At 36.2% G+C, this 72089-nt stretch overlaps 1 non-coding gene and 1 pseudogene across 1 annotated transcript; one reads left to right on the top strand and one right to left on the bottom strand.

Annotated features, from left to right (window-relative positions):
- Positions 1–11574: 11574 nt before the first annotated feature.
- LOC122128087 lies at positions 11575–11687 on the bottom strand (annotated as a pseudogene).
- A 36786-nt stretch (positions 11688–48473) lies between these two features.
- LOC122128058 lies at positions 48474–48579 on the top strand. The gene has a single exon (XR_006151349.1). It is a non-coding gene; the product is annotated as a U6 spliceosomal RNA (small nuclear RNA).
- Positions 48580–72089: the final 23510 nt, after the last annotated feature.

Genomic DNA, 72089 nt, shown 5'->3' with positions numbered 1-72089 from the left:
CTAGCAAGATCAATTGAAAGCCCACAGATTGGGAGGAGATCTGCACTAGGCATATAACAGACAAGGGTTTCCTATCTAAAATATACCTGGAACTCAAAATTAAATCCCCAACAACAAATCCTCAAAGCAACAACTGACCCGAAAATAAGTGGGCTAAAAACTTAAAGAGAAACTTCTCTGAAGAGGAAAGAAGGATGGCCAATGCACACATGAAGAAATGTTCAACCTCTCTAGCCTTAAAACAAGTGCAAATCATACCAGCATTGAGCTACCACCTCATCCCAGTTACAATGGCTATAATCAAGAACTCTAAGAACAACAGATGATGGAGGGGATGTCGGCAGAAGGGAACGTTACTGCATTGTTGGTGGGCATGTAAAGTTGTTCAACCACTTTGGAAAATAGTATGGAGGTTCCTCAGAAGACTCCACATAGAGCTCCCCTATAACCCAGCAATCCCACTTTGGGGCATTTACCCAAATGATCACAAACAGGACCACACTAAAGCAACCAGCACAACTCTGTTTATTGCAGCATTATTTACCATAGCTAAGATATGGAAACAACCCAGATGCCCCTCAGTAGATGAATGGATCAAGTAAATGTGATATATACACAGTAGAATTCTATGCCTCCATCAGAAAAAAATGACATTGCCCCATTTGTTAGGAAATGGAAAGACCCGGAAAAACATTATGTTAAGTGAAGTAAGCCAGTCCCAAAGAAACATAGATCCCATGGTTTCCCTTATTTGCAATAACCACTCTGTGTCTGAGACAAGCAGAAAAGTTCAGACAAGTTGATGTTAGGCCAAATGAACCCCAAGATAAGGATTCAAATGAGTTTTTTCTTTATTGCGATTGTTCCTAACATATTTATGAGATGATTTTTTTGTTGCTTTGAATGTCCCTCCCCCACGGTATAAACCCTGCTTTCACTGTATTTGATGTTATCATTTGTGGAGGGGATGGGAAAAAACAAATTGTTTAAATAGGGATACTGGTGGATGCATTGCAGCGATGAGACGTACAAGTCATTATGTAGAAAAATAACTTTCAACTTTGGCCAGTGAGAGTGGGGGATGGGCAGGGCGGTGTTTGGAGAGCCGGGGGGGGGGGGGGGGAGATGAGAACGGATGGGAAGGGGAAAAAAAGGATGATGCAACAATGCTTGATGAGAAATGTACTCATTAGCTTGTCCATGTAATTGTTACCCCTCTGTATGGTATTTTCACAATAAAATAAATAAAGGGATGTGCTACAGAATAGATTCTAAATGTAATATTTAATGGTATTGGATTATTGAAGACAAAGGTTTACAGAAAAATTTAAATTTCAGATAAACTGTAATATTCCAATAAACACGTTAAAGAAATATAATTTAAAAATTCATGGTTCAAGGCAAACCCTGACAGAAGAGTCTGAAAGACGCTTATCTGGAAACAAGAAGTGACACTGTGGCTCAAGTGGTAGAGGGCTCCTATTGAGCTGAAGAACTCAGGGATATGTTTACACCCAGGTCCTGAGATTAAACCTCATGACTGACAAAAAGAAAATAAAATTTAAAGAATTAAAGCATTAGGGCTGGGAAAGAGATTCAGTAGTAGAGTACTTCTCTTGCATGCATGAGGTCCTAGGTTTAATTCCTCAGCACCACATAAGCAGAAAAAACTGGAAATGGCTCTTTGGCACAAGTGGTAGAGCACTAGCCTTGAGCTGAAGATCTCATAAGGGACAGTGCCCTGACCCAGAGATCAGGCCCTCCTACCACCACCACCAACAACAACAAATTAAAGCATCAAACAACCTGAAGATGTTGTCCAGAATAATGAGTGCAGCATTATCCATTTACATGACTTAGTGACTTTAAACCTAGTTTGCCAGGGGAGGTGGTGGGCAATTTGTGTGTTTGCCAAAACCTGCAAAATTATTTTGTAACCAAAGCAACAGTGATATACAGGCGATATGTTAGAAATGGACTTCACAACTTTGGGGGAGTAGGATGTCAGGGTTGGGGGAAGGAGGACAAAATGTGGAAGGGGTAATACTGTTAAAAATGTACTCATGGGGGTGGGAAGGTGGCTCAGTGGTAGATTGCTTGCCTTGCATGCCTGAGGCCCTGGGTTCGATTCCTTAGCACCACATAAGCAAAAAGAAAAAAGCCAGAAGTGGCCCTGTGGCTCAAATGGTAGAGCACTAGCCTTGAAGTGAAGAGCTGAGGGACAGCGCCCAGGCCCAGAGTTCAGGCCCCATGACCAGACTCCCCCCCCAAAAAAATGTACTCATTACTTATGTAACTGTAACCCACCCCTCAGTATATCACCTTCATAATATAAAATCCCCCCCCAAAAAAGAGAACTCACCCAAATAGAGAAAATTAGAGACAAAAATGAGACATCACAACATAAATAAGAAAAAATTAAGAAGTTTATAAGAGACTACTTTGAAAACTGTATGTCAATTACCTGGAGAATCCTGGGGAAATTCATGCTTTCCTACACTTGATCTGAACCAAGAAGTAACACATAAGAAGTAATGAAAATGAAATGTCAATAAACCACTTTCCATTGCAGAAAAATCTAGGACTCAATGAATTTACCATGAAATTAAGGCCTGCAAAGAACTTACAATACTTAGAACTAACTCTTCAATGGAATAGAAAGGGAAATGGAATTATCAAAACACATTCTATGAGGCTAGAATTAGACTCTTCCCCAAATCACATAGGGGCTCACCAAAGAAAGAGAACTATGAAACCAGTTCTTTGATAAGCATTGATACAGAACATCTTAAAACCTTCTCACCAACCAATTTCTGCCAGTAACAAAAAAATCATATTGTATGATCAAATAGGATTCATCCTAGGATACAATTGGATTCAATATTCTTGTCACTAAACATAATACAAACCATCAGCGGAAGCCGGGACAAGAAACATGTTATCGTCTATATGGAAGTAGAAATAGCTTTTAACAACCTCCAATACCCCTTTATGATTAAAAAGTTATGAGAATCTAGGAATGCATTGAACGTTCCTCAGTATACTACTGAATATGTATATGATAGTGGTAGTTAGCAATTATGTAACAGTGGAAGTATGAAGACATTAAAATCAGGAATGAGAAAAAGATGTCCACTTTCTCTACTACTCTTCAATATGGTAGTGGACTATCTAGCAAAAGCAATAGGGAAGAGAAAAGCATAAAGAGGATTCAAATAGGGAAGAAGTAAACCTATCCCTTTTTACAGATGAAATGGCCCTATAGCTTCCTGCCTTAAGATAGTAAAAGTGATGTTAACCTTCGGCAAAGTAGCACGGTATATAGCCCACAAGAATCAGTAGTTTTTCTGTGTTACCAACAATGGGAACTAGGCTGAAATCCAAAAAACAACCTCATATGTATTAGCCTCAAAATAAAAACAAATCTAAACCAAACAAAAGAACAACAACAAAACTGGGAATTAATTAATTTAACCTCTACTGTGAAAACTTTAAAAATATAAAAAGGGAAACTGAAGGAGATTCAAGTAAATGGAAAGTCTTTCAATGTTCCTGGTTGGAAGAATTAATATAGTGAAAACTGCAATACTGCCCCCCAACTATGAACAATGCAATACTTATCAAAATCCCAACAATATTCTTCAATGCGTTCGAGAAAGCAATTCAAATTTAATATGGAATTACAAAATTACAGTTGAAACAGAAGGTTTAGAAATGAACTCATGGGCCTATAGTCATCTTACACACACACACACACACACACACACACACACACACACACACACCATGGAATTCTATTCACCCATTAGAAAGGATAACTTTTTACCAGTCTTAAGAAAAATGAAAGGCTTAGGAAAATTCTACTAAGAAAAAAGAGAAAGGAATGCAGACAGAATAATATAGGTTTCATGGATTCATTCAGTTATGGTATCTACAAGTAAACAAGACACGTTTTACCTCTTCCCAGTTAGAACGGTCATTATGAAGAAAGTTAACAATAGCAAATGCTGGCATGGATGCAGCCAATTGGGAACTCTATTACACTGTTGGTTGGAAATTAAATTGTTCAAACACTGTGGAATGCAGTATGGAGTTTCCTGAAAAGAGTAAATATATATCTCCCTTAAGACCCTGTAATTCCCCTCATGGGCAGTAATCCAAAAATTAACAAACAAGCTCACATGAAAGCTACAAGTATAACCATGTTCAGTGCCCAGGTCCAGAGTTCAAGGACTGGAAAACAAGTTACTACTGCTGGCATTTGTTTCCACAAATATGAACCCTTTGACATAAGATACCAAATCATTCTATTTGCAGTAGCTAGCATAGGACTTAAAGGTAGTGGGTGACAAAATGGCTTCTTTGTTGAATATTAGGAAAAGATGTTGGCAGTCCAAGAAAAGGGAGATTTTGTTGTTGTTGTTGTTGTTGTTGTTTGAGGGGCTTGAAGTCTAGGCATGGGCACTGTCCCTGAACTCTTCAACTCAAGGTGGGTACTCTGTCTCTTGAGCCACAGTGTCACTTCTGGTTTTTGGTGGTTAAATGGAGATAAGAGTCTCAGGGACTTTCTTGTCCAGGCTGTCTTTGAACTGCAGTCCTCAGATGTCAGCTTCATGAGTACCTAGGATTACAGCTGTGAGCCATTGGCACCAGGCTAAAAATGGAGGATTTTTAGAAAAGAAAATCCACCTCTTCACTTGTGTCTAAATCTTAGATATCACTATTAGAACACTTCACCTTCAACTCATTTCATCAGATATTTGTAAATTTTCTCTTTTCCTTCATGCAGGAATACTGCAGTCAGTATCAACTCAGCTGTGGGACTGAACAATTGTATGGAAATTGCTAGCACCTAAATCAAGAACTTTTACATCAAAACAAATGATTCCCACTTTTGGAATAATTGTTTTCTCTTTTTATAACAAATCTTTGCTTGATTACTTCTTAATGTGACTGATGACATATTCATTCTCTTCAGCCTTCTCCCACATGATGTTAAATATTTAAGAATTCAAAGATTTCCATTGATAATTCATTAAGCTGACCTCTAAGAAAATGTGCATTTCTAGAATTTGGTTTTCTGTCTTGTTCTTACATGCATAGGCTTTCTATGATTTATTTGTTCTACAAGGAATTCTACTTTCTAATCTTTGTGTGATCAATTTTAGTCTCTCTGTTCAGTCTTTCTGACACTCTCTCTGGAGTCCCCTTTGAGTCTGCCTCATAAAAAATATATTATTTATCAGCTAAATGACTTTCAGTTTCTGTTTTTTGCCTGACTTCATTTAGGCTGTGATCAGAACTGACTGGCTGTGCTTACTTGAGGTTTTTTTTTTTTTTTGGGTCCGGTCATGGGGCCTGAACTCTGGGCCTGGGTGCTGTACCTCAGCTCTTCAGCTCAAGGCTAGCCCTCTACCACTTGAGCTACAGCGCGACTTCCGGCTTTTTTCTTTTTACTTATGTGGTGCTGAGGAATCGAACCCAGGGCCTCTGGCATGCAAGGCATGCGCTCTACCACTGAGCCACCTTCCCAGCCATTTGTTTGTTTTGTGTGGTATTTTTTTGTTTTAGAGGTCTAGGATTACTATTCAAGGTAGTTGCTTCTCTGGGTCGCAGTGATCCCCTGACCTAGAGTCAATGGGTTTTTCTCCTAAAGGTACAAAAAACAGCTGGCTAAATTCCTGTTAATTGTCTCAAAATGAGGCAATCTGGCATCCTTGTAAAGCCATCAATAATCCTCTGTAACCACTTATAGAAATGGTCTATCAAGATGACTTTTCAAGGTTGACAGTGAACATTGTTCATTTCCAATTCAGCACAATGAAGCAGATCACATCCATGGAGCAGACTTTTAGAAGGAAGGTCCCCTTCCTTCCTTATCTTATGATACATCAAACCATAATATTCTGCAGTTGTGGCCAGCCTGGAGCACATTTTCCCAAGAATATTCTGTAGTGTAAAATAGGACCAACTATGAAAATAAAGGTGAAAATAGTTGTTTACTACAGATTGATTTATCTTGCTTTTATCTGTTGTTATTTTCATTACTTCAAACACATGGATAAATTATATTAGGACTAGACAAGTGGCAAACGATTAATGGAATAAACATTCAGTTTACTTTCATATATCCAATATAGTGCACTTAACCCTTTATGGAAAATTAAATCCGACTCTAGAAACAATGTCAGAAATATAAAAGCCTCAATATGAATAATCTGGCACATATACACCATCATCTACTCAGAAATTCAGTCTCTCTTTAAATATTTATTTGGTACAAAATAATAAAAATTTGATTAATGAATGTAACATTTAAGTACCATCTGAAATACTCCTCGTTTATATGATTGTATATGTTTTAGATGTCACCTAGACAGGAATTAAACATGCATGTAAAATTCAAATTTCCACAATTTAATCTAGATTAGAGGAGTCATCTCTCCTGTAATGTGTGGAGTGAATTTTACTACAATGCTGATCCCTTCCACCTAATACCAAGAGTCATGTGCAATAATTTATTTTTTCATGTTAAGATGAGTGCTGAGTGTAGGATACACTTTGAATTATTATATTAATTTATTAAAATTAGTTTCACTTTTTTCTTTTCTATACCTGCAGAAAGTAAAATTATATATTAAACATTCAATATGAAGTAATCAATAACAAATAAACTATTATTAAAATGATATACTATTAAACTGTGATTTGAATTATAGTTCTAACAAATTGTGATGTAAACAACATTTAATAGAATTATGGGTAATGTTTTTTAAACTTACCATCTTGTTAATATTTTCTAATTGTGTCATTTGTTATTGTTGATCCATGTCATCTCTTCACCTCAATTGTTTAGTTTTCTGTTTTATCTGTATTGGTTTGCTGATTATGCATTTTGTTTTCCCTTTTTAGTGACTGACATGAGGCTGAAAATCTGTATGCTAGTTTATTACTTCCTACATTAAAATCAAATTGCTGCTCTCCACAGCTGTTCTATTTGTTTTTGTGTAGTTCAGAATTTCCCCTACTGCCACTGACTGTATTGCTGCTCTCATATATTATATTTTATTTTTTATTTAAATTTTGTTGTCAAGGTAATGTACAGAGGGGTTATAGTTACATAATTAAGGTAATGAATTAATTTCTTTTCTAACTTGTTACCCCTTCACCCATTTTTCTCCCTCTTCCCTCCCAACGCAACTTGCAAGATCGTTTCCAACCTATCGTTTTGTGAATATCACTGTTGCATAGATTTTCCCTTTGTTCTTTGTCTCACTATTTTGTTTTTGTCCTTCCCCTTCCCCAGTTCAGATCAACATATTTAAAATACCCCAGGTATCAAAATCAAATACAGTGACTACAGGGGATAAAACATAGGTGGGGAAAACACAAAAGGATAAAAATAAATCACATAGTACATTAAGAACAACAACAACAAAGAACATGTCTTGGAGTTCATTTCACTTAGAATCACCTTGTACGGTCATATGTACATAGCTATTGAGCTATTCTACTCATCTACTAAGATTATCCTTGATGTACACAATAATGCTCCCTCAGACCCAGTAATCCCACTTCTGGACATTTAACCAGATGACCACAAACAAGGCCACACTAAAGCTACCAGCACAATTATGGTTATCACAGTAATATTTACCATAGCTAAGATATGGAATCAACCCTGATGCCCCTCAGTAGATGAATGGATCAAGAAAATGACACACACACACTAACATACACACATACTATGCTTCCATCAGAAAGAAAGATACCACCTCATTTGTAAGGAAATGAAAGGTCTTGGAAAACATCATATTAAGTGAAATAAGCCAGACTTAAAGAAACATAGTTCCCATGGTTTTCCTTATTTGTAATGCTTAGTTTACATCAAGGGTAATCTCATGTATTTTAATTTGACAGTTTGTTCTATGTTGAGCGTGCAACATTATTGCTATATTGTTTGTTGTCATTTCTGTAAACAGGCAGGTATATTGAAAGAATTACATTCATCTTATCCATTACTGAAAGGAGAACAACTAAAAGAGCAACCCCTACTAGGAAGAACAACTCCTACTTACTTAGCTTCATTCCTATGTAAGGCCATTGTTGTCCCCTGTATCCTCATGTTGTACATTTCAACCATATACCTTACACTGTATATCTAGTATCTTCTACATTGTGAACAAAATGCCTGAGAAGTTCCACTTTGCTTTACTTTAAAACAAAAATTCTGTCTTAATATTTGTGGTTGGGGTGTGTGTGTGTGTGTGTGTGTGTGTTTACAAAGATCAGAACACAACATTTTTCTTCATTTCGAATACATCTTTCAGGTCATTGTAAGTTGTGGCTAATGGGAGCAGTCTCTTGTTATTTTAAGGATGAAACAGAAAAAGATATTTGTGCATGTAACACAGTTGCTTTATTAGTGTCGTTGAACACTGAACTTCGATTTACATCTTGGCTGTTGTTGTGAATAATGTGAATAACAATGAACTACAGATATATTTACGAGTTACCCAGAGAGAAATAATCACATGATTGGTGGGTCAGATGATATCTCAACTTTGGATTTCTTTAGAAACTTGCATACTACTTTCTACAATGAGAATACTAATCTGTTTTTTGACCAATAGTGTAGAAAATTTCCTTTTCTCCACACTCTCACCAACATTATTGCCTTTTATTCAAAGGCAATAAAGGGCAGGTTTTAACTATCTGCAGTACCCTAGACTGGCCTTAGACTTAAATCCAACCTCCTAAATGCTTGGAATTACAAGCCTTTACCACCATAACTGGTTCCATTGATTTTTTGATGAGTTATAATAGTTATGAAGTTGTATCATATAAATTTTGAGTTATATTTCTCTAATGACTTCTGCTCAAAATCCGTGAAGGCAGCATAGATGTTGTATTAAACATAACTCTGTAAACCCACAGGCAATTTTCAGGGCTTTATGGAGAACATGTATATTCAGACCTTTTGTCCATTTTTAATTCAGTTTCTGGTTAATCTCATCTTTAATCTCGCTAAACCAGATCAATAATTAATTCGAGGTAGTAGAAAAGAAAAAAAAACGCAGCAACTCCTAACATTTTTCAGTTTTCAATAACATGGTATTGCTTAAATCATTTTCTGTTAACAACTGATACTATATAACTCAATTTAGTTAGAACTATTACAAGGCTGTAGTTTATTTATTTTACATTGATTGCTCTTTCCAAAGCCTGTTTGTCTAATTTCCCTTGGTTTGTTTCAGTCTCAAGTAGCTCAGATTTCAAACTGAAGAATAAATGGAAGGAAGCAAACAAAAAAAAAAATACAATTCCTCTCATCCGATGATGCCTGTATAAGAATGAGGAAAGAGTTCATCCTTCTAAGGACCTATGATAGGACAACAAAAAAAGAATTTATTCTTCTATGTCTTCTTTATCTTTGCGATGTAACTTAAATGTTGTAAAACACATTATACTGCTCAGATACTTTTATGTTTTATCAGTTTTGCACATTTTTACACTATCAAGACATAAGATAACCAGTTTGATTTACAGCATGAGAAGTTATCCACCTGGCTTCCTTGGAAGCAGCATGATCAATGGATTTTACTTCTGGTTGCTCACTACCTGTAATGGTTTCTGTACTACTTATCACATTCTATTTAGTATTTTAAAAAGACTGCTGGCTAAACTCAAAGCTCATTTCTAGAAGTTTATGTTAAGTATTTCACAAGTTTTATTCCCTTAATTGTTAATATAACATTTGCTATAATGCTAATGTTATTACCATTTTAGTGTTGGGAAAAATTGTAATTAAAGGCAGTAAGTGCATGGCCTAAAGACACACACAGTGAGGAAGGAAATGAGTCAAAGTTTCCGAAAGTCTTCCAGCAATACACAAAAGGTAGATAAAATCTCTCCATTCTATGACACTCTCAATTCAATATTCATATTGTCCAAGAAATAATAGCATACTAAATATTGCCCATGGTGATTGTTTTCTGTCACATTTGTCTTCAGCACAGATTGTGTTGGTGACATTGGGTTATCATGAACAGAACTGAGCTTATACATTGAGGTCCAAAGAGAGGCAAATTTCTTCTGTCCCACAATTCCAGTATCCTTTTTAAAAAGTACTAAAACTTTTCAATATAATCACCTACTGTCTTATAAGTATCCAAAAATAAAAAATCATAAATAATAACTCCAAAATGCTTTAAAATTGGAGATGCTAAAACATGCCCCTCTGAAGTAAATTTTCTTCTACTTTTAACATTATTCTGAAAGCCTTTGCTGGTTTGTCATACCTATAATCCTAACTACTTGGGATATCTACTCAGGAGCCTGAGATCTGTGGATAAAAGTTGGAAGCAAATCAGGGCAAAATAAATTCATGAGATTATTTTTCAAAAATTTTAATGAACCTGCAAAGGGCCAAGAATGGAGATATAGTTCATTTAGTAGCTCACCAATCTAGAGAGAAAAGGCCTATCAAGACCTTGAAGCCCTGATTTCAAACTCTGAGCACGCCAACCCACATGCAAATGCTTGAGCACATGCATGCATTCACACACATATTTATTCAAAATACCTTCATATCGGAGTTTTTCATGAATTTCTTTGCTAACGATATTATATGAGTAAAATAAAAGAAATAAACTCTTCCATCTCAGAACATTTTTTACTTTCTTATTGTAAAAATACTGTACAGAGGGGTAACACTTACATGAGCAATGTAATGAGTACATTTCCTAACAAGTATTGTTACCTCCTCCTTTATTGTTTCCCTACCATCCCTTCCCTCCCACCTCCACAAGTCCATTAACTTCCTCCCTTTCCCCGCCTCAATTGTAAAGTTCACTTTACAACATAGTGTCTTGTGCATCTCATTGTTACAATGGGTCAACCTGTATCCCTATTTAAGGATTTTGTTTTTTTCCTTCCCTTCAGAAAATTAGAGGAAAATATATACAAGAAGAAGGCGCACAAACTTCCAATACAGTGAAAACAGGTGTTATAGCATGAGGGAGGAACATATAAAGAAACAAAAACAAAAACAACACACTGCACGTTATAAGTACGTGAGAAACGATATCAAGAAAAAAAAAACCACTTGTGTCCCTAACGTGGGGTTCATTTCCCTTAACATAATCTTTTTTTTTTTTTTAGCTTTTTTTTTGTTTGTTTTGGTCGGTCGTGGGGCTTGAACTCTGGGCCTGGGCGCTGACCCTCAGCTCTTCAGCTCAAGGCTAGCGCTCTACCACTTGAGCTACAGCGCCACTTCCGGTTTCCTGGTGGTTTATTTTAGATAGGAGTCTCATGGTCTCTCCTGCCCGGGCTGGCTTTGAACCACGATCCTCAGATCTCAGCCTCCTGAGTAGCTAGGATTACAGCCGTGAGCCACCAGCGCCCGGCCCTTAACATAAACTTATCTGGTCATATACACATAACTTTTGACCTTTTCTGCTTATCCCAGACATATATTAGTTATTGAAAATTAGAGAAACCATGGGACCTATGTTTCTTTGGACTTGGCTTACTTCACTTAATAATTTTTTTTCCAAGTCTTTCCATTTCCTAACAAATTGGGCGATAGAATGCTTCAGGAATTTGCCTGTCATCCTTGGGCAGGGGCCATGCTAATCTTCTCTGTATCATTCCAATGTTAGTGTATGTGATGCTGAATTGAGCACAGAATATTTTTATATATAAATTGTAATTGATTTTTTAAACTAGACAAATCAAAAAAAAGTAAGTTTAAAAGAATTGTTGTGAAATTTGAGAACCATGTACTTCTTACATAAGTACACATTTAAGAATAAAGTCAAGATTTACGTGTCAAAAACGAAATAAATCCAGATATTTGTTGTTCAAGAGATGTGTAGGAGAAGGAAATCAATTATTCTATGCAAAGGACCTGTCATAATGAACACTGCAGCAAGTGTTAAGGTTTGCTAAAAGTTTTAATGTTTTAAATATATTTACTTTTGGATATTTGCTTATATATGCCAAAACTGGGACTGTATGACAGGTCATAATACTTTTCTATAAAGTATTTAAGATTTATGGTAGCAGATAAGTACTACTAAGTATGTACATTTCAGAGTTTATAGAAACTTTACTAATGAGAAGTTGCAAAGTCTTTGTGTAAAGCAGAATAAAGAGTTGACTATGTTAACTACACAGTTTCTATTAAAACTGTAGGCCTTCCCTACTTTATATGTTAGTGAGGAACAAATGATGATATAAGCCATATACAAATTATGAGATGAACTATAAATGGTAATCTTAGTGGGTGACTTTAAACACTACTCATAGCCTATAAAATTCTTGTTGAACATCATAATCTTAGCCAGTGTTAAATGTAAAGAAATATGACAATAATAAAATCTAATTTGTAGTACACTTCAAATACTGAAAACACTGGTAATTGTTTTGTTTTTTATTTTATTATTCGTTAATATTTAATTATTGGTTTTCTTTATTTGTAGCATTGTTTTCCTTGTTGTAATATAATAGAACTTTTTGTAAGTTGTCATTAGGAGGTACTTTGAGAAGGTTACTGGGGTGGCCACACCGTTTTTTATAGGTGCATGTGAATTTATAAAGAGGAAAATTAAGAACAAAATATGTATTTAAAAAATGATTAAGTAGAGTCTGATTCAGGAGTGTTGATAAATGTCCACACCTAAATTATTAGCCCTAGGCTGAAGCAGAGTTATTACAGAGTTGAGGTCACAAAAGTGAGACACTGTGTTTTGTTTTGTGTTTTATTTTTATTTTGTTGGTCATGAGGCTAGAACTCTGGGGCCTGGGTGCTGTCCCTCAGCTCAAGGCTAGTGATACCACTTGAGCCACAGCACCACTTCCATCTTTTTCTGCTAATATGATGCTGAGAAATCAAACCCAAGGCCTCATGCATGCAAGGCAGGCACTCTACCATTGAGCCACCTTCCCAGTACCTGAAAGACTGGGTTTTAAAAAATCATCTAAAAAACATTTGCTTTTTGCTTTGGATTATATAATGAAATATATCAGTATTTTTGATGTTTTTGTGCATTGTCATACTTCTAAATTTATACTAACTTTACCCACTTTATCCTTGTCAAAGTCATGAAATATCTCTGGGAGTTTGCTTCTGTGAAGATTGTTTTTGCATTTATAATTTCTTCTGAGTTATTTTTATTTTTTATCAAAATAACTTTATATTTCATGTTGATGTGTATTTACTCAGAGAAAGGGATATAGAGGATTTAGTTTACCAAGTGAACATTAAAATTAGAGGTCAACAATAAGACAAGATGTAAACATAAAGGGGATCCAAATAGGGAAAGAAGAAATAAAACTCTCCCTCTTCGCACATGACATGATCTTGTATTTAAAGAATCCCATAGACTCCACTACCAAATTACTCAAGCTGATTCAAAACTTTGGCAAAGTAACACGATATAAAATTAACCCCCCAAAATCAATGGCTTTTCTGTATGCCAACAATGAGAAAAGTGTGGCTGAATTTAGGAAAGTAACTCCATTTGCAATAGCCCCTCAAAAAATACCTAGGAATTAACTTAACTAAAGAAGTGAAGGACCTCTATGATGAAAACTTTAAAATCTTGAAAAAGGAAATCAAAACAGAACTTAGAAAATGGCAAAACCTCCCATGCTCCTGGATTGGAAAGATCAACATCGTGAAAATGGCAATACTTCCCAAGGCTATCTACAAATTCAATGCAATACCTATCAAAATTCCAACCTCATTCTTCAAGGAAAAAGAAGAGCCAATCCAAAAATTCATATGGAACAATAAAAGACCCCGAATAGCAAAAACGCTCCTCAATGGAAAGAACACTGCTGGTGGAATATCAATACCAAATTTCAAACCCTACTATAAAGCCATAGTAATCAAAACAGCTTGGTACTGGCATAAGAACAGACCTTAGGACCAATGGAATAGAATTGAAAACCCAGAAATGAACCTACAGACCTATAGCCAACTAATCTTCGATAAGGGAGCTAAAATAATAGAATGGAAGAAAGACAGCCTCTTCAGTAAATGGTGCTGGCAAAATTCGTTAACTACTTGTAGAAGACTAAAACTAGATCCTTATATATCACACTGCACCAGAATCAACTCCAAATCGATCAAAGACCTAGGAGTCACAGCAGACACTCTGAAAACCTTACAGGATGGAATAGGAGAAACCCTAGGCCTCCTTGGCTCAGGCCGAAGTTTTCTTAATAGAGACCCGGAAACACAACAAATCAAAGAAAGGTTGGACAAATGGGATTGCATGAAGTTGCAGAGCTTCTGCATGGCAAAGGACATAACTAGCCAGATCAATAGAATGCCCACGGTTTGGGAGAAGATCTTTACTAGCCATACAACAGACAAGGGTCTCATATCTAAAATATACTTGGAACTCAAAAAATTAAATCCCCCAACAATAAATCCTCAAAGAAACAACTGCCCAATAAATAAGTGGGCTAAAGACTTGAAGAGAAACTTCTCTGAAGAAGAAAGAAGGATGGCCAATAGACACATGAAGAAATGCTCAACCTCCCTAGCCATAAAAGAAATGCAAATCAAAACAACATTGAAATACCACCTCACCCCAGTTAGAATGGCTATAATCAAGAACTCTAACAACAACAGATGCTGGAGGGGATGTGGACAGAAGGGAACCTTACTTCATTGTTGGTGGGAGTGTAAACTTGTTCAACCACTTTGGAAAGTAGTATGGAGGTTCCTCAAAAGACTCCACATAGAATTCCCCTATGACCCAGCAATCCCACTTTTGGGCATTTAACCAAATGTTCACAAACAAGACCACACTAAAGCTACCAGCACAACTATGTTTATTGCAGCATTATTTACCATAGCTAAGATATGGAACCAAACCTGATGCCCCTCAGTAGATAAATGGATCAAGAAAATGTGGTATATATACACAATGGAATTCTATGCCTCGATCAGAAAGAATGACATTTCCCCATTTGTTAGGAAATGGAAAGGCTTGGAAAAAATTATATTAAGTGAAGCAAGCCAAGCCCAAAGAAACTTAGGTCCCATGGTTTCCCTTATTTGCAATATCTAGTATATGTATGAGTCAAGCAGGAAAAATCAGATAATGTAATGTTAGGAAAATGAACCCTTAGATATGTATTTAAATATTTTTTTTCTTTCATGCATTTGTTTCTAACTCATTTATAAGATTAATTCTTTGTAACTTTGTATGTCCCTCCCCCACAGTATAACCCCTGCTTTCCCTATATTTGATGTCGGTATAATTTGTGAAGGAGATGGGGAAAAACTCGTCGTTTAAGGATACAGGTAGACCCAATGCAACTATGAGCAGTACAAGTTGTCATGTCAAAAACGAACTTTACAAATTTCGTGCGGGGGGGGGGGTTGGGTTGGGGGGCAGGGGGAGGCTGGGAAGGGATGTGAAGGGTAAACAAAGGAGGAGGCTGCAATGCTTGATAAGAAATGTACTCATTATCTTGCCCATGTAATTGTAACCCCTCTGTACAGTATGTTCACAAAAAATAAAAATAAAAATTTAAAAAAATAAAATAAAATAAAATTAGAGCTCAAAAATAAAAATCAGCTTCTGAAACTAAGGTTCAATGCCTTGCATCCTTGGATCAGCTAGAGGATCAATCCAGGCTTCAGACTTAAAGTGGGCAGCTGAGGGAGTATAGTGGGTAGGACTTTTTGAGTTCCCCTTTCAGGATATAAGATTTAAAACACACACATGCAAGCACATATTCATAACAAGTTTTTGTTTGGAGAAGTGCACATTATGGAGCTCCATAATGAAAATCATACATTATTTAATAGTGTTCTCAGACCTTTGTCAACATTCTCCCAATGGATTATCAGAAGCAGGTCCTTAGATCATTTTTCCTGGGTTCCTTAGGCCTAGAATTCTTATTCCCCATTTCAGCAGGTCTGTTGTGATTTCAGTTTTTGGTGCACGTAACCCTCCCTTTTGTAAGTTTCTTGTGCACCCTTCTCATATTTAACTCTCCCGTTACTGGAGATTTCTCAACAATGGATTCCTCCAGCTCGCCCATTTTTATTCTTGGGCCAGAGAATGAAAACACACATCGAGACTCAACTTCTCTTTGTGCCTAAGACACACTCAGCCCAGAAAAATCCCCAACCAACCAGGTAGTATGCTCTAGTCCAATTTTTCCTCTCATGGGTGATGCATGACATTACTTTTTATTGAGGTGCTTCCTTGGGCCCTTTCCTGAAATTGCTGATACACTTTCCATCCTTTACCACAACGGATGGTGTTTAACCCAACCTTGAGCTATCTCAACAACTCAGGATATGTCTTCTCCTGAGGGTCTCCCTACATCCCCCTTGCATAACATGGATCCTGTACTAGTCCCCACATTGTTGGGAATAATCCCCTACTGTAACCCAATATCCCAAGAAGGACCACCAATTTGAAAGGAACTTAGCATGGCAATGTTTAGTTCTGTTAAAAAGCATGTTATTGACAGAAAGCAACCACTATGAGTAAGAAGTCTGCCCAGGTTATACCCCTAATGAGTTACTACTTCTGGTATTGATCACAAGTTGTGTTCACAATCTTGCTCTATTGGCTCTTTTGAAGCTCAGCTGGTTATTTTGAAAGGGGTTAAAAATATCAGTGCAGAGTTCCGGGAAGATGGCGGAGGAGAAGCTGGAATCTGAACAAGCTCTTGCATAGAAAACAGTTTCAGAGTTCCAGTGAACAGTCCCAAGCCAGAGAATCACACCAAGTGTGCCATCACAGGACAGAGAGTTAGTCAAGAGAGGGGAAGCCAAGCAGACACATCTGAGCAGCTGCAGCTGCGGCGGCAGGGTCGCAGCGGCGACCACCGCCGCGGAGGCATACCTGAGACGCAGTCCGGGACGAAGGAGCCAGACGCAGCGGACGAGCGGATTCTACTCAACACCAGCAAGAACCGACAAGGAGAGGACAACTTCATCCTGCACTTTGCAGACCAGAGACGACCCGGGATCCAAGACTCCGCGTGAGTAGAAGCCCCACTTCCTCACTCCTTCTCTGGGAGCAGAGGAGGGAAGGCCACCCCTCCCCCCCCAGCACCGGTGATCTCCATCTTGGATACCGACAAAGCTCGGAGGAGCGGCTAGCTCCAGCTCAGGCCTTGGAATAAAACTAGTCATTTAGCAGGTCACAAGAACTTAACGGCAAAGTGACCTCACAGACTCAGTTCCATCCAGGGAAAAGTCACCCAGCTCAAGCGCCAGCCATTGGAGTGGCTCTCCTCACCGGGTAACCAGAGCCAGAGGCTGCCCCGCCCTCTAGCAGCCACCACAATCAATTGAAAAACAGAAACCCTGAGAATGGCTCCAGGCTGGGTGCTGTGAGTTTTTTTTCACAAAATAGCCCCAGGGAAAAGCTACTGTTCGTTGAAAGGCCTCAACTCTACCCAGAACCTAGCCTCATCACTGCATCCCCCTCTTTTGTGATTCTCAAAGCAAATCACCCTCCCAGTAAACTAACCTGGGAGGGGGATCTCAAAATCTTGGGTAAAGCAGAGCATTTTTCTGCCTGTTCCAACAAACTGACTTAAGAAACCAATCAAGCCACAGGACCTCAAGCTGACCAGAGACTCCAACCAGACTCTGATTACAGACAAAAGGGAAATACAGGACTCTTCCCACCCCTCCCAAAAAAAAAAAAAAATCAAAGAACTTTTTTTTTCTTCTTCTTCTTTTCTTTTTTTTCTTTTCCTTGTTTTGTTTTTTTTCATTTTTTGTTACCTTATATATATATAAAATTTTTTTTTGCTTTTCTAAAACTTTTATTAATCTTTAATTTTTGCCTCTTCTGAAAAAATAATTGTTTTCCAGTAACTTTTTTTTTTTCTCCTCTTATAATTTTTATTTTAGGAATACGTGAATGTGTGTTTTCTTTTCTTTTCTTGTCTTCTTTCTCTTTTTCTTTCATTCTTAATTATCTTTTTGTTTTTTTTTCTAGCTCTACTGAACTTCTGATCTTTTCTTCTCACTTTCCTATCCTTTCCATCTTTTCCTCTTTGTTCATCTTTATGTGACTTAACTCTTGTCCTGCACATCCTCAGATAAACCCGTAGTTAACCAGTAGACCCTATCCCACATTGTGTACACACTTAATCCACAAACTTATTACTCAATTCAAAACCTCTGAGACTTAAATTCATTAATAGCAGTACTACCTCTTTATACCTATATAATATTTTAAGCATTTTTTTAAAGTTTTTCTCATCTCCTCTATGTCCCTCCCTTTCTCTCAACATGTTCATATTCCTCTATAAATAGATGGTCTTTTAATCTCTAAAATAACATTAATTTTTACGTTTCTATTTTATTTTCTGGTCTCTTTTCATTCCCCTTTCCCTTTCTTCTTTTTCTCTCTCTCTCTACTTACATCCTACCCAACCTATTTCCTGCATTGTGATTAGGACATAGTTAACTCTCCCTGTGCCTCCCCACACCAATCTATTCCTATTTTTTACCCACATCTCTCCCTAACCCTAATAATTTCTGGTTTTCCAAATTCTTCTCTGCGGTTCGAAGTCCTTTAACATATAGTTGTTTGATGTCGAATAGATGTATCTGTTGAACTAGATTGTATCTGTAGACTATTGACTGTACAAATGCAAACTTTGGTTGATGGTTGCCTTAAGATAGTGTTCTAGCACAAAACTGGTGCTATCTTCATCTCAAATGGGCAGAATAAGCCGGAAAAACACAAGAAAAATGGCAAATTCGGGTATCTCAATTCCCAATCCTGATAATCAGGGGTTAGAACAGATAATGAATAATCCAGAGGAGAGTTCCCAAACAGCTCTACAAACACTGCTGGCAAACATGATAAATGAAAAGTTTGACAACGTACAAAGGACTCTGTATGAGCGTGATAGGGAGAGAGAGGAGGCATCCCAGAAGTTTATACAGGAATATCATAAGCGTGAGGAAGCTACTCAAAAACTGATACAGGATTTGCGTGAACAACTTGAGAATACTCAAAGAGAAAGAGAGGAATGGCGTGAGCAGGCTGAGAACACTCAAAGAGATCTGCAGGAATCCCACGAACGGGAGGAAGCTAATCAAAGAGTAATACAGGAATTGAGAGACCAGGTAGAGAACACACAAAGATCACTAAAGGCATTCATGGAATCCATTAACAAAGAGCTGAAGGAAGTCAGGGAGACCACAAAGGGAATGCTGAATGGAACCCAACAGAAGGAATGGGAGCCCAAAGAAACCATAACCAATCAACTAAGTGATTTGAGGACAAACACTGAACACCAAATTAAGGAAGTAAAGAAATTCATACAAGACCTAAAACAGAGCTTCAACAAAGAACTTGAAGCCATCAAAGCTGACCAACTAGAAGGAAAAGAGATAAAAAACAAAGTAGAGAGTCTTGACAGCAGGTTAGACCATGCAGAAGATCGAATCTCAGGGATTGAAGACAGCCAAGATATTATAGAGAAAGAACATACAACCATCCAAGACAAGTCCAAGAAATATGATAGATCTATCCAACACCTGGAAGACACCATCAGAAGGCCTAATCTAAGGATAATGGGTGTAGAGGAGCACCTAGAAACAGAAGTTAATGGTCTAGGAAATCTGTTTAACAGGATCCTAGCAGAGAACTTCCCAAACATGCAAAAAGATAGGCCTGTCCAGATACAAGAAGCCTTTAGAACCCCAAATAGACCAGACCAGAATAGGACATCCCACTGCCACATTATAATCCACACAGGATCAACTCAGAACAAGGAAAAGATCCTTAAAGCTGTCAGAGAGAAAAGGGTAATCACTTATAAAGGGAAACCAATTAGAATCACCTCAGATTTCTCAGCAGAGACAATCAAAGCAAGAAGAGCCTGGAATGATGTATGCCATGCCCTAAAAACAAACAACTATCAACCAAGAATACTGTACGCAGCTAAACTCTCCTTCATAACTGAAGGCCAAATAAAAACCTTCCATAGCAAAGAAAAATTGAAACAATACATCTCCACCAAACCAGCCCTACAAAAGATTCTTAAAGATGTCCTACACATAGAAAACCAACAAGACCGCAATAAAGGCCAAGAAACTGCACCCAAACTGAGAATCCAAGAACCATAGGAAGAACCCAGTTTTCGCAGCCCCCAAGAAGGTAGATAACATGGCAGGAACTCCCAAATACCTCTCAGTCCTATCTCTTAATGTTAACGGACTGAACTCTCCAATTAAGCGACATAGACTGTCTAGTTGGATTAAAAAACAAGACCCTTCTATCTGCTGCCTGCAGGAGTCACATCTTGCCCGTAAAAACAAACACATTTTCAATGTTAAAGGCTGGAACAAAATCTACCAAGCAAACCCCCCCCATAAACAGGCGGGAGTTGCAATCCTAATATCAGATAAAATAGACTTCAATTTAAAATTCGTGAAAAGAGATAAAGAAGGTCACTACATACTAATTAAAGGATCTCTTCTTCAGGAGGATATTACAATTCTAAATATCTATTCGCCAAACAATGGAGCACCCAAATTTATCAAAGAAACACTACTTTCCCTCAAATCCCATATAGATCCAAAGACATTAATTGTTGGGGATTTTAACACACCACTCTCCCCACTAGATAGATCAACTCGGCAAAAACTCAACAGAGAAACCGCAGATCTAAACAGCTGCATAGATCAACTAGACTTAACAGACATTTACCGAACATTTCACCCAGCAGCATCAGAATACACGTTTTTCTCAGCAGCACATGGAACATTTTCTTAAATAGACCACATTTTGGGCCACAAAGCAAACTTGTCTAAATTCAGGAACATTGAAGTTATACCTTGCATTCTCTCTGACCACAAGGGAATAAAGTTAGAACTCAACACCAAAAGCCACCAAAGAAAGTCTGGTATCACATGGAGGCTGAACAACACACTGCTGAATCATGAGTGGGTCATGGAAGAGATTAGAAAGGAAATTCAAATGTTCATGCTATTCAACAAAAATGAACACACAAAATACCAGCTCCTCTGGGACACAGCAAAGGCAGTACTCAGAGGCAAGTTTATAGCTCTGAGCTCCTACATCAACAAATTGGAGAGATCTGAAACTAACAATTTAATGACACATCTAAACCTCCTTGAAAAAGAGCAGCAAGATAAACCCCAATCCAGTAGACGGAAAGAAATAATCAAAATTAAATCAGAATTAAATGAATTAGAATCCAAAAAAACTATAGAAAAATCAACAAAACAAAGAGTTGGTTCTTCGAAAAACTTAACAAAATTGTCAGACCCTTAGCAAATCTTATCAGAAAAAGAAGAGAACACACCCAAATTAATAAACTCAGAGATGAGAATGGAAACATCACCATGGAAACAACCAAGATTCAGAACATTATAAGGGAATACTTCTCAAAACTTTATGCTAATAAGTTTGAGAACTTGACAGAAATGGACCTCTTCCTAGCAAATATTGACATGCCAAAACTAAACCAAGATGTGGCAAACTATCTTAACAGGCCCATATCAAGCATTGAAATAGAAACAGCAATAAGAGACCTCCCAGCTAAGAAAAGTCCAGGACCAGATGGTTTCACAGCGGAATTTTACAAGGCCTTCAAAGCAGAGCTCACACCAATACTCCTCCAACTCTTCAATGAAATTGAAAGAGAAAGTTTACTACCAAACACATTCTATGAAGCCATCATAACCCTCATCCCAAAACCAGGCAGGGACTCATCAAAGAAAGAGAACTATAGACCCATTTCTTTGATGAACATTGATGCAAAACTTCTCAACAAAATTTTGGCCAACCGACTTCAACAATTCATCCAAAAAATCATACACCACGATCAAACAGGATTCATTTCAGGGATGCAAAGCTGGTTCAATATACGCAAATCAATTAATATTATTCACCACATCAACAGGAGCAAGAATAAGAACCACATGGTTATCTCAATAGACTCAGAAAAAACATTCGACAAGATCCAACACCCCTTTATGATGAAGGTTTTGGAAAAATTAGGAATCCATGGAACATTCCTCAATACAATAAAGGCTGTATATGACAAACCTACAACCAGCATTATACTCAATGGTGAAAAACTAAAGCCATTTCCTCTTAACTCTGGAACAAGACAAGGATGCCCACTCTCTCCACTCCTCTTCAATCTAGTATTAGAATTCCTAGCTACAGCAATAAGACAAGATGCAGACATAAAGGGGATCCAAATAGGGAAAGAAGAAATAAAACTCTCCCTCTTTGCAGGTGACATGATCTTGTATTTAAAGAATCCCAGACTCCACTCCCAAATTACTCAAGATGATTCAAAACTTTGGCAAAGTAGCAGGTTATAAAATTAACCCCCCAAAATCAATGGCTTTTCTGTATGCCAACAATGAGAAAACTGTGGCTGAAATTAGGAAAGCAACTCCATTTGTAATAGCCCCACAAAAAATAAAATACCTAGGAATTAACTTAACTAAAGAAGTGAAGGACCTCTATGATGAAAACTTTAAAATCTTGAAAAAGGAAATCAACACAGAACTTAAAAAATGGCAAAACCTCCCATGCTCCTGGATTGGAAAGATTAACATCGTGAAAATGGCAATACTTCCCAAGGCTATCTACAAATTCAACGCAATACCTATCAAAATTCCACCCTCATTCTTCAAGGAAATAGAAGAGGCAATCCAAAAATTCATATGGAACAATAAAAGACCCCGAATAGCAAAAACGCTCCTCAATGGAAAGAACACTGCTGGAGGAATATCAATACCAAATTTCAAACTCTACTATAAAGCCATAGTAATCAAAACAGCTTGGTATTGGCATAAGAACAGACCTCAGGACCAATGGAATAGAATTGAAAACCCAGAAATGAACCTACAGACCTATAGCCATCTAATCTTCGATAAGGGAGCTAAAACAATAGAATGGAAGACAGACAGCCTCTTCAGTAAATGGTGCTGGCAAAACTGGTTAACTACATGTAGAAAACTAAAGCTAGATCCTTATATATCACCCTGCACCAGAATCAACTCCAAATGGATCAAAGACCTTGAAGTCAAAGCAGACACTCTGAAAACATTACAGGATGGAATAGGAGAAACCCTGGGTCTCCTTGGCTCAGGCCGAAATTTTCTGAATAGAGACCCGGAAACACAACAAATCAAAGAAAGGCTGGACAAATGGGATTGTATAAGGTTGCAGAGCTTCTGCAGGGCAAATGACATAGCTAGCAAGATCAATAGAAAGCCCACGGACTGGGAGAAGATCTTTACTAGCCATACAACGGACAAGGGTCTCATATCTAAAATATACTTGGAACTCAAAAAACTAAACCACCCAACAACAAATCCTCAAAGAAACAACTGCCCAATAAGTAAGTGGGCGAAAGACTTAAAGAGAAGCTTCTCTGAAGAAGAAAGAAGGATGGCCAATAGACACATGAAGAAATGTTCAACATCCCTAGCCATAAAAGAAATGCAAATCAAAACAACATTGAGATATCACCTCACTCCAGTTAGAACAGCAAAAATCAAGAACTCTAACAACAACAGATGCTGGAGGGGATGTGGACAGAAAGGAACCTTACTTCATTGTTGGTGGGAATGTAAACTTGTTCAACCACTTTGGAAAGCAGTATGGAGGTTCCTCAAAAGACTCCACATAGAGCTCCCCAATGACCCAGCAATCCCACTTTTGGGCATTTACCCAAATGATCACAAACAAGGCCACACTAAAGCTACCAGCACAACTATGTTTATTGCAGCATTATTTACCATAGTTAAGACATGGAACCAACCCAGATGCCCCTCAGTAGATGAATGGATCAAGAAGATGTGGTATATATACACAATGGAATTCTATGCCTCGATCAGAAAGAATGACATTTCCCCATTTGTTAGGAAATGGAAAGGCTTGGAAAAAATTATATTAAGTGAAGTAAGCCAGGCCCAAAGAAACATAGGTCCCATGGTTTCCCTTATTTGCAATATCTAGTATAGGTATGAGTCAAGCGGAAAAAGTCAGAGAATGTGATGTTAGGAAAACGAAACCTCAAGTATGTATTTTAATGTTTTTGTTTCTTTCATGCATGTGTTTCTAACGCATTTATAAGATTATTTCTTTGTTGCTTTGTATGTCCCTCCCCCACAGTGTAACCCCCGCTTTCACTATATTTGATGTCAGTATAACATGTGGAGGAGATGGGGACAAACAAGTCGTTTAAGGATTCAGGTGGACCTGTTGCAACAATGAGAAGTACAAAATGTCATGTCAAAACCAGCATTACAATGTCGGTGGGGGGGGGGGGTATGATTGGGTGGGGGGGGAGGGGGGAGGCTGGGAAGGGAGGTGAAGGGTAAACAAAGGAGGAGGCTGCAATGCTTGGTAAGAAATGTATGCATTATCCTGCCCATGTAATTGTAACCCCTCTGTACAGTATATTCTCAAATAAAATAAAATTAAATTAAAAAAAAATATCAGTGCAATCCACTAAACCAGGACACCCAGGCCAGAAATTGTTAGAAAATTCTTACTCAGCTTGTGCTTTATGAGTTAAACTATTCCTCAAGTCCCTAGAACGATTTTAGTAACAGGATATACTTTAGTTATATAGCTTTTTGGAAGATGATTATGCTTATTCAATACTTTCCCTTATTTCCATCATTTTCAGAGAAAAAGAATATTCTAACTCCTACACAGTCCATTCCCAGACAGAATTTATTATAAGCAGCTCCCTTTTTGGAATGGAGGCTTATGAGCTTACAGGTGAAAACACCTTATTTGCATATTGCCTTGGTTCCCTTAGGAAACTCGTCTCAGCAAGTGGTTATGAAACCAACAGCTATGTGTGGCTGCTTCATTATAAAGAACCTGTCTGTACTTGTGTTCCTACTGCTAATAGAAAGAGGAAAGACTGCTCTCTGGAAGCACGTAGCTATGGATTTAAGCACACTTACTGAACTCTGAGCACAGAGCACAGATTGAGCTGCAGGATTTTAAGAGCCATAGATGAATCAGTCAGATACCAGCTGCTTGGCTGACCACAGGGCACACTTTTGATGCCACATTTCTGAGGTAAAGCAGTTCTAAGCTGCCAAGACACTATGGTAAGAAGAAGCCTGAGGGGGAATTCTTGGTGGGAAGGAGAAGGTGAAAGTTTGGATTTAGGTTTTAGAAAATGCAAGCCACTTTCTGAATTGCTTGAGGCTGCGAGCAGATCATCATATTTTCTAGCTCTCTAGATGCAGAGTATGAGAACACTTCCCACATATCACACTCAATCCCTCCTGCCTAGCAGTCTTCAATTCCCTCTTATAGCAGTCAAGCAATTTTTAAGAAAGCAAAATTCAGCGAACCTGATTAGCTTGTGAAGAAAACATATCCTCTGGCTTTAGAATAGATCAATTTCTATCTCAGAATAAGAGGAAGAAAAGAAACCACATTCTACAGAATGTAACACCTTAAACATGCTAGTTTGCTGCATGAACTTTTCATTAGATTCATACAAGAAAAAAAAGAAATCTGAGAATTTCTGGAGCCTTTGTTAGCCTAATATCAAGTTCTTGTCGTTTTTTATTTGTTTGTTTGTTTTGTTTTTTCCTAATACTTCAGAGATTCTAGTTAGAAGAATTGAAAAAATACAGATATTAGCCTGGTTCAGATTAATCTGAAACCACAACAACTAAGTTATCAAATTCTAAATCTAGTCCCAAAGCTGAAAGTCAAGGCTTCCCTCCCCGCAACATCTTCAGAATAGCAGTATTGTCTAAGTCTCGGGTTTGTTTTCTTTAAAGAATTAGAGAGCAGAACAGTTTTTAAAGCAGTTTTTCTTCAAAGCGAAAAGAGAGCAGTGCAACAGTCTCTTCCTCAAAGCAAAAACAAAGCAGTGAAACAGACTCCCCAGCCAAAAGAAGGACATAGTGTCTCATAATTGGTTTCCTAGTCTCAGAGCATGAGTATGGAATTTTTCCTTATTGGATGCCCCATCTCAGAGCACAAGCACAGAAAACACTTTTGATTGGATGGGAAGTAGTGGGACACTCCCTAGACCATAGTCAGAAAAAGCCATGTGTTAGCACCTAAAGCTTCATGTGAAAAGGGTGTGTAATATTTGCTGCATCATTCATCCTCACCATGTTGGAGCCAGTTCCAACCATTACCTTTTATCCATAACTACCCAGATATAGTGATTTAACTCCCTCTGAGTGTCACATAAGCACTTGTTACTCACAGGGCACTGTACATTGTAATGTCCCACCAACACTATGTTGACAGAGAAATTAGATTTCTAAATTGCTGTTTTGAAGAAGCAAAGCCCTCTGACTTAAACTTGCACACTTAACTTAAAATTTATTGTCTTTTTTCAATTCTATTAGCATTACCTACTTAAATAAGTGTATTTTTCATTTTGATATATCCACATAGGCATACAATGTACCATGATTATGCTTAACCCCTTCATAATTCTCTCCAAAGTTTTATTAATCATTTTAAGAATACAACATAGTAGTAATAAGTACATTTACAATATTGTACAATCTCAATATCCACACTCTTTACATCCTCCAAGATTCAAATTCTTTATTCATTAAAACAATTTTCCACCTCTCCTCTGCTTCAAGGTATACATCAAGTATGATTTTGCTTCCTGTCTCTATCAATTAGACTGTTCTATGTAACTACTGATATAAGTAGAATCATGTAATACTTGATCTTTTTATGACTGGCTTATTTCACTTAGCAGTGTTCCAAAGTTTCATCCATAATATAGCATATGTCACAACATAATTTTTTTTTTTTTTTTTTTGGGTCCGGTCGTGGGGCCTGAACTCTGGGCCGGGGCGCTGTCCCTCAGCTCTTCATCTCAAGGCTAGCACTCTACCACTTGAGCCACAGCGCCACTTCCGGCTTTTTTCTTTTTGCTTATGTGGTGCTGAGGAATCGAACCTAGAGCCTCAAGCATGCAAGGCAAGCGCTCTACCACTGAGCCACCTTCCCAGCCCCATAATTCTTTTTAAAGTTGAAATAATATGCCACTGTATGTTTAAACCACATTTGCTTTAGCTATTCATTTGTTGATGGCCACTGGATTGCCTCCATGTTTTGAGTATTGTACAAAATGACTATGAGTGTACAAGATCTCTTCCAGACCTTGCTTTTAGATGTTTAAAGTATATGCCCAGAAATGGAATCACTGGATCACATGAAAACTCTCTTTTCTTTCTTTTTTTTAAAATTTTTTTGTCATGGGTCTTGAACTCAGGGCCAAGTAACTGTCCCTGAACTTTCCCTCAAGGCTAGAGTACTACCACTTTAAAACACAGATCCACTTCCAGTTTTCTGCCCAGGCTGGCTATGAACCGTGATCCTTGGATTTCAGCCTCCTGTCCTGAGTGGTTATGATTACAGGTATGAATAATCCTGTTTTCAATTGTTTGAAAAGATGCCATTCTGTTTCCCATAGAACGGTTCCAATTTTACCACACTTTTGGCAGTATTGTTACTTTATTTTTTGTAGTTATCCTACCTAATTCATATGAAGTGGTAATTTTCTTCATTATTTTGACTTACACTTTCGTGGTGATTAGTGATGTTAAACACCTTCTTCGTGGGCTTGTTAACACTTTGTCTTCTCTGGAGAAACATCTGAGTTCTTTGCACATTGTAAAGTCAGGTTGTGTGTCGTTGCAATGATGTTTTTTATATATTCTTGATGTGAACCACTTATCAAATATATACGTGCAATAACTTTATCCCATTCTGTGTTGCTTTTTTGGACACTGTTGATTGCAACCTTTGGTGCATTCTGATTTATGTTTTCCTATAATGAATGACCCTTCATTGATGTCAGTTTCCAGTATGTCTTCTGGTCCTGTAACTACGAACCATCATATTGATTTGGACTCCTGCTATGGTAACAGTGAAGTAAAGCTACATAATTATGCTCTGGTCACCTACCTACTGCCACATTTTTATCTCTCTCCATTATCTTTTCGTAAAGGCCTTGGGGCATATCCACAACTTATTTGGTCCTTAAAAACCTGTAGAATTACAGGCCTTAAATTTAGTTTTAATGGAAATATGTGACGTCCAATTTCTTTTTTTTCCTTTTTGCACATTTTTGATTGTAAGAATACTGTACAAAGGGGTTGCAGTTACGTGACAAGGTACATTTCCTATCAAGCATTTTTGCCTCCTCCAGGCAAATAAGATGAAAATTGAGAGCTTCGTAATATAGAAGGACACCAAAACTCTAGGTATATATTTTTCTTCATATGAGTATTTAGAATTGTGTGATGCTAGAGATATAACCTACTTGCAAGTTAATAATGAACTTGTCACACTTTAATGGATGCTAGACGATTTATGATGCTCTTGGGTCAGAGACAAAAAGGACTTAATTTTTACAGTAATAGTGAAAGCCAGTGAGATATGTGTGTATGTGTATATTTATATATTACCAGTGTAGCTCCCATCCCTCAGTGCCACTGAGTGAAGTAAAGATAGCCATGTGAAGCCTGTACAAACAATGGGTTCTGAGCTTGAGCAACTTCAATCTTTCTAATGAGCAATAGGCATGCTTGAACTTTACTCTGGAGAATGACAATAGCTTAGAAAAAGCTTGCAAATATACTATGGAATATAGAGCAGCTAGTGTTCACTTGAAGATATGCAAACACTTGAGTCTGCCGTGGAATTGTTTTTTTTCTTTTGTTTCTTGAATGTTCCTACCTACTAAGACCAATATATATTTCTCCTAATAAACGTTTAGCTCCCCTTAAAAAGGAGGCATGACAATTTGTTGAGAATACTTATTATTTTTCTAGCCCTAAGCCCTCAGTCCTATCTAGAATACAATTCAACAAAATAAATAGATGGAATTCAAATTTAACACATCTAGAAGCTTTTTTCTTAGAGGCATTTCTTAATGTAGGTGTGGAAGAAATTAAGGAAAAAATAGGCCCACAAATATATATTATGAAGATATTCTATGTATTTTAACAGTAATAAAAGATTACATTTCTGTTTTTTAGTGTGTGAATATTTACATAGTATGTACAGAGTGCCAACGTTTATGCCAGGGCCTATCATGGAATAGAATGTAGCAAATTTTCTCTATATTGTTTGTATATTTATAGAATTCACCTGTCTGACTTCTCTCCCATTTTGATAAAAAAAGAGCACCTGTTTGATTGAAATACAATCATTATTTTTCTACCTTCAGGATTCCACACACTTTGCTGTCTACTAAATATAGAAAAGATTCATGCATAACCCTCATCTTCAAGGAGCAATTTTCAGTATCCCAAGTAGCTTGTGTTTATCTCCCACCCCTTTCCTCCCAGCTGTCAATCTAGGTGAGTGATGGCTGAATTCTATAAGACAGGAAAACTCAGATAATTCACAGGCATTCAGTTAGTATCTAATGGAAAATTCTTCACTTGGATTATATTTTATCATCATCTTTGTGAGAACTTCAGCTTCCTTATTTGGAAACTGAGCTGTTCAGTTAAAAGTGAGTAAATGAATCTTATTATTTAAAATTTCATTTAACTGAAATTGGAAGAATTAATTTTTCAGACACTATTCACATTTAAGATTCATTAGCCACATATAGCCAGTGGCTAGTCTGTTAGACAATGCATATATAGAATATTTCCATTATCACAGATGTTTCTGTTAGAACTGTTTTAGAGCATATTTTAGTTTGTTAAGGCATGGTCCATGTTCATAAACTATATATGCTCCATAGGTGATACTCAGACTGAAGATCCAACCAGAAAGGCTAGACACCCATGAAGTTAAGATATAGGTATAAATTGTTCTACATAGGCACACTTATTTGTGAGGAGGAAGAGGATCAAACAGTCAACGTCAGCAGAATCAAACCTCTCAACTCCAGGAAAGAATAGGTAAAAATTTTAGCAGTTCTTTGCAGCTTTGCTTCTGTGATTGAAATTGACTGTGGTATTCTCAATGGTGATTTTGTTGGAAAATATAAATGTGTAATTATCACATTAGCTCAGTGAAGAATTAGAGTTTGTGCTTTGTAAATGTAATTTGATATTTATATGTGACATTTCAATTTCTCCTGGTATCAATACACCACAAATACCTTTATATGGTTTCTGAGTTGTTTCTTTCGTTAATTTTGTTGTTCTTACAGCAGACATTTTAGAAATTAGTGGAAAAGTTAAGACTTTCTTGTGTTTTGCAATCCCATTATTTCTCCGTAAGCTTAATAAAAAATGGGAATCTAAGAACTATGTGAAGAAATTGTATCTCCAATCACCTGTTCACTTTCATTAATTACTAGACCAAAGGGAACTGGCTCCCCAGAATCTCACCTTCAGAATTCAAGAATGAGGTGGGAATAAGGCAAGGAAAGAGAGACATAGTAATTTGCACTGAAGTTACTGTGCTGTCACAATGAACACTTGTTCTCATGCAATCTTTTTGAATCCCACAGTTAGCTTTTTTGTGGTTTTTATTAGTATGACAAAGATGACTGACTTTCCCAGATTTACAGTTGGAAGTGTGTGGGACACATTCCTTTATCTATGGAATCTTCCTTAAAATTGTGCATCATTCACTTTGGGTCTCAGTGCCTTTTCCATCCTTGTCACAAGTATGTATTTCTACAAATGGAGACGTTGGTTCATCATTTGTCTTTAAATGATTAAATTATGTGGATTTGCTATAGAAGGAAGGTATTATGGGTAGGACCCTTTGGTCCATGTTGACATTTCTTTATGGAATTCTTTTACGGTCCTTACTCATGGACTCATGTGTAAGTAATTCTCCCCATATTCCAGTATACTCCAGTAGAGTGGGGCAACGCATTAGAAATTTAAAACATGCCTATAACTCTTTTAAAGTATACTTTTAAATATAATGATATAAATAAAAGCTTTTGTTTTGTTTTTATTTTTTATTTTAATATTATTGTCAAGGTGATGTACAGAGGGGTTACAGTTACATAAGTAAGGTAGTGATAACATTTCTTATCTAACTTGTTACCCTCTCCCTCATTTTTCTTCCTCTTTCCTTCATTCTCTCAATCCCTCCAAAGTTGTACAGATCATTTCCAACATATTGTTATATTTGATTTCCTTTAATTAAATGTTTGTGATGTTCCCATCCTGGAACTCCACAATGTAAACACTGGAACACCACGGTTAGACCCCTCTGCCATGCATATATGCATATGCATATTTTCCTAAAATTTGGGGTCATATATTTGTTTGATTATTCATTTGTTTATTGCCCAAACTGGAGCTTGAATCCAGGGCCTACACACTGTTCTCTGCTTTTTTTTTTCCCCACAGCACTAGCCACAGGCCCATTTCTGTCATTTTGGTGGTTAAATGGATATTCCTCTGGTGGCTGGCTTTGAACCATAATATTCAAATCTCACCCTTGTGAGTAGGTAAGATACAGGTGTGAGCCTACTTTATAAGTTGACTTTTCATCTCATTATATCATTCATATATTTCCTATCCTTAGAAATTTCATACTGTTCTAAGAACATCACTTACAATGATTGCATGGGAGTCCAGTGCTTATAAATTCCATAATTAATTAAACTGTCCCTAACACTGAAAATTTTGTTGTCTCCAAAATATTAAATGCATCATTAAAGTTCATTTGGATTTTTCATTCTAGTATTTATTTTTTATAATTAGATAAGTATCTGCTAGTTGTTAGAAAGAACCAAAATTTCTTGTTACATAATGATCTATCTTAACTTGGCTCATCTAAAACAGTACGTTACTCCTCCCCATACAGTTTATATTTTTCCCAGCATGCAGTTCCAGTTTTGTAACTTTTACACACCTTACCCATTATAATGCTTTTGTCGAAAATCCCTCTTGTTATCATCCAGTTTTTGTAAAAACATTTTCCATGTATTTCATTAATAGGAAGGCATATTTAACTAATACCAACTCAACGTCATCATTTCCACGTGTATTAGCATTTTAACCTGGATCAGAACTTGATTCTAACAATATTTTATTTTAATGGAAGAATCAGAGTATCAAACGGAAGGCTGAGGGTTCCCTTATGAACAAATTTTATCATTCATTGCTTATTTTTGTTTTTGAATTTAAAAGTTAAAGATTACTAGCTCACATATCCTCTGTTGTCACTGCATTTGATTCCAGTTCTCTACATCATGTATATACATTTTTCTAATTTGGGAAGGGGAAGGGAAACAACAAAATGCTGAAACAAGGATACAGGTTGACCAATTGTAACAATGAGAAGTACAATAAACTATGTTGAAAACTAACTTCACAACTTCAGGGTAGGGGGAAGGAGGAGTTGGGGAAGTAAGGAGGGAAGGAAATGTAGGGGGAAAACAGAGGATGGGGTAACAATGCTCAATAGGAAATGTACTCATTACCATGCTGTAACTGAACCCTGTAACCCCTCTATACAGTTTCTTTACAATAAAAATATTTTTAAAAAGATTACCAGCTAATATTTCCATGGTTAACTTGCTATGCAACTTAAATGTTTCATATAGCTGAAAATGGGAAACCAAAAAGAAAGCAACTTTCAATATATATATATATATATTGCTGTAACACTGAGATGCCAAATCCAGTGCCAAGTGCACAAGAACCCAGAGTACAGTCATTAATCTCTAGAATTCTGAGTTGTTTTCTTTGGCTGGAAATCTCTTTAGTGTATTATGCACAATATGCAGAAATGTCCTGAAAAAATATTCATGGATAAAAACAATTCTACATGATCAGGAAAATTTGCACCATGTCAAAAAGTGGAAAATAAGACGAGAAAAATTCTATTCCTGTTTATATAAAAGCTAGGATTGGACATGGATCTACCAGTAGACTGAAGAAGAGAAACAATTATTTAAGTGAGTTGTTATTGTAAATGTAATAATATAATGATATACATAGTAAAATAGAACCTGATAATGAGCCATGAACTCTGCCTGGGGAGTTCAAGAAAATCTTTATTGCTCAGTATCTTGACACATAGGAAGGGAGAAAACAAATATTCTGTAAAATGAAGAAAATCTTATGAAGTGCAGAAATCTCTAAATATTATGATCAAGGCACGTAAAGTATCAGGAACAAGGTACCAGTTAATTGAAGAGTGAAATTGGAGCAATTGAAATGACCATATTGCTTGGTATTATGGAACTTCCTTAATATGCACAGGGCCCTGGGTTCAATCCCCAGCACTAAAAAGGAAGGAAAGAAAGAAACCAAGAAAGATTTGCAAGGTGGGGTCTATAGTTCTCTTTCTTTGATGAGTCCCTGCCTGGTTTTGGGATAAGGGTTATGATGGCTTCATAGAATGAGTTCGGTTGTGAACTTTCTCGTTCAATTTCATTGAAGAGTTGGAGGAGTATTTGTGTGAGCTGTGCTTTGAATGCCTTGTAGAATTCTGCTGTAAAACCATCTGGTCCTGGGCTTTTCTTAGATGGGAGGACTCTAATTGCTGTTTCTACATCAATACTTGATATGGGCCTGTTAAAATGATTTAACTCATCTTGGTTTAGTTTCAGCATGTCAATATTTGCTAGGAAAAGGTCCATTTCTGCCATGTTCTCAAATTTATTAGTATAAATTTTGAGAAGTATTCCCTTATAATGTTCTGAATCTTGGTTGTTTCTCCGGTGATGTTTCTATTCTAATCTCTGAGTTTATTTTTTTGGGTTGTACTCTTGTTTTTCTGATAAGGTTTGCTAAGGGTCTGTCAATTTTGTTAATTTTTTAGAAGAACCAACTCATTTTTTGTTGATACTTTCTATGGTTTTTTGTGGATTCTAATTTATTTAATTCTGACTTAATTTTAATTATTTCTTTCCTTCTACTGGATTGGGGTTTATATTGCTGCTCTTATTTAAGGAGGGTCAGATGCCTTATTAAACTGTTGGTTTCAGATCTTTCCACTTTGTTGATGTAGGAATTCAGAGCTATAAAATTGCCCCTGAGTACTGCCTTTGCTGTGTCCCAGAGGAGCTGGTAATTTGTGTGTTCATTTTTGTTGAATATCATGCACATTTGAATATCCTTTCTAATATCTTCCATGACCCACTCGTGATTCAGTAGTGTGTTGTTCGGCCTCCATGTGTTACAGGACTTTCTTTGGTGGCTTTTGGTGGTGAGTTCTAATTTTATTCCCTTGTAGTCTGAGAGGTATAAGTTCAATGCTTTTGAATTTGGACAAGTTTGCTTTGTGGCCTAAAATGTGGACTATTTTGGAAAATGTTCCATGTGTTGCTGAGAAAAACGTGTATTCTTATGCTGCTGGGTGAAATATTCAGTAGATATCTGTTAAAACTGGTTGATCTATGCAGTTGATTAGATTTGTGATTTCTCGAGTTGATCTATCTAGTGGGGAAATTGGTGTGTTAAAGTCCCCAACAATTAATGTTTTTGGATATATGTGGGATATGAGGAAAAGTAGTGTTTCTTGGATAAATTTGGGTGCTCCTTTGTTTGGTGAATAGGTATTTACAATTGTAATATTCTCATGGAGGAGAGGTCCCTTAATTATTAGTATGTAGTGACCTTCTTTATCACTTCTTACTAATTTTAATTTGAAGTCTATTTTACCTGATATTAGGATTGCAACTCCCGCCTGTTTATGGGGGCCGTTTGCTTTGGTTCCAGCCTTTCATGTTGAAAATGTTGTTTTTATGGGCAAGATGTGACTCCTGAAGGGAATAGATAGAAGGATCTTGCTTTTTAATCCAACTGGGCAGTCTATGTTGCTTAATTGGAGAGTTAAGTCCGTTAATGTTGACAGATAGGACTGAGAGGTATTTGGGAGTTTCTGCCATTTTGTGCACATTCTTGGGGGCTGCAGCTACTGGGTTCTTCCTATGGTTCTTGGGTGCTCAGTTTGGGTGTGATTTCTTGGCCTTTATTGTGGTCTTGTTGGTTTTCTCTATGTAGAAAATCATTAAGAATCTTTTGTAGGGCTGGTTTGGTGGATATATATTGTTTCAGTTGTTCTTTGGTATGGAAGGTTTTTAGTTTACCTTCGGTTATGAAGGAGAGTAAGCTGGGTACAGTATTCTTGGTTGATAGTTGTTTGTCTGTAGTGCATGGCATACATCATTCCAGGTTCTTCTTGCTTTGATTGTCTTTGATGAGAAATTTGAGGTGATTCTAATTGGTTTCCCCTTATAGGTGATTCATCTTTTCTCCTTGACAGCTTTAAGGATCTTTTCATTGGTCTGAATTGATCCATTGTGGGTTATAATGTGACAGTGGGATGTCCTATTCTGGTCTGGTCTATTTGGAGTCCTAAAACTTATTGTATCTGAATAAGTCTATCTTTTTTCATGTTTGGGAAGTTCTCTGCTAGGATCCTGTTAAACAAATTTCCTAGACCATTAACTTGTTTTGAAGTGTTCCTCTACACCCATTATCCTCAGATTAGGCCTTCTGATGGTGTCTTCCAAATGTTGAATAGATCTATCGTATTTCTTGGATTTGTCTTGGATGGTTATATGTTTTTTCTCTATAATATCCATGCTGTCTTCAATCCTGGAGATTCAATCTTCTGCAAGTTCTAGCCTACTATCAAGACATTCTACTTTGTTTTTTTTTTCTTTTGTTTCTAGTTGGTCAGCTTTGATGGCTTCAAATTCTTTGTTGGAGCTTTGTTTTAGATCTTGTATGGACTTCTTTACTTCCTTAATTCGGTGTTCAGTGTTTATTCTCAAATCACTTAGTTGATTGGTTATGGTTTCCTTGGACTCCAATTCCTTCTTCTGGGTTAGATTCAGTATTCCCTTTGTGGACTCCTTGAGTTCTTTTAGTTCACCACTTATGGATTCCATGAATGCCTTAATTATCTTTGTGTATTCTCATCCTGGTCTCTCAATTCCTGTATTACTCTTTGATTAGCTTCCTCCCGTTCATGCGATTCCTGTAGCTCTCTTTGACAGATCTCAGCCTGCTCACACCATTCCTTTATTTCTGTTTGAGTGCTCTCAAGCTGCTCATGCAATTCTGTATCAATCTTTGAGTAGCTTCCTCATGCTCATGATATTCCTGTATTTTCGACATAACGACTTGTACATCTCATTGTTGCAATGTAGCCACTTATTTATTGGGCAATTGTTTCTTTGAGGATTTGTTGTTAGTGGATTTAATGTTTTGAGTTCCAGGTATAGTTTACATATGATAACCTTGTCCATTGTATGGCTAGTGAATATCTTCTCCCAATAAGTAGGCTTTCTATTGATCTTGCTAGCTATATCCTTTGCCATGCAAAAGCTCTGCAACTTAATGCAATCCCATTTTTCCAAATTTTCTTTGATTTGTTGTGTTTCTGTGTCTCTTTTAAGAAACTTTAGGCTTATGCCAAGGAGACCTAGTAATGATTTCAGACCTGTAATGTTTTCAGAGTGTCTGCTTTGACTCCGAGGTCCTTGATCCATTTGGATATGATTCTGGTGCAGGATGACATTATAGATCTATTTTTGATTTTCTACAAGTGATTAACCAATTTTGCCAGCACCATTTACTGAAGAGGCTGTCTTTCTTCCATTCTATTTTTTTAGTTCCCTTATCAAATATTAGATGACTATAGGTCTGTGGGTTTATTTCTGGGTTTTCAATTCTATTCCATTGGTCCTGAGGTCTGTTCTTGTGCCAGTGCCAAGCTGTTTTGATTACAATGGTTTTGTAGTAGTGTTTGAAATTTGGTATTGATATTCCTCCAGCACTGTTCTTTCTGTTAAGGATCGTTTTTGCTATTTGGGGTCTTTTATTGTTCCATATGAATTTTTGGATTGCCTTTTCTATTTCCTTGAAGAATGATGTTGGAATATTGATAGGAATCACATTGAATTTTAGATAGCCTTGGGAAGTTTTGCCATTTTCACGATGTTGATCCTTCCAATACAGGAGCATGGGATTTTTTTTTGCCACTTTCTAAGTTCTGTTTTGATTTCCTTTTTCAAGTTTTTATAGTTTTCATCATAGAGATCCTCCACTTCTTTGGGTATGTTAATTTCTAGGTATTTCATTTTTTGTGAGGCTATGACAAATAGAGTTGTTTTCTGGTTTCAGCATGCTTTTCTCATTGTTGTCATACAGAAAAGCCATTGATTTTTGAGCGTTAAATTTATACCCTGCTACTTTACCAATATTTTGAATCAGCTTAAGTAATTTGAGAGTGGAGTCCGTGGGCTTCTTTAAATACAAGATCATGTCATCTGCAAAGAGGGAGAGTTTTACTTCTTCTTTCCCTATTTGGATCTCTCTAATGTTTGCATCTGGTTTTATGGTTTAACTGGGCATTTAATTCTAAATTGAAGAGAAGTGGAGACAGTGGACATCCTTGTCTCATTCCTGAGTTAAGAGGAAATGGCTTTAGTTTTTCACCATTAAGTATAATGCTGGCTGTAAGTTTGTCATATAGAGCCTTTGTTGTACTGAGGAATGTTCCCTGGATTCCTAATCTTTGCAGAATCTGCAACATAAAGGGGTGTTGGATCTTGTCAAATCCTTTTTCTGAATCTATTGAGATAACCATGTGGTTCTTGTCCTTGCTCTTGTTGATGTGATGAATTATATTAATTGATTTGTGTATATTGAACCAACTTTGCATGAAATGAATCCTGAAATGAATCCTGTTTGATCGAGGTGTATGATTTTTTGGATGAATTGTTGAAGTCGATTGGCCAAAAATCTGTTGAGAATTCCTGCATTAATGATCATCCAAGAAATGGGTCTATAGTTCTCTTTCTTTGAAGACTGCCTGCCTGGTTTTGGGATGAGGGTTATGATGGCTTCATAGAATGAGTTCGGTAATGAACTTTCAATTTCATTGAAGATTTGGAGGAGTGTTGGTGTGAGCTCCTCTTTGAAGGCCTTGTAGAATTCCACTGTAAATCCATCAGGATCTGGGCTTTTGTTAGATGGGAAGACTCTTACTGCTGTTTCTATTTCAATGTTGGATATGGGCCTGTTAAGATGGTTTAACTCATCTTGGTTTAGTTTCTGCATGTCAATATTTGCTAGGAAAAGGTCCATTTCTGCCAAGTTCTCAAACTTATTAGCATAATGTTTTGAGAAGTATTCCCTTATAATGTTCTGAATCTTGGTTGTTTCTGTGGTGATGTGTCCATTCTCATCTCTGAGTTTATTTATTTGGGTGTGTTCTCTTCTTTTTCTGGTAAGATTTGCTAAAGTTCTGTCAATTTTGCTAATTTTATCGATGAATCAACTCTTACTTTTGTTGATTCTTTCTGTGGTATTTTTGGATTCTAATTCTTTAATTCTGATTTAATATAAATCATTTCTTTCCATCTACTGGATTAGGGATTATCTTCCTGCTCTTATTCAAGGAGGCTCTCAGATGGCCCATTAAATTGTTGGTTTCAGATATCTACAAGTTGTTTGTGTTGGAACTCAGGGCTATAAACTTGTCTCTAAGTACTGCCTTTGCTGTGTCCCAGAGTAGGTGGTAATTTGTGTGTTCATCTTTGATGAATATCATAAATATTTGAATTTCCTTTGTAATGTCTTTCATGACCCACTGGTCATTCCACAGTGTGTTTATCAACCTCCATGTGTTACAGGACTTTCTTCAGTGGCTTTTGGTGGTGAGTTCTAATTTTATTCCCTTGTTGTGTGAGAGAATGCAAGGTATAACTTCTATGTTTCTGAATTTGGAAAAGTTTGTTTTGTGACCTAAATTGTGGTCTATTGTGGGAAATGTGCCATGAGCTGCTGAGAAAAACGTGTATTCTGATGCTGCTGGGTGAAATATACGGTAGATGTCTGTTAAATATAGTTGATCTATGCAGGTGTTTAGATATGCGGTTTCTGTGTTGAGTTTTTCCCGAGTTGATCTATCTAGTGGGGAAAGTGGTGTGTTAAAGTCCCAACAATTAATGTCTTTGGATCAATGTCAGATTTGAAGGAAAGTAGTGTTTCTTGAAGAAATTTGGGTTCTTGGTTGTTTGGCAAATAGATATTTCAAATTGTAATATTCTCCTGAAGGAGAGATCCCTTAATTAGTATGTAGCAACCTTCCTTATCTCTTCTCACTAATTTTAATTAGAAGTCTATTTTATCTGTTATTAGGATTGCAAATTCCGCCTGTTTATGTGGGCCGTTTGCTTGGTAGATTTTGTCCCAGCCTTTCACATTGAAAATGTGTTTGTTTTTATGGGCAATATGAGACTCCTGAAGGCAGCAGATAGAAGAATCTTGCTTCTTTTAATCCAAATTGACAGTCTATGTCGCGCTTAATTGGAGAGTCAATCCGTTAATGTTGAGAGTTAGAATTGAGAGCTGTTTGGGAGTTCCTGCCATTTTATGCCCCTTCTTGGGGGCTGCAGCAACTGGGTTCTTCCTATGGTTCTTGGATTGTCAGTTTGAGTGCGGTTTCTTTGCCTTTATTGTGGTCTTGTTGATTTTCTATGTGTAATACATCGTTATGTGTCATTTATAGGGCTGGTTTGGTGTATATATATATTGTTTCAGTTGTTCTTTGGTATGGAAGGTTTTTATTTGGCCTTCGGTTATGAAGGAGAGTATAGCTGGGTACAGTATAATTGGATGATAATTGTTTGTCTTTAGGGCATGGCAGCTCTTCTTGCTGTAATTTTCTCCACTGAGATATCTGAAGTTATTCTAATTGGTTTCCTTTTGTAAGTGGTTGATCTTTTCTCCTTGACTGCTTTAAGGATTTTTTCCTTGGAATTGATGCTGTGGGGATTATAATGTCACGGTGTGATATTCTGTCATGGTCTGTTCTATTTGTGGTTCTAAAAGCTTCTTGAATCTGGTGTTGTGTTTATTCTCAAATCACTTAGTTGATCAGTTATGGTTTCCTTGGACTCCCATTCCTTCTGTTGGGCTCCATTCAACATTCCCTGTCCGGTCTCCCTGACTTCTTTCAGCTGTCTTTTATTGGATTCCATGAATCCATTTTTGTGCTAGAACACTATTTTAAGGCAAGCATCAACCAAAGTCCTGTAGTTGCACAGTCAAAAGTCTGGGCATTTTGTCAGTATCAATTTCTGGGCCTTTGTGAGTATCAAAGATGGAGCTCTCTGGTGGTGGGAGAGGGGCCACCTTCCTTCCTCTGCTTTCTGAGAAGGAGTGAGGATGTCAGGGTTCTATTCATGCCAGAATCTTGGTGACTGGGCCCTCTATGGTCTGTGATATGCAGCATGAATATATCTGTTCCTTGTCAGTTCTTCCTGGTGTTGAGTAGAATACGCACACTGTGTCTGGCATCTTTTTGACTGGACTCTCTCTGTAGGCATGTTGGCTCAGGCCCCTGATTCTCAGATCTGTTTCCTTGCCTGGATATTCCATCTCTGGCCAAACTCTCTGTACTGTGATGGCACACTGGGTGTGATTCTCTAGCCTAGGACTGTTGACTGGAACACTAAAACTGTTGTCTACATGATAGCTCGTTTAGCCTAGACCTTCTGCCATCTTCATCCGAACTCTAGATTATGACTTTTTATACTCTAACTTGGGACAATGATCTGCTGTCAGTTACTTTCCTGTCTTCTCCTTCTTTTGCCCTTCCACTTACATAATTTTTATTTAAAGAAACATATTTGAGCTTGTATTTTTAAATTCTTTAAAATTATCTGAATTTCTTCATACTTCTGGCAGACTCCTATATCTTTCTCAAGGGAATATTTTGTCACTACCATTTTTATCCTATATAATATTAGATATCTTCCTGCCTAATTCAGTGCAAGATATAAATTACATTCATCCAGATATTTCAACACTTGTACCACCATAAAATCCTTTCTTAAGAAGAAATCATGATTTTAGTATTTCTGGGGAGGTGTCATCTGTCATTTTTGAATGACCCTAAGTAATACTTACATGCAAACATTTTCAAACCAATATGCCATTCAGTAGATGAACGAATCAACAAAATGTGATATATATATATATATATATATCACATTTTGTTTATATATATATATATATATATATATATATGGTTGAATTCTATGCTTCCAATTCAAAAGGAAATGGAAAGATTTTTAAAAATCCTGCTAAATAAAATAAGCCAGACCCAAAGAAACAGATTCCATAGTTTCCCTCATTTGTAATAATAGGATATGTATAGAATAACACTAGCAGATGAGCAGAATAGCTCAAAAGCTTTGCATATAGGATGAGCAAAATAAACACCTAGATATGGAAATAGAGGTTTTTCTTTGTGGTTGTTTTTTTTTTTTAAATGTACTACGTGATTTCTTTTCTTTTGTGTTTTCCCCTATAGTTTATCCCCTGCTGTATTTGATTTCAGTACTGTGTGTATTGCACATGCATTTATCTTAATTTGAGAAGGCAAGATGAACAGCAAATTGGGGAGACAAAGGACAAAGTGCAAACCAGTGCAATAGCAGTACTCACAAGACAAAATGTTGGAAATTTACATTACAACTTGTGAGGGGTTTGGGGGGAAAGGAAAAGTGTGAGAAAAATGAGGTAGTGGGTAAAATTTCGACATGTTATGTATTCACTACTTTACAATTAATGCAACCCCTGTATATATATCACCTTAAAAATAAAATTAAACAAAAATAAGTTACATAAAGTATAATTTCACTGTATTGCTATAGTAAATATTATCCTATGTGCATTACCTTTTAAAAAATGAACACTATTTGGCATCTAATTTGAATTAATTACACCTTTCTTTATCAGAGGTTCATCAACTTGAATGTTATCCAAATATACAATATTTTCACAATATATCTGTCATAATTTTCAAAAAAAATTATAAGTTAATATTGTCCCATAGTAAAACAGAAAACAGTTTAATTCTATGGAAACTCCTAACTTTTAAAACTGAATAATTGTTAAAAGGACATAATATATGTGTTCTTCAAAGTTCTTACAAATACTAACTACTCATTTTCAAATTCTGAACATTCCATATCAGAGATATTCAAAACAGTACCTGTTTGTATGTTATTTAATTCTGCAATAACTGCAGTTTCTAATTGGGTGCTACATATTGAGAAATCAACAAAAAATAGCCACATTCTGGTGGAGGATATAACTACGAAGTATGTGTAATAATTAATTCCTCAAGAGTAAACATTTGTTCATCAGAGTAAGCTATTATTTCTGTGATCATCAATCCCAAGTTTTTATGCCATAAAGTCTTCCTAGCCCAACAGTTTCCAATTTGTATGGTGCACCTTAAAATTCCGTTAATTCACATCATGAATAGCTTATCACTATTGTGAAAAAATACTGCACTTGTGCTAATATGATGCCTTTCCTATTGTGGAAAGTACACTACACTAAACTTTGCTGCAACATTTTTCTGATTTCTAGAAATCAGAGCACTTGCAAATATATTATTTATATTTTTATCTATCATAGATATTCAGGAGGCTAAGATCAGAAGATTATGGTTCAAAGCCCACCCAGTCAGGAAGATTCCTTAGATTCTTATCTCCAATAAACTTCTCAGGAAAAGCCAGACTCAAGTGGCACTGAGGTTGAAGTTGTAGGGCATGAGCCTTGAGCAAAAACCGGCTCAAAGAGAGTGGCCAGGCCCAGAGTTCAAACCTGAAAACAAACCAAAAAATAAAACCAACTCCAACCTCGCATTTTTCTCATTGTATACAGAGGCATGTAATTAAGGAAATTTCTTCCTGTATTACAAATAGATAGAAGAACCAAGACCTCACACAATTACTGTCTTCATACCATGTTACACCAAAGCTTCAAAAAATTGCTTGTTCTAAATTAATAAATTAATATCATCCATTTGTTGGCAACTCTGTGCAGATTATTCACACTATCTCATTTTATACATGAACTGTTGGAATTATCAATTAACTAAGTTCTAATTATACCTCGCTTGAAAGAATATTTTAAGCAAATAAAATGCCTGATTCATGTGTGAATTTGTGAATTAAAACCTCTACTTAAAAAGAATTTTGTAGTATCCTATAGAATATGAAATTAGAAACAAAACCAAAATATTTATTTTAAATATAAATTCTAATTTAGCAAGATCTACAAAGTCCTACATTAGATGAACTTTGTATTTTTCCAGGCTTAAAATTTTGTAATCCTTCATTATTTCTTTGAAATCCAACAGAATGATGCTTATTTTTTCAAATTTTTGATTGGGAATCATGAGCCATTTTGCATCTAGGAATGTTGTGTAATGCAGAGAGCATTTAAAACACAACTGAGGATTATATATGAGTTGCATTTCAATAGGAAACTTGCCTTCTCAAAACATAATGACAAAATTAGCCCAAACTTCCAACTGTGTATTCCTTTCTTGTTGTTTGGTTTGTTTCATTGAGACAAAATTATACTACCTGGTCCAGGGAAGGTATCACTATGTAATCCCACTCTCTAATCTCCTGTGTTAGCTTGAGTGCTAGAATTCCAGGCTTGTATCAAATTGCCCTTCCATAGTTTGGTGGTTTATTTAATCTAGATACAGACTAGCAATTCTCAACTTCTCCTATGATCTTATTCATTAGACTGACTCCTCAAGTTGTTTATGTACTATTTTCAAAGATGTTCTATCATTTCACACAGGATATGAACATTTTCAGATGCACCTGCAGGGGTCTCTGATTCATTCTTCCATGGATCCAATCCCTTTAATAATGATTACTTGACTTTCTTTTTATCTCTGGTCCCTAGGTATGTAATATTATCAAACTTTGAATAAATTTCACTTGAGGACTTTCTAATATTAAAAATTATCACTTGATCTAGTCTTACTCAGGATATATTTTCTATTGTTTTCTAACATTTCTCCATATTCTGAGAGTTGTTTTATTTGTGCAGGTGTGTTTGCACATATATGTGCCTCTGTGTGTATGTGTATGTTATGTTTGTATGTTTGTATGCAAAAGCCTCAGCAACCTCATTCATTAATCTTGCTCATCACTAGCATTCCATTACTTGAGTTCACGCCTATAATTCTAGATACTCAGGAGGCTGAGATCTGAGGATTGCAGTTCAAATCCTGTATGAGTAGGAAAGGAATGTTCTGAGGCACTTAACTCCAATTAACCACCAGAAAACTGGAAGTGGCGCTGTGGCTCAACAGGTAGAGCACTAGTCTTGAGCTGAAGAATGGAGAGATATTTCCCAGGCTGAGTTCAAACCCTGCCTCAACCATAAAAAAAAAACAAAAAAGAAAGAAAAAAGATGAAAGAAAGAAAAAGAAATGAGATCTTGGCCACCAGTTCATTGCTAGTATAATTCCTGCTTTCTCACCATGGACTTTTTTTCCAGTTAAGTCCATGCTCTTATATCTAACTTACTTTGGAACCAGAATTATTCTTCAATTGTACATTTTACAAATTTGCGTGATTAGCAACCATGATTTAGAGATAGAAGTTGAAAGAGAGTGGCCTCATCGTTCATATTCCTCTTAGTATTAATTATTTCTCTATGTCACTCCCATAGATCTACATAATGGCTTTGGCTTTATTGGTTCAATGTTGTCTTATTTGCAGAGTCTTCCATAGTATATTGAACCATTGGACTTAAACACAGAACTTTTCTTTCTCTTATTATTACTATTGTTTCTTCTACTGTTAACATGTGTACACTTGGGAAATAATTCACAACACACACACAAATAAACTTTTCTGAGAATCTTCTCCAAGTTAAATTTAATTTAAGAGCACTTATGGAATTTGAAGTTAATGTACTCATGGATAATGGTTTCTTTTATGTTTTTATAGTAAAAAATAATGTACAGAGGGCTTAGAGTTACATAAGTAAGGTAATGAGTACATTTCTTATTGTTACATCCTCTTTTGTTTTTTCTGTGTTATCCATTCCCTCCCCATCTGACCAATTCCCCCTCCCCTCCACAAGTTGTAAAATTCGTTTTCTACATAGTGTCTTGTTCATATCATTGTTACAATAGGTCATCCTGAATCTTTGTTTCAGCATTTTGTTGTTTCCCTTCTCCTCCCCACACTAGAAAAATGTATATGCAAGATGCAGGGCACCAACATCATATCCAGTGAAAACAGGAGTTATATCATGCGGGAAGAACATGGAGGAGAAACGAAAAAATCACATGGTACATTTTAGATACATTAAAAACAATTTCAATAAAGAATAAACAAGTTGTGTCCCTATCTTGGGTTTCATTTTTCTTAACATTATCTTATATGGCCATATGTACATGAATAATGTTTTTATAAGTCATTTAAATTTTATATTTTGTATTTACTAAGTTGTCTCTGAAAGGCGTGTTACCTCATGTCCAAAGATGTCTTTGTGCTAGTTCTATGAAGCCTGAAAACATTCATTTTACCTGAAGAGGGTGTCTTTCTTCAATTTTTTTAGCTCTCTTATCGAAGATTAGATGGCTATAGGTTTGTAGGTTCATTTCTGGGTTTTCAATTCTATTCCAGTGGTCCTGAAGTCGGTTCTTGGAGATTCCTCAAAAGACTCCACACAGAGCTCCCCTAAGACCTAGCAATCCCACTTTTGGGCATTTACCCAAATGTTCACAAACAAGGCCACATTAGAGGTACCAGCACGACTATGTTTATTGCAGCCTTATTTACCATAGCTAAGGTATGGAACCAACCCAGATGCCCCTCAGTAGATGAATGGATCAAGAAAATGTGGTATATATACACAATGGAATCCTATGCCTCCATCCGAAAGAATGACATTGTCCCATTTGTTAGGAACTGGAAAGACTTGGAAAAATTACATTAATTGAAGTAAGCCACGCCCAAAGAAACATAGGTCCCATGGTTTTCCTTATTTACAATAACTAGTATATGTCTGAGTCAAACAGAAAAGATCAGATAAGTTGATGTTAGGGAAATGAACCCTAAGATATGTATTCGAATGTTTTTTGTTCTTTCATGTGACTTTTTCTAACAGATTTATAAGATGATTTCCTTGTTGCTTTTTATGTCCCTTCCCCACAAGATAACAATAACCCCTGATTTCACTGTATTTGATGTCGGTATAATTTCTGGAGGGGAACGGAAAAAAAACAAATCATTTAAATAGGGATACAGGTGGACCCATTGCAACAATGAGATGTACAAGTCGTTATTTCAAAAACGAACTTTACAACTTTGTTGTTGGGGGGAGGAGGATTGGGTGGAGGGGGGAGGGGAGGATGGGAAGGGGAAACCAAGGAATAGGCTATATTGCTTGATAAAAAATGTACTCAGTCCAGATCTTAGCTGTAAATAATGCTGCAATAAACTTAGTTGTGCTCGTAGCTTTAGTGTGGTCTTGTTTGTAAACATTTGGGTAAATGCCCAAAAGTGGGACTGCACATCCCCTCCAGCATCTGTTGTTATTAGAGTTCTTGATTATACCCATTCTAACTGGGGTGAGGTGATATCTCAATGTTGTTTTGATTTGCATTTCTTTTATGTCTAGGGATGGGAAGGGGAAACCAAGGAGTAGGCTACAATGCTTGATATAAACTGTACTCATTATCTTGCACATGTAATTGTAACCACTCTGTTCCGTATTTTCACTGTAAAAAATATATATTCATTGTTAGAAAAAAAAGAATCCACGCTTGAAGAAACTGTCCTTGACTTTTTTCGAGTGTGTTCTTTATTCATATAAAAATTGTCTGAAAACTTCTTCTTGAAAGTATTTCAAAAGGAAACAATGTGCCAATTGAAGGCCAGCATAGAACAAAAGGAAATAAACATTGTTTTAAAAGCTTTCTTTTGCAAGGAAACAAAGACTTGGAGATTTTAATTTGTCTTATGCATGGATGTTTCACTATTGAGATGATTCTGTTGTTGCAGGAGTCACTTATTAATTCATTTAGTCTTGTCCTGAATTCTCCAGCGCAATTAGTATTCCAAAAAAGCAGGATTCAGTGAGTATGATCAGCAAAAGGAGTCTGTTCTCAAACCAGTGCTTTATGGATGGTCCCAAAGAAATATGTGCGTTTTTTTCTTGTTTGTTTGTTTAGTTTGTCCTGGTTCTGGAGCTTGAACTCAGAGGCTGGACCATGTCCCTGAAGAAATGTCTTTCCTGGCCAACTTCCCCCAAAGCTAGGACTCTACTACTTGAGCCAAACTCCACTTCTGGCGTTTTTGGTGTTTGGTTACAGATAAGAATGTGACAGACTTTCCTGCCTAGGTTGGCTTTGAACTGAGATAGTAAGAAAGCCAAGTGACATCAACTGTATCAAGATTTCTGTTTTGAACCAAGAAATACTAGACAAAGTTTATTATAAACTAATATTTGACAATTTTTAAAAGAAAAGAATATGTCTAACAAAGAATCCATAACTTAAATAACTCCACAAATGTAGGGGCACTGAATCATTTTGGATGCATTTTTTTCATCTGCTTGGGAAGATAACTATTGACTTCATAGATTCCTTTTGGGGAAACTTAGTCATATTTGTCTGTTGTCACTGGCTTTGTACACATGCATGCTGTACATACTTCTAAGGGCCCTACATAAAGGAAGTCTTGAAATTCTCAACAATATTTAAATAAGATGCTCCAGCCTAGGGTTAAGATTTTAGGTGTGGACATTTATCAACACTCCTGATTCAGACTCTACTTGATATAATTTTTAATCAATATTTTGTTTTTAGTTTTGCTCTTTGTAAATTCACATGCACCTATGAAAAATTGTGTGGCCATCCCAATAATATTCTCAAAGTACCTCTTAATCATGACTCACAAAAAGTTGTTATAAATAAAGAAAACAATAATTAAATATTAATGATTACTAAAATAAAAAACAAAACAATTACCAGGGTTTTCAGTATTTGAAGTGTACATAGTAGAGTTTACTATTTTCTCATATTCCTGTACATTTAAAACTGGATAAAGCTATAAGTAGCCTTTGAATTTACTCACTAAGATTACTATTTATAGTTCATCTCATCATTTTTATGTGGATTGTATCATTATTTGTTCATCACTAACATATAACGTAAAGGAGCCCTAAAGATTTAACAGAAACTGTGTACTTAAAATCTTAACTCTTCACTCGGCTTCTTTACACAGTCTTTGCAACTTCTCATTAGTAAAGTTTCTATAAAATCTGAAATGTACATACTTACTAGTACATGCTACCAGAAATATTATATACGTTATCAAAAAATTTTATGACTTAATTTTGCCATATATAAGCAAATCCCAAAATTAAACATATTTAAAACATTAAAACTTTTAACAAACCTTAACATTTGCTGCAATGATCATTATGACAAGTGCCTTTTGTAGAATAATTGAACGCCTCCTCCTACAAATCTCATGAACAACAAATATCTGGAATTATTTTGTTTTTGATATGTCAATCTTGACTTTATTCTTAAATGTGTGCTTATATAAGAAACACATGGTTCTAAAATTTCACAATTCTTTTGAACTTATTTTTGTTGAATTGTCTAGTTTAAGAAAATCAATTACTTTTTATATATAAAAAATGTTTTGTGCTCAATTTGGCTGCACATACACTAAAATTGGAACATACAGAGAAGATTAGCATGGTCCCTGCACAAGGATGATGTACAAATTAGTGAATCGTTCCATATTTTTACAACAACAGATGCTGGAAGGGATATGGCCAGAAGGGAAGCCTACGGCATTCTTGGTGGGAGTGTAAACTTGTTCATCCACTTTGGAAAGCAGTTTGGAGGTTCCTCAAAAGCCTCCACATAGAGCTCCCTATTATACAGCAATCCCACTTTTGGGCATTCTCCCAAATGATCACAAACCAGTCCATACTAAAACTACCACCACAACAATGTTTATTGTAGCATTATTTTCCATAGCTAAGATATGGAACCAACCCTGATGCTGCTCAGTAGAAGAATGGATCAAGAAAATGTTCTCTCTCTCTCTCTCTCTGTCTCTCTCTCTCTCACTCTGTGTGTGTGTGTGTGTGTGTGTGTGTGTGTGTGTGTGAATGTACACTTACACAACCACTTTGGAAAGCAGTCTGGTGAGTCCTCAGAAAGATAAATATTGACCTTCCTTATGGCCCACTCATACCACTTCTAGGCATCTATCCTGAACAACAGGTACCAATATTCAAGGACAAATGCACTTCCATGTTTATTGCAGCACTGTTCACAATAGCCAGGATATGAAAACAACCCATATGTCCCACCAGAGATGAATGGATCAAAAAACTGTGGTAACTATACACAACAGAATATTTTCCAGCCATTAGAAAGGACAAAATTAGTAGGGAAATCAATCAAGCTACAGGAAATCATGTTGAGCGAGTTAAGCCAAAAGCAAAGAGACAAATGGCACATGGTCTCCGTGATAAGTAGATGTTAAATCCAAAATGTAAGGTGATATGACAAAATTAACAACACTTAAGAAACCAAGAACTTCCACTCATCTGCTCGAATCACTACTAAATAACCCCATTCTGCCCGTCATATGTGCACACTGAAGGGAAACCAGGAGGACGACACAGAACTAGAGGGAATCAGGGAAAAACATACAACAGTGGGATCCATCAGCTGTGCTGGACATTGACCAAAATGAACTAAGCAACTCAATGTCACTGGAGGGAGGGAGGGAACAAGTGGGAAAGAGGGAACAGCTTATGCTATGCAATACAAAAGAAATATACATATTTCAAAACAAAAAAGTTTACATATGGAAGAAATAACTCTATTGCAAAGCTCATAGAATTCATAAATGTTGTAGACCATAATAGACAATTTGCTCCATCGAAGTTAGAATGTGTTTGTGACTTAAACTAAGCATCACTATCCCACAATATTGTGAAATTTGGGAAATTTGTAACCACTTAATCACAATAAAAAACATTTGAAAAAATGATGAAAGTGGAAAACTAAGTTGCTCTAAAAAACAAAAAAGGAAAATGTTCTGTGTGTATTTGTGTGTACACACACACGCACACACATATACTATATATATATATATATATGTATATATATATGTATATTAATTCTATGCCTCCATCAGAAAGAATGACATCGCTCAATTTGTTAGGAAATGGAAAGACTTGGAAAAAAATTATATTAACTGATGTAAGCCAATTCCAAAGAAACATAGGTCCCATGGTATCCCTTATTTGCAATAACTAGTATATGTCTGGGATAAGCAGAAAAGTTGAAAGCCTATGTGTATATGACTAGATAAGTCGATGTTAAGCTAAATAACCCCCAAGATATAGACACAAGTGTTTTTTTTTCTTTCTTGCTGTTGTTTCTCACATATTTATAATGTACGACGTGATTGTTTTTCTTTTTTATACGTTCCTCCCCAACAGTATAACCCTGTTTTCACTTTATTTGATGTTGGTGCACCTGCATCTTGAATGTACACTTCTCTAATTTGGGGAGGGAAAGGAAAAAAACAACATGCTTAAATAGGAATACAGTTTGACCCATTGTATAACAATAGATGCACAAGACATTATTTTGAAAAACGAACTTTACAATTTAGGCTAGGGACATTTGGTGGGGCTTTGGGGTATGAGGAGTGTACTTGTGGAGGTGTAAGGGAAGGAATGGTGGGGGGAAAACAAAGGAGGAGGTAACAATGCTTGATAGGAAATGTACTTATTACATTGCTCATATAACTATAACCCCTCCGTACAGTATTTTTACAACAAAAATGTATAAAAATGTTTTGAGATGGAAGAGTTTATGAAGCCCATTTTACCCATATAATATCGTTAACAAAGAAATTAATGCAAAACACTGATATGAAGATATTTTGAAAAAGTGAGTGTGTGTGCATTCCTGCGTGTTGGCATGCTCAGAGTTTGAAATCAGGGCTTCAACATCTCGCTACGTCTTTCTCTCTAGATTGGTGAGTTATTATATGAGCTACATCTCCATTCCTGGCCCTTTGCTATTTCGTTAAAATTTTGAAAAATAATCTCATGAATTTATTTTGTCCTGTTGGCTTCCCAATATTATCCACATATCTCAGGCTCCTTAGTAGGTATCCCGAGTAGTTAGGATTACAGGTGTTACAAACCAGTACCAGGCTTTCAGAATAATTTTAAAAGTAGAAAAAAATTTACTTCACAGAGGCCTGTTTTATCATCTCCTAGTCTTAAAGCATTTTGGAGTGATTATATGTGAAATTTTTCATTCTTGAATTATTAAAATACAGTAAGTGATGATATTTAAAAGATTTAGTACTTTTTAAAAATGATACTGGAACTATGGGACAGAAGAAATTTGCCTCTCTTTGGACCATAATTTATAAGCTCAGCTCTGTGCATGATAACCCAATGTCACCAACACAGTCTGTGTTGAAGACAAAATGTAACAGAAAACAATTACCATGGGCAATAATTGCTATGCTATTATTTCTTGGACAGTATGAATATTGAATTGAGAGTATCAGTGAATGGAGAGAATTTATCTACCTTTTGTGTATTGCTGGAAGACTTTTGGAAAATTTGACTCATTTCCTTCCTCACTGTGTGTCTTGGGCCATGCACTGAGTGCCTTTAATTACAATTTTTCCCAACACTAAAATGGTAATAACATTAGCATTATAGCAAATGTTATCTTAAGAATTAAGGGTCCTTAGAATGATGAACTCTTTTCTCATTCTTGTAGAGGCATTATCAGATGAGAGGAACTGTATTTTTTTGTTTGCTTACATCCATTTATTCTTGAGTTTGAAATCTGAACTTCTTAAGACTGAAAGAAACCAAAATTAGACACGCAGGTTTGGAAAGAGCAATCAATGTAAAATAAATAAAATATATATAGATATGTAAAAGGTCTAAATAAATTGTTATATAGTCTCAAGCATAAACAGAAAATGATTTAAGCAATATCATGTTATTGAAAATTGAAAAATGTTAGGAGGTGCTTAATTTTTTCCTTTTTACTACCTTGAATTAATTATTTTTGTATAGAGAGATTAAAGATGAGATTAACAAGAAACTTGATTAAAAATGGACAAAAGTTGGAATAGACATGTTTTCCATAAACCCCTCTATATCACCAGTGGGTTTACACAGTTGTGATTAATACAACTTCTGTGCTGGCTTAATGCTGTGAGAAGAAGTCATTAGAGAAATGTAATTCAAAATTACTATGATACTACTTTATAACTATTATAACTCTTATCAAAAAAAATCAAAGGAACCAGGTGTGGTGGTAAAAGTTTGTAATTCCAAGCATTTAGGAGGTTGGATTTCGGTCTTAAGCCAGTCTAGGGTACTGAAGATAGTAAAAATTTGCCCTTTATTCCCTTTTGAATAAAAGGTAATCATGTTGGTGAGAGTGTGAAGAAAAGGAAATTTTCTACTCTTGGACAAAATCCAGTTTAGTATTCTCCTTGTAGAAAGTAGTATGCAGTTTTCTAAAGAAATCATACTTGAAATATCATCTGACCCACCAATCATGTGATTATTTCTCTCTGGGTAACTCGTAAATATATCTGTAGTTCATTGTTATTCACATTATTCACAACAACAGCCAAGATGTAAATCGAAGTTCAGTGTTCAACGACACTAATAAAGCAACTGTGTTACATGCACAAATATCTTTTTCTGTTTCATCCTTAAAATAACAAGAGACTGCTCCCATTAGCCACAACTTACAATGACCTGTAAGATGTATTCGAAATGAAGAAAAATGTTATGTTCTGATCTTTGTAAACATACACACACACACACACACACACACACACACACACACACACACACACAAACCATCCTCAAACATTGACAGAATTTTTTTTAAAGTAAAGCATTTAGTTCGGGCATTTAGTTCACAATGCATAAGATACTAGATATACATTATGACCAGGTATAGAGTTGTAATGTACAACATGAGGATACAGGGGACAACATTGGCCTTACATAGGAATGAAGCTAAGTAGGAGTTGTTCTTCCTAGTAGTGGTTACTCTTTTAGTTGTTCTTCCTTCAATAATGGATGAGATGAATGTAATTCTTTAAGTATACCTGCCTATTTGCAGAAATAATAACAAAAAATATAGCAATAATGTTGCGCGCTCAACATAGAACAAAATGTCAAATTAAAATACGTGAGATTATCATTCATGTAAACTAATTATTACAAATAAAGGAAACCGTGGGACCTATGTGTCTTTAAGTCTGGCTTACTTCACTAATATGATTTTTTCCAAGATCTTCCATTTCCTTACAAATGAGGTGGTCACATTCTTTGTGATTGAAGCATAGTTTTCCATGTGTGTTTATCTGTGCATGTGTGTGTGTGTGTGTGTGTGTGTGTGTGTGTGAGAGAGAGAGAGAGAGAGAGAGTGTGTGTCATTTTTGGTAAATATTACTGTGATACACAGTAGTAGCTTTACTGTGGCCTTGTTTGTGATCACCTGGTTATATGCCCAGAAGTGGGATTACTGGGTAATAGGGGAGCATTATTGGGTACATCAAGGATAATCTTAGTAGATGAGCAGAATAGTTCAATAGCTATGTACATATGATTGTATAAGGTGATTCTAAGTGAAATGAACTCCAAGACATGTTCTTTGTTGTTGTTGTTCTTAATGTACTGTGATTTCTTTTTATGCTTTTGTGTTTTCCCCACCTAAGGTTTATCCCCTGTAGTCACTGTATTTGATTTTGATACCCTGGGTATTTTAAATATGTTGGTCTGAACTAGGGAAGGGAAAGAAAAAAGAAACAAAATGGTGAGACAAAGGACAAAGGGGGAACCTATGCAACAGTGGTAATCACAAGTCAATATGTTGTAAATAATCTTGGGGGGGGGCGTTGGGAGTGAAGAGAGGGAAAAATAGGGGAAAGGTTAACAAGTTAGAAAAGAAATAAATTAATTACCTTACTTATGTAACTATATCCCATCTGTACATTACCTTGACAATAAAATTTAAATAAAAAATAAAATAAAATATATGAGAGCAGCAATACAGGAGATGGGAGTGGGGGAAATACTGTAGCATCGTAGAGCAGAACAGCTGTGGAGAGCAGCAATTTGACTTTAATGTAGGAAGTAATAAACTAGCATACAGATTTTCAGCCTCATGTCGGTCATTAAAAAGGGAAAACAAAATGCGCAATCAGCAAACCAATTGAGATAAAATAGAAAACTAAACAATTAAGATGAAGAGATGACTTGGACCAAGAATAACAAATGACACAATTAGGAAACAAATAACAAGCTGCTGGGCTGGGAAGGTGGCTCAGTGCTAGAATGCTTACCTTGTATGCCTGAGGCCCTGGGTTCGATTCCTCAGCACCACATAAGCAAAAAGAAAAAAGTTGGAAGTGGTGCTGGGTCTCAAGTTGTAGAGCGCTAGCCTTGAGCTGAAATGATGAGGTATAGCGCCCAGGCCCAGAGTTCAGGCCCCACGATCGGACCCAAAAAATAAAATAAAATAAAAATAACAAGCTGCTAAGTTTAAAAATGATCACCCTTAATTCTATTGACTTGTTTACATCACAATTTGTTAGAAGTATAATTCAAATCACAGTTTAATAGTATATCATTTTAATAATAGTTTACTTATTATTGATTTCTTAACATTGAATGTTTAATATATAATTTTAATTTCATCAGCTATAGAAAAGAAGAAAGTGAAAATAATTTTAATAATATATTTAATGAATTGTAAAATTGAGAAGCATTAGAATTTAAACAAATAACAAATCATTGCTTCATTTCTGTGAGTTAATGTAATAATTCAAAGTGTATTCTACACTTAGCAATCATCTTAACATCAAATAATAAATTATTACACATGACCCTTGGTATTATTTGGAAGGGTTCAGCACTGTGGCAAAATTCACACCACATAGTACACGAGGGTACGATCCCTCTCATATAGCTTAAATTGCGGAAATTTGATTTCTACATGCATGTTAAATTCTTGTCTAGGTGACATTTATAAAATTATTTACAATTATATACACGAGGACTATTTCAGATGATAATTAAAAGTGATATTCATTAATTAAATTTTTATTATTTCATACCAAATAAATATTTACAGAGAGACTGAATTTTTCTGTAGATGATGGTTTATGTGTACCAGATTATACGTATTAAAGCTTATTTTATATTCCTGACATTGTTTCTAAAGTTGAATTTATTTGTCCATTACGGGTTAAGTGTATTATATTGGATATATGAAAGTAAACTGAATGTTTATTCCATTAATCCTTTGTCTAATCCCAATATAAATTATCCATGTGTTTGAAGTAATGAAAATAACAACAGATAAAAACAAGATAAATCAGTCTGTAGTAGACAAGTATTTACCCCATATTTACAGAATATTCTTGGGAATATGTGCTCCAGGCTGGCCACAACTGAAGAATATTATGGTTTGAACTATCATAAGAGACGGAAGGAAGGGGAACCTTCCTTCCAAAAGTCTGATCCCAGGAATGTGATCTGCTTTATGGTGCCTACTTAGAAATGAATATTTTTCACAGTCAACTTTGAAAAGCCATCTTGATAGACGACTTCTGTAAGTGGTTACAAAGCATTATTGATGGCTTTGCAAGGATGCCTGATTGCCTCATTTTGAGACAATTAACAGGAATTTAGTCAGTTGTTCTTTGTATCCTAAGGAGTATAACTCATTGACTCTAGGCCAGGGGATCACAGGGGCCCAGAGAAACTACTACCTTGAATAGTAATCCTAGATATCTAAAACAAAACACACACACACACACACACACACACACACACACTCCAGTAAGCACAGCCAGGCAGGGTTGCTATCACAGCCTACAAGAAGTCAGGCAAAAAACAGAAGCTGAGAATCATTTAGCTGATAACTAATATCTTTTTTATGAGGCAGACTCAAATGAGACTCCAGAGAGAGGATCAGAAAGACTGATCAGACTAAAATTGGTCACACAAAGATTGGAAAGTCGAATTCCTTGTAGTACAAATAAATCATAGAAAGCTTGTGCATGTAAGAACATGACAGAAGACCAAATTCCAGAAATGCACATTTTCTTAGAAGTCAGCTTAATTAATTTTCAGTGCAAATCTTTGAATTCTTAAATATTTGACCACATGTGGGAGAAGGTTGAAAATAAAGAAAATTTCATCACTCTATTAGGAAGTCCAATATCACATTAGGGAATAATCAAGCAAAGATTTGTAATAAAAAGAGAAAACAATTATTCCAAGTGAGTGTTTCATTTCTTCTGACGTAAAAGTTCTTAAATTAGGTGCTAACAATTACCATACAATTGATCCAGTCCCCCAGCTTAGTTGATCTTGACTGCAGTATTCCCACATGAAGGAAAAGAGAAAATTTACAAATGTCTGATGAAATGAGGTGAAGGTGAAGTGTTCTAATAGTAATATCTGAGGTTTAGACACAGGTGAAGAGGTGGATTTTCATTTCTAAAAATCCCCCATTTTTACCTGGTGCCAGTAGCTCACAGCTGTAATCCTAGCTACTCAGGAAGCTGAGATCTGAGGACTACAGTTCAAAACCAGCCTGGGCAGGATAGACCCTGAGACTCTTATTTCCATTTAACCATCAGAAAACCAGAAGTGGCACTGTCACTCAAGTGGTAGAACACTCACCTTGAGTTGAAGAGTTCAGGGACAGTGTCCAAGTCCAGACTTCAAGCCCCTCGAACAACAACAACAACAAAATCTCCCTTTCATGGACTAACTACATCTCTTCCTAACATTCAACAAAGGAGCCATTTTATCACCCACTAACATTTAAGTCCTAATCTTGCTACTGCAAATAGATTGATTTGGTATCTTATATAAAACGGTTCATATTTACGGAAACAAATACCAGCAGTGGTAACATTTTTCCAGTCCTTGAACTCTGGGCCTGAGCCCTGAATCCGGTTATGCTGGTAGCTTTCATGTGAGGTTGTTTGTTATTTATTGGATTACTGCCCATGAGGGGAATTACTGAGTCTTAAGGGAGATCTATATTTACTCTTTTCAGGAAACTCCGTACTGCCTTCCACAGTGGTTGAACATGTTTAATGTCCCACCAACAGTGTAATAGAGTTCCCAATTGGCTACATCCATGCCAGAATTTGCTATAGTTAATTTTCTTAGTAATGGCCATTCTAATGGACGAGGTAGAATCTGTCTTGTTTACTTATAGATTTGTAAGCATCTTCTAGCTATCATAAATGAATGAATCCATGAAACCTATATTGCTCTGAGTCTGCATTACTTTGTCTTTTCTCTTAATATAATTTTCCCAAACCTTTCATTTTCCTTACTACTGGTGAAAAGTCATCTTTCTGATGGGTGAATATAATTCCATTGTGTGTGTGTGTGTGTGTGTGTGTGAGCGTTTGTGTTGGTAAGATGACTATAGGCCCATGTATTCATTTCTAAGCATTCTGTTTCATCTGTAATTTTGTAATTCCATATTATAGTTGCATTGCTTCTCTTCTACTTTGAAGAATATTGTTGGGATTTTGATGAGTATTGCATTGCCAATTGTTTAGAAGAAGTATTGCAGTTTTCAAAATGTTAATTCTTCCAACCAGGAACATTGAAATACTTTCTATTTCTTTGAATCTCCTTCAATTTCCCTGTTTATATTTTTAAAGTTTTCACATATAGGGCCTTCACAATTTTAGGTAAATTAATTAATTCCTAGTTTTGTTGTTGTTGTATTGTTTTGTTTAGATTTGATTTGATTTTGAGGCTAGTACATATGAGGTTGTTTTTTGGATTTCAGCGTGGATCTTCCCATTGTTGGTAACAGAAAAACTACTGATTCTTGTGGTTTTTATACCCTGCTACATTGCTGAAGGTTAGCATCACCTTTACTAACTAGAGGGAGGAATCCACAGGGTCCTTTAAATATAGGATCATTTCAATTGTAAAATGGGATAGTTTTACTCCTTCCCTATTTGGATCTGCTTTATGTTTTTCTCTTGTCTATTGCTCTTGCAAGAAAGTCCACCACCATATTGACGAGTAGTAGAGAGTGGACATCCTTTTCTCCATTCCTCATGTTAATGTTTTCATGCTTCCACCCTTAGGTAAATGCTAATTATCTGTGTCATATACATACTCAGTTTAATATTGAGGAGTGTTCCATGCATTCCTAGGTTCCCAGACCTTTTAATCATAAAGGGGTATTGGAGCTTGTTAAAAGCTATTTCTACATCCCTATTGACGATCATGTGTTTCTTGTCCCTGCTTTTGCAGATGGTTTGTATTGTGTTTATTGACAAGAATATTGACTCAAATCATATCCAAGATGATTCCTATTTGATCATAACATATGATTTTTTTGTTAGTTGCTGAAATTGGTTAGTGAGAATTTTATTAAGAAGTTCTGCATTAATGCTTATCAAAGAGTTTGGTTCATAGTTCTCTTTCTTTGGTAAGTCCCTATGTGATTTGGGGAGGAGTCTAATTCTAGCTTCATAGAATGCGTTTGATAATGTGTCTCTCATAGATACTAAATGGATGCATCTTGGTTTTTGATACAACTATCTAATCTATGTCTTCTATTTGGAAATTTATGTCCATTGATATTGAGAGTTAAGACAGAAATATCTGATAAGTCCTGCTATGTTATACACCTGTTGTTAGGAGCTGTCCCTCATCTACTCTTAATATATTTACCTTGTTTTCTGGTAGGGAACATTTTATATGACCAGTTCCTCTTCTTGATCTTCTCTATGTAGGATATATTTAATCATATTCTATTCTGATAATTTGGTGGACATATTTTGTTTCAAGTTTTCTTTGTCATGAAATATGTTTATATATCCTTTAAATGTAAAGGAGAGTTTGGCTTGGGAACGTATTCATGGTTGGTAGTTGTTTACCTTTAATGTTTGTCACATATAATGCCAGGCTCTCCTTTTTACCATATCAGTTAAGAAATCTGTATTTATTCTGACTGTATATCCTTTATAAATAATTAATTTTTTCTCTATGGCATCTTTAAGAATCCTTTCCTTGATCTTTAATAATCCTCTAATGGATTATGATGTGGTGGTGGATTGTTCAGTTCTAGAATTCTGATTGGTTTCTAAAGGCTTCTCTTCTTTGAATGAGCCTATCTCGTTGGATTTTTGGCCTGTTCTCTGCTAGAATTCTGTAATATGCTTCCCATCCATTTAGTATCTTGCTCTTCTCCTTCTTGATACCTATCTCCCTGAAATTTGATCTTCTAACTGAGTCTTGAAGTTCTGGCAAGATCATTTCTTATTTCTTGGATTTGTTCTAAATGATTATTTCCTCTTTCCTATTAGATCTATTCTGTCTTTGACCCTGAGATTATCTTCAATGTCATCTATTTGCTGTGGAGACTTCTACTTTGATTTTTTATTTCCCTGTCTTCTAATTGGTCATTTTTTAGGGGTTCTGTCTCTTTATTAAAGCTTTGTTTTAGGTCTTGTATGAACTTTCTGGACATTTTTTTCTTTGGTTGGGGGAGATGTAAGGATTGTTTTCTTAACTGTGTCTTATGTCATATCTTTTAACTAGGCAGCCATTTTTTCTTGGACTCCCTTGCCTTCTCAGAATTTATTTATCTTTCTGTTTGAAGTCTCCATGAATTATTTTGCTAATGACTGGTTGGTCTCATCTTGTTCACAATTTTCCTTGTAGAAGTTTTCTATCTTTCCATTAATCACATTTTCCAGCAGTATGTGTAATACATTTTGATAACTATCTTCTACGTCCTTGATTGTCTATTCTAATGCCTGGATATTTACTGTATGAATAATACTACTTCGACATTACTTTTTTTGTATTTTTCTGATTTTTTTCTGTCCATTTGGAGGTTTTCTTTAAGGGGATATATGATATTAATAGGTGACTCTCTATGTTCTTAGTTGATTTGCAGGGTCTTGGTTTGGCTTCCAGTTGTAATGTGTTTTTCTGGAATTGCATTTTTGTCAAGTCCAAGTGTAGGAATAGAAATCAGTTGTGATGAGATGTTGTGATGTTAATATTTGTGGTTCCAGTGACCATTTGGACTATCCAGTGGTATGGCAAATTGTCTATGTATATGGATGTGGCTTTCTCTGATGTACACTTCTGTTCCTGTTTTTTTCTTTTTTTTCCATGTTGCCTTTTATTTCCACACTGCACATGTGCTTTTGAATGTGTTGCCCAATGTGTTCCTTGGTGGCACCTTTTCATAGATTTCTCTTTTCTTGTGAAGACAGTATAAAACCTTCTTATGAATTGTATGTCTATAATTATATCTATATTTATAGCTGCACATCTATAATTATAGCTGATTTCATGTGACCCTCTAGCTGTGGAGTACCTGCTACGACTCTAAATCTCTGTTTTATTAGAGATAGCTAGGATAATTTTCTGTTGTTATTCTGTCATTTTTTTTCCTCTTCCTCAGATTTATTTTTTATATTGTGGATTTTTTCACATAATTTAGGATTTGTGATTGTTGTGTCAGGTTATTTTTTTTTCCTGCTTATGCTACTTTGAAATAGTGATTTCAGGCTTTTAAGAAGAAATAGAAATGTATGTTATTAAATTGAGAGAAAGAAAAGACTTTTAAACCTATTTGCTACAAGTAAATTAATATTAAGCAAAGCTAATGAAAATAATTACTTATTTACTCTTCAGAGGATGACTATAGTACTCTTGGATATCTCGGAGGAAAAGACTTTAGACTCATTACAATTGATGACTTACATTGAAATTACTGGCTAAACGTTCTTCAGAAAGGGAAAAGCTCCATTACTTCCATATTAGTATTATAAAATCATAATAGCTGCATGTTAAATTGTTTTCCCTTTGCTATTTTCAATTCCATTATTCATCCATTATGTATCTAGGGCTTTGAATGACCACTTCCTTAAAATACTTATATTGCTTATGTTGTGATGTAAATCTCAGTAATATAAATATGAATTTATATTCATCTCATCTTTAGTTACATTCATATGAAATTTATGCAGTCTAAAGCAAGAAACCTGACTTTTTTACTCTATTCTATGCTTTAATCAATAAATCCAGTCTCTTTAGAAATGCGTTCTCAGCTTTTAAATTGCTTCAGTAAACATCATGTGTTTCTACTATTTTTACTGAAGTAAATATAAAGTTTGGAACATGAGGACAACTCCCCTATTATCACTTTAAAGTAAACCCTTGGGAATTATTTTATATATAAAAATAAATAAGTGCAATGCAGTGTTTATACATGAATAATATAATGGTTAAGTCAATTAGACACAAGAACTACCATGCAATTCTCAATTAACTTAAAAGCATCAAAATATTGTGTTCATGAATATCACTCATTTTTAAAAAATGACTAGTCAATACAAAGTTTACATTCTATTTGAAATTTACAAAATAAAAATTACTCTCAGATTTGCTGTCAATATCCTGTTTCCAGGAATACATTTATTTAGCAAACAGGGAAACAAAAAATAAGGGTTTGTCACATAGAATGAAAAATGTAGAAGCAGACTGTCTTTCCTTAAGATGTTAAGTACCTGCAAATCGTGTGATTTATTCAAAGATACTATACACACTCATAAGGGAATTTGTGATCAGAAGTGATAGGTAAGCAAAGTAACTGGAAAACTGTATGCTTAAATTGAGCTTTCAATAGAGGATGACAAGTTTTCAATAAATGAGCCTATTATTCTGTATCTCTAACACACATACAGCATTCTACATTTTCCCACATACTCCCATTCTCTTAGCTCAGTTCCTGATCGGTATTCTTCTATTTCATGATCTCAATTCCTTCTAAAACAACAAAGTGGGCATGTTTTTTGTCTCGAGATCCAATACATTCTAGTATCTTGGAACAGTAGTATGAATTCACGAAGTTTGACTTGAATGTCAAGTATGAAGATATTGTATTCAAGGTACTCTTAATTGGCCTGAAGCATACAAAGATACACAGTATACTTAGAACAAGGGACTTGATCTCAGGGAAACATACAGGCAAGATCCTGAAGCAAAGAAAAGCAAGGGAGCACAAACATCAGTCAACTATAATTACAAAGGAATGGAACTGATCTCTGATGTGTCTGGGTGGCAACTCTATGTGTTTGTGTGTGGGTGTTTGTGTGTGTGTGTGTGTGTGTGAGGAGAGAGAGAGAAAGAGAGACAGACAGAGAGAGAATTTAGTGTGGCTTCCATATTTACAGTCCATAGAGCATTACTTGTTAGGGAAGAGGTGCTCATATCAGAGCTGTGATACTACTGTCATCACTTTACTGCAAAAAAACACTTGCTTAATCTCTAATTAAATAGGGAAAATAAACTAACATCTTACACGATTGTTTTGACAATTAATTAGTATATTAAAGGCCAAAGGGAGGAATTGGAGATCAATATAATCTTTTTTTCCTCTCTTCTAAATATTACACTGCAATAGATGTGATTTCAGGAGTCTCCTGCCATGTACTTCCAGTTGAATTACTAATATGCTTAATAATATGAAACGTGATAGAGAAATAGATCAGCCAACAAGCACAAAGAATTTGTGATAAGATTGAGCTTCCAGCAGGGTTGCCACAACTTTTAGGAATGTAATTCCTTCATATGAACTTCAAATTTTGTGGCTTTCCCTGTGTGATTAAATGGCAAGAAAGTACTGTAGAAACAAGAATTCTTGTTCAGCCAAGTAGAAAGTGCTCATGTTCCCATCCTCACGTTGCAAATTTCCATTCCATATAGACTTTCTGTTAGAGTGCTTTCATTTAATATACTTCAGCAACTCATCCTTCCCTGTGGGAGACAAGAAAAAAGATAATTTTGTTTGTATATTAAATTATGTAAATTAGTATGTACAGGCATGATTTGTATAATTACAGAAGTTTGTAATAAATATAAGGAGGGATCATTTCACAATAAAAATATAATTAAAATCACATAATAAGACTAGAAGTCACAGAATTTTGTGCATGAAAACATGCATTAGATTAGTTGCAGAATTTCTATTTTGAGATAAACTTTATATTGAAGTATAATGCACTTTACCTAAGGATTGAAACATTTTATTGAAAAATATATTTCCTGGAGATATTTTTGCTTCATAATTTTAGGAATACCGTTGGACCCATTGTAATAATGAGATGTACAAGATGTTATGTCAAGAGACGAACTTTACAACTTTGACTGGTGAGGGTGTGGAGATGGGTAAGGATGGGAAGGGGAAACAAAGGAAGAGGAAACTGCTTGATAAGAAATGTACTCATTACTTTGCCCATATAATTGTAACCCCTCTGTACGATATTTTAACAATAAAAAAATTAAGAAGAAAATGATCCCAAAGTAATCATTTTTGTATTATTTTCTTATTTCCATGTGATTTACTTCCAATTTAGAAATCTAGATATATAATTTAATTTTACCAAAAATATTATTGAGTATAAGATTCTTATGCTGTCTACATTCTTCACACTGAGATCATCAAATATGGTGAGTTTGAAATGATTAGTCTCTGTTTGACCTATGTGAATATTATTTACAATGTGAGTGAAATGTTAAAAAGTAGTATTTATTTTAGTTGCTCTGAAGAGACAATAACTGATAAAATCAAAGTCTAAAAATGATTAGATTTAAAATTTAGAATTCAGGAAATATTTTTGACCACACTGATACTGGACCCTTCACAAAAACCTCATGAGATAATTTATATTGATGAAGCAAACATCCCACACTGGTTACTGGAGCTTTCACAAAAACCTCATGAGACAATTTATATTGATGAAGGAAAAATCCCAGAGTTTAGACATTTATGAATAGAAAAATCATGTCATTCTGAATATGTAGAGCTACATAACAAACATAAAATTGAGCTTTTAAATATCTGAATATACTAATACATTTAATTGCAGGGTAAGTACTTGTTCTGAAAGGAGTTAAAATTGCATTTATTTTGAAAAGTAAACCTAAGTATTCATTTGAATAAAAGACAATGTTTAAAATATCACTCATCCAAGACACAAGATGTACAGTTCATTGTATTTTATGCCTATTATGTTCTCTAAACTTACTACAAATATTAGATTAGTAAACCTAAATCATTGCTTTGTAGGGAAATAGAAAGATTCTTAAAACTCATGATTATAACTTTTTCTCAAACAATTACTAGGTAACTGTTTTATATTTTTTTTGTCAGGGAATCTTATTTTTATTCATTAAGTTAAATAATTGGCCAATAACAATATAAATTATGCATGAACAAAGTTTAGAACAAGTATTTCTTTCACAAAACATATCATAGTTCTCTTCACGAACACTGGAAGGCAGTGTGTTATTTATTTATTTATTTTTAGTTATTTTATTAATGGTTATTAATTTTCAGAAGTGGCAGTTTCGTTATTCTCTTTCCATAATATATTTAAAACATTTGCTTATACTCACTCTATTTCCTTTTTGTTACTCCTTCCTCCAAAGATCTTGTTTTTTTACATAAAATTATATCTTTATATATGCACATATAAACTCTTTTGGAAGATTTAAGCTAAACTGCAACTTAATTTTGAACTAGGCCCTGAGAGGAGACTTGAGCTAGTACAGCTTCTTTACAGACTTTGTTTTGTTTTAGGGATTTTAGGAAAAAAACCAAAAACCTCTAAACAAGGTTAACTGGACCTTGGCTCCAACCAGCCCAGTTCTTAGAATGTGAAGAATGCCCCTAGGATCCCCTCCCCTTAACAACTTAACCCACCTTCATTGTTCTGTTAAGGACTGACCTTTTAAACAGAGAGCCAGTAATCAGGTTCATGCTGGCAACATCCTGAGTTTACCATAAACTCCACCTTTTTCATATGCTTATGTTAAACTCCACTAAACTCCTTGTATATGCTTACCTTAAGCTCCACTTTACCACTGAATTCGTGAGTCATTTAAACCAAAAGTGATAGGCTGGTTTAAACAGCCATTATGTGACAAAGTGTAACCTCATTGGCCACCTGTGTGTGGTCTGGTATGACTGTGCAATCTTTTGGGTGTGTGACAATCTCATTGGTTGCCTACATGACCAGGCTGTGATTTTTGCCTTTAAAAACCTAAGTACGTGGGCCACTGGGGGTCGCAGTATCAGCTCCTGAGCCTGTGCTGCAGCCCTGGCCAGTCAGTGTAGGAACCTTCTCAATAAAGTTGCTTCTTTAATAACAACTTTGTTGTGGTGGGCTCTGTCACTCCGGATGACTAGGTGGGCTTGCCTGCCTGATAGGGGGTCTTCCTACTACAAATTTAATATGTACAGAGGATTAACAGGATGAACAAAAACGAGTATTTTTTTGTTAACTTCTAATTGAACTGTCATTATTATTATGGTTAGGGTTAGGATACCAGACAGAATTAGAATTAGGGTTAGAGAAATAGCAAATTTAGGTTCAACTCAGGATGACCTATTGCAACAATAATACAGCACACTGTACTGAAAATGAACTTTACACCATGGAGAGAGAAGAGTGATGGAGATGGGAGAGGGAAGGGATAGTTGGACAGCAACAAAGAAGGGAGTAACAATGGTCAATAAGAAATGTACTCATTACCTTACCCATTTAACTGTAATCCCCCTGTCAGCCTCATTACCTACTCAGGAAGCTGATTTCTGAGGAAGGCAGTTCAAAGCCAGCCCAGGCAGGAAAGTCTGTGAGAATTTTATCTCCAATTAACTACCAGTAAACCAGAAAGTGGTGCTGTGGCTCAAGTGGTTCAAGCGCACACCTTGAGCTAAAGAACTCAGGGATTGTGCTCAGGCCCAGAGTTCAAGCCCCACGACCGACAAAAAGAAAAAAAAGAAAAAGAAATGTGTTAAATGTTAAGTAAAACTGAACTTTTTTAGATTTTAGGAATTCAGAAAAATCTGTGATAATGGAAGTACAATGTATTTCATAATATCAGGATTTGAGATCAATGGGTATAATGATTCCTCTTATGGAAAAAGATAGGTTCAGAGATAAGAGTGAGAAAATCTGTAGGGCTTAGGAAAACCTGCAATTTATTTTGAGGATTACAGTGGAATTTCAGGATTGCAAAAAATGAGCATTTTTCATAAATTTTAGAATTGGGATACCTTTAGAGTTAAGGTTATGGTTAGGATTCCAGCCATGGTTAGGGTTAGGTTGAAAGAGAAAAAAAATGAGGGTCAAATTGAAGGTAAATTTTAATATAAGCCTGGCAAGAATTAGAATGAATGTGAACTAGAGTATTGCTATTAATATTAGAATCAACTTGCAATTAGGCTTATATTTATCCTCAATATTCCAGTTAAGATTAAGTTTAGGGTTAGAAAATAACTAAGATATTGGAAAAAATTGAAACTTATGTTTGGAAGGCTTATTTGAATCAAGTTAGGATGAATGAAAACTAGTGTAATACTAACTAACTAGTGTTAGTATTGATATATAATTTGGATTAAAATCAGGGTCAGTATTTTGTTCTGATTATGATTAGCGTTATGAATAGGAAGGTTTTACTATAAAATTGAGATTTCACTAACAAGTAGAAGCAAAAATGTGAGCCTTAATAGTAGCTAGAGCATTATCATTATATTTATTTCTCAGTGATCATTCTTGTAATGATTAATGAGAGTTTTACAGCCAGTTTTAGGTTGAGAGTTAGCGTTAAGTAAAGGACTAGGTGATATGTAAATCTGAAATTGTTTTAGGATACAGTGGTGCAGGAAAAGGTAGGATTAATGGAAACTACAGTATTTTTCCTGGTAAGAGAATTTGAGGACAAGTAATATAATGGTTCATGTTAGGAAACAAGATAACTTCACAGGTAGAGTCAGGAAATTTGTTGGAATTAGGGCAAATTGAAACTCATTTCCAGAGTGCAAACTGGAATATTCATTAAAATGAATAAATCTAGAGTATTTATTATTATTAATTTTGGACTATTATTAGTTTGAAAATTAGGTTTCAGTTCCACCTGGACAGTGTTAGCATTAGGGAAATGGAAAATTTAGGGTCAAACTGAAAATAAATCTTTGAATAACAAGTCAAGATCGAATTAGGATGAATAGGAAATAGGAAACTGCTAATAATATTAGGATTAGGGTATGATTAGTTTGAGGGAGCCTGAATGTTGTGTTAGAAAAATGGCAAGATATTAAGTAGAAACTATTTTAAGAAAGATGAGATGAATCAAAGACTGGATGTATAAATTTAATGTACTTTTGTGGCTTTTAGAATCCAAAGGCAATTGGTTCTAGGGTTAGGGATACTTTTTCTAATTTATGAACTAATGAATTAAAGACACAATTCTTTCATTCTTACAAACCAAGACAGTCACGATTTGGGGAAAAAACAATTTCCTACATGAAAATGTGTCTTAAAATATTTTCTAACCAGAATTAAATAATAGTGAACAGGTTGTCATTTATTAAAATTGGGTAAGTTGATGATAAAACTTTCAAAAAATATCCAAACACATAAAATTGGAACTCAGATATGTTACTGGGAAAACAGATACTTGCTCTAGCTGGGAAATTGTGTGTGTGTGTGTGTGTGTGTGTGTGTGTGTGTGTGTGTGTGTGTGTGTGTGTGTGTGTGTTTGTGTGTGTATGCACCCACCACATGTCTTCAAATCAGGCCTGGGCCTTGTCGTCAGCTTATTCTGTGGAAGTATGGTACTAAACCACGTAGCCACAGGCTTTCTTCTGGCTTTTTAGTAGTTATTTTGAGATAAATATCGCATGGATTTTCCTGTCTAGACTTAATCTTCTGATCCCCAGCAATCCTTAGGTTAGTGTTACTGTGGGTGCTACCACAAAATGACAGTTCATTAAACTGGGAGAAATATGGAAGTACTCTTGCAAGATATGAAGTAACCAGTTCATTAATGTGGGAGTAACAGGATCACATTAGATTGCCTTCAAACACATTATTTCTGATGAGTTTAACTGAAGCCCAAAGCATAACCCAAACCTATTTGCCACACTGTATGAAGTAGCACATATTCATGGTGTAGAATATGAACAATGAATTAAATCATAAAGACTTTATTGGGTTTGCAACAAAGAAATAGAGTGTCATTGACATGAAGTCCAGACTGGAGGCCTGTAGCAAGCAGGAGAGCATCTGCTTAGTGTGTGTCCAACCCCCAGGACCATAAAGAATTAGAAGAGAAAGTGTAAGAGAAAGAGGAAAGGAAAGGAGGAAGAAGGGGTAAGAGAGGAGGAAGGGCATAGCAGGAGGGAGAAATGGAGGGGACAGGGAGAAAGTAGACGTAGGAGAGAAGGAAGAGGGAAACAGGACTCTGGAGAAGAGGAGCAGGTGAGGAGGCAGGAAGAGGAAGATAAATGCAATATATCAACAAGAATTGTTGGGAAACATTTTGCATAAGCGATCTGCACGTTCATGGCAGGATTATTTTCTAATCAGAGAGACAGCTAGCACAGTGACAATATGGGTGATACCTGTTACTCAATCATTTTATTCTCTTTCTTCAGTGAGGAGTTCAGAAGAAATGCTTAGTTCGGTGTTTTACAGATATAGTTCAGGATTTCTTTTTCATGAATCAAACAATGGAAAGAACTAAATGCAACTTCCCTTAATAAAAAAAGAATAGAAGCTATATTTACTTGTATTACTATGCATGAAGAGATCCTGGAGATTTCTGGTTAATTCAGAGGGCCCCATGCAAAAATACAGGACAGGAGGAAAGTAAAACTGTTTTTAAAGTATAATAGGTTATCATTGCTGAAAAGTTTTACTGGACGTCTTTCGTTTTTGTTTTTTTTTTTGTTTTTTGTTTTGCCAGTTGTTCATTGCTCCAAAGCTGTGCCCTGGAGCCCTTTCCATGTTACCACATGAAACTCCATTTCTGTAGTCCCTGTGGGTGTGGGTGCCTCCTCAGGTCACCCATTGAGATGTGTGGCCAACTCCTTTATGGTGGATGTGCAGTGAGTGGATGTGTGTGCATGCTCCCCAGCATTTCCAGATGAGCCCAGCCCACCCTTCCCACCTAACTTCCCAGTCTCAGTAGCTCCATTTCACCCAGGAGCTGGCAGCTATGGGTATGGAGTTGAGGCCACTGGTGCCCTCTCCTCCTCCAGCTGTGTTGGTACTGGTCTTCTGTGCTCCTGAGTGCATGGCCCATCCTAGGGAGACTCTGTTCTGGGGTCACTGCCTGCCCCCATGAGTGCGGGGTGCGGGACACCCTGTTTGTACACTGTACAGTCCATTGGTAAAGGAAGGCTGGGCATGCAGTCTGCCCCCTTGGGGCCAGGCAGCCCAGCCTTGGTTCACCTCATCTCTTTTTAAGGGAGTCTGGGTATTGGAGCCATGTGCGGGCCCTTCTGCCAGCTCGATTGTGACAGATGCAGCAGCTCAGCCACCTGGAGCCCCTTCAGCAACTCGGTGGACCTCCATTTTCTGGTCCTTGTGGACTCGGATACAGGGCCAACCCTACATATTCCAATCAGCACACCAGCTGCAGCACCGAGGGAATGAAGTTCCTCTTGCTTTGCTGTGTAGCCTCCTCCGTCACCTTTCTGGCCCACATGGGCCCAGCTCTGGGTGCCATTCCAGGGATACTCCATTTGGAGGCAATGGGCTCACCCCCTACCCTCGTTGTTCTCCAAAGCAGGGGAAAGGGCCTGGCCTTGGCAATTTAGGCTGCACAGATGGAAGGCAGGACTTGCCTTGCCTTCTCCCCGGCTTTGGCACCTGAGTCTGGGTTGCTTGGTTTGGTCATTAATGGAACCTTTTTGGCTACAGCCCACCGCAAAGGTCCTGCACCTGCTGCAGCAACAATGCAGTGTCTTGGACCCCCTTAGGGTCACCACATGGACCCCTGATGGGCCTACTTGGGCTGGGTGTGGGTTTCATCTCAGGACTCCCATTAGGAATTGCCACTCTCCTTCGTGGTACTGCAAGCAAGAGGTGCCACATATAATATCTATTTTCTAACATTTTCCTTCACTGAGATACACAGAACTTGGATATATAAATAAGTTTCATAAAAACAAAATATATAAACTATATCACTTCAACCTTTTAAACCACTGTAATATTTTTATCCAGTAGGAATTCTGTCTGTAATTACCTATTTTACATTTGAATGTAACTAATGTAATGTATTTTGTGTGTATTTTACTATTCTAGTATAATTTCATTTGCACTACTTACAATTTTTTTCAAATTCTGTGATTTAATCACGTGTTTATGGATAGGAGTTTTGTTGTACTTTTATTTCAGTTTTCCATTATGGCCTTATGAATACAAACAATAAAATCCATTCTTGTTTGTATAAAGTTCAATGGTTTTGGACTAGAGACTCAAGGATATAGCATAGCATTACATATCATACAGTAATGTGTATCATTTTGTTTAATACTGCTCCAAAAAATAATTGATAATTCAGGTGGCAGCCACTTCATCTGGCATGCTGGTCTGTCTGGTGAAGTAGGATCCTAGTGGCAGCTTGCCCATATCAGGCCATTGCAGGCACCTCGCCTGGGACTGTGGGAGAGGATCAGGGTGCACCTGCTGTTCAGCTAGGGCAGCAACCCGGCAGCTGCTGTGTGAATGACACAGTGTCACTGACTCACATCTAACACATGCCTTCCCCGAGGGCTTGGGCCCTGAGGATCAGCCCCTGGGAGCACACACACACACCGTGTGGCAGGGGGCGCCTACCTAGGAAGGTGTTTAGACCAAACAGAAGCCACTCTGCAGATTAGCTGGTACAGTATTTATTCTCGTTAGGGCAGGGCACAATTCTGCTCTGCTGTGGGGAGAAAACAAGAAGACAGACCCAGGCAGGTAAAGCCAACTTTTCGTACTCAGGCTGGCAAGGAAACTTTCCTCCATGCACTCTCCAGCAGGCTCAGGAAGCCCTTCCATGTTCCTTGTCCATGGAGTAGCAGCCAGGGACATTCATGTCTGGTACTCATTGCTGCTCTTTTGGGTTTGTTTGTTAATTTATACAGGCAGCCCCTCCCTCAGACAGCAGAGTTATTCTGGGTTTTGTAAAACATTCTGCATCTGAGCATTCATTTCCAAGTTTGGTTTTTGTATCGTTTCTTGTAAATGCTTTGTGAAATTTGTGTTTTAGGTGTTGAGGTACAAGAGAAGGAGCCAGATTATGAACACAGTTTCCTACCAGTCTTTCATTTAAAAATGAAAACAGATTCTCTATAAAAATGCCTATCAGGAAATAAATTTGAGAGGGGAAAAAAAGGCTGTTTCTCATAAGATCAAAATGTGCTAGTTTTATATGCATGTTTTACGCGCTCAAAATACAATTAAGTAACTCACTATCTAGGAACAATTGTCCAGAGCTAAGAGTTAAGTGTCTGGGACCTAGAGGCATAGTGTTTGTGAGGTTTATCCAAAGGGAGGGAAGAAAGTTAAAATTCATAAATGACTTTGTAGAATCAAGGTGGCAATACAAAATGAGAATCACAATAAACTTCTTTGCTATTCGGGGTCTTTTATTATTCCATATGAATTTTTGGATTGCTTCTTCTATTTCACTGAAGAGTGACATTGGGATATTGGTAGGTATTGCATTGAATTTGGATATAGCCTTTGGCAGTATTGCCATTTTCATGATGTTAATCCTCCCAATCCAGGAGAATGGGAAGTTTCCCTCTTCCATAGCTCTGCTTTAATTTTCTTTTTCAGGTTTTTAAAGTTCCCATCATAGAGGTCCTTCACCTCTTAAATTAACTCCTAGGTATTTTATTTTTTGTGCGGCTAGTAAAAAGGGGTTGCTTTCCTAATTTCAGCTGCACTCTTATCGTTATTGGAATACAGGAAAGCCTTTATTTTCTGAGAGTTAATTTTATAATCTGCTAGTTTACCAAAGTTTCTGATCAGCTCAAGTAACTTGGGAATGGAGTCCATGGGTTTCATTAAATACAAGACCATCTCATCTGCAAAAAGCGAGAGTTTTACTTCATCTTTTACTATTTGGATCCCTTTAAGATTGCATCTTATCTTATTGCCCAAGATAGCATTCTAATATTAAGTTGAAAAGGAATGGAAAGAGCAGACATCCTTATCTTATTCCTGAATTTATAAGTAATGGGTTTAAGTTCTCACCTCACCATTAAGTATAACGCTGGCTGTAGGTTTGTCAGTTCTTAGCAGAAAGAACAGCACTAGAACAATATCAGTTCCAAATTTCAAACGCTACTAAAAAGCCATAGTAA

The sequence above is a fragment of the Dipodomys spectabilis genome, unplaced genomic scaffold, assembly GCF_019054845.1.
Source record: "Dipodomys spectabilis isolate Male_0828 unplaced genomic scaffold, ASM1905484v1 ptg000010l, whole genome shotgun sequence".
In the NCBI taxonomy this organism is placed as follows: domain Eukaryota; kingdom Metazoa; phylum Chordata; class Mammalia; order Rodentia; family Heteromyidae; genus Dipodomys; species Dipodomys spectabilis.
Note: the sequence above shows the minus strand (reverse complement) of the source record. Positions and strands in the feature narration are given on the sequence as shown.